The sequence below is a fragment of the Tamandua tetradactyla genome, chromosome 22 (assembly GCF_023851605.1).
Source record: "Tamandua tetradactyla isolate mTamTet1 chromosome 22, mTamTet1.pri, whole genome shotgun sequence".
Taxonomy (NCBI): Eukaryota; Metazoa; Chordata; class Mammalia; order Pilosa; family Myrmecophagidae; genus Tamandua; species Tamandua tetradactyla.
In genome coordinates, this window is record NC_135348.1 from 42,852,467 (window position 1) to 42,924,555 (window position 72,089).

The 72,089-nt window shown below is 37.2% G+C and overlaps 1 long non-coding RNA gene across 1 annotated transcript; it reads left to right on the forward strand.

Annotated features, from left to right (window-relative positions):
* The first annotated feature begins 13,635 nt into the window (after positions 1-13,635).
* Positions 13,636-47,884, forward strand: LOC143666152 (uncharacterized). The gene is made up of 3 exons (XR_013167419.1): positions 13,636-13,928; positions 14,731-14,772; positions 47,544-47,884. It is a non-coding gene; the product is annotated as an uncharacterized LOC143666152 (long non-coding RNA).
* The last annotated feature ends 24,205 nt before the right edge of the window (positions 47,885-72,089 follow it).

Consider the following 72,089-nt stretch of genomic DNA (forward strand, 5'->3'; position numbering starts at 1 on the left):
GATGAATGGAAAAATAATGGAGATTAAAAAATATACTAGATGCTACAACAGCAGATGTGAACAGACAGAAGAAAGAGTCAGCAAACTAGAGGACAGGACAATGAAAATGATACAGTCAGGACATCAGAAAGAGAAATAATTGGCAGTGTCTCAGGGATGAGAATGACAGCGTGATACACACAGACATCCTCATCATGGGTGTCCAAAAAGGAAAAGAGAAAAGAAATGGAAAGAATATTTGAGGAAATAGCCAAAAATCTCTCTGCTGTTATGAAACACATTTATATGAGCGTCCAAGAAGTACAACATACTCCAGACAGAATAAATAGTAATAAATCTACTATGAAACATATACTAATTACAATGTCAAATGACAAGGGTAAAGACGAAATTCTGAAAGCAGTAAACTAATCAGAATGCCAAAGGGCAAAAATAAAGGGACAATTCTGAAAACAGAAAGCGAATAGCTATTAGGCAACGAAAAGAAACAAAAGGCATCCAAATTAGAAAGGAAGTAAAACTTCCAACATTTTGCAGATGACCTGGCCCTTTATATAGAAACTCATGAAAAATCTACAACAAAGGTTCTAAAGGTAATAAAAAAATTCAGCAAGGTACAAGATCAACATGCAAAAGTCAGTAGTATTTTTATACAGTAGCAATAAGCAATCTGAGGAGGAAATCAAGAAAAAAATTCCATTTATATTAGTAATTAAAAGAATCAAATGTCTAAGAATCAATTTCACCAAAAATGTAAAGGACCTGTACACATAAAACTACAAAATATTGTTTAAAAAATCAAAGACTTAAATAAATGGAAGGGCATCCCATGCTTATGTATATGGATTGGAAGATTAAATATTACTAATATGTCAATTGTATCCTAAGTGATTTATAGATTCAACTCAATCCTAATAAAAAGTTCAATGGCTTACTTTCAGAAATGAAAAATGTCATACGTCAAATTTACTTGGAAGGATAAAGGCCCCCATATAGCTAAAATCATCTTGAAATGTAGGACTTACATTTCCTGACTTCCAAACGTATTACAAAACTACTACGGTCAAAACAGTATGGTACTGGCACAAGGATAGCTATATAGACCAATGGAATCTAATCGAGAGTTCAGAAACAAGCTCTCACATTTATAGTCCACCAATTTTTTACAAATCAGCCAAGCCTACTCAATTGGGGAAGAATATTCTCTTTAACAAATTGTACTGGGAGAACTGGATTTCCATATGCAAAAGAAAAGGAGGACCATTTTTTTCATGCTAGATACACAAATTAACTCAGAATGGATAACAGACTTATTTATAAGAACCAGTACTATAAAATGACTAGAAGAAAAGGTAGGGAAGCATCTTTGGAATTTTGTGTTAGGCAATAGTTTCTTTGACTTTACACACAAAACACAAGTAATTAAAGAAAACAATAGATAAATGGGACTTATTCAAAATTTAAAAAATTTGTGCCTCAAAGAACTTTATTGTGAAAGTAAAAAGAGCCTACTCAATGGGAGAAAATATTTGGAAACCACCTATCTGATAAGCACTTAATATCCATAATATATAAAGAACTACTACAATTCAATAAAAAGGCAAACATCCCAATTTAGAAATGGGCAAAATACTTGAATAAACATTTCTCCAAAGAGGATATGCAGATGGCTTAAAAGCGCATGAAAAGATGATCAACATCATTAGCTATTAGGGAAATACAACTCAAAACCATGGTGAGACACCATTTCACACCCACTAGAATGGCTACTATTAAAAAAAGAACAGAAAATTACAAGTGTTGGAGAGTTTGTAAAGAGATAGGAATACTCATTCATTGCTAATAAAAATGTTAAATGAAAAAAATAATAAAATAATAGCAAAACAAAACGAAAAAATATTGAATGCTATGGCTGCTGTGGAAAACAGCTTGGCAGTTCTGTAGGCAGCTAAATGTAGAATTACCTGGCAGTCCCACTAGTAGATATACCCAACAGAATTGAAAGCAGGAACCCAAGCAGAGATATTTGCACACCATGTTCATAATGACATTAGTCACAAAGCCAAAAAGATGGAAACAGCTCAAGTGTCATCAACCAATGAATGGATAAACAAAATGTGGTATACAACATACAATGGATTATTATCCAGCATTAAAAAGCAATAAACGTATGATTCATATCCCCACATGGATAAAACTTTAAGAGATCATGTTAAGTGAAAGAAGCCAGACACAAAAGCACAAATATTGTATGATCTTGTTGCTATGAAGTAATCAGAATAAGTAACTCTTAGAGTCAGAATCTAGATTATAGGCTACCTGTGGCTAGGGTGGGGTAGAGAATGGGGAGTTAAATTGTGCAGAATTTCTATTTGGGTTGATTAGTAGTGGATAATGTTGATAGCAGCACAGCATGGTGAGTGTAATTAACAGCACTCTATTAAAGATGTGGATATTGGTAAAAGGGGAAATTTTAGGCTTAATATATACTATTGGAATAAAAATTAAAGGAAAAACTAGAACTGTACAATCCAGTAAATCCTTTTGTTAATGATAAACTCTATCATTTGATGTCAATAATATAAATGTTCTTTCATGAACTATAACAAATGTACCACAATGATGCAAGGTGTTAATAGTAGGACAGCATGTTAGAACTCTGTTCTGTATGTTTTAATGAATGATATTTTTGTGAATCTACAACTTCTCTGTAAACAAAAATTATTGACAAAAAGTAAACTTAAGTATATTGAGTAAGGACTGTATGCTCTAAATCCATTTTTAACTATGTATCTATCTAAGAGTAGCACAGTCTTCAGTGATCTTTCGTGTATTTGTGTGGAATAACCTCTGGGCTCCTGGTTGCGTCCTACTTTCTCTGACCTACACAGCATGGTTCATTGGTTACTTTCCATAGATCCAAAAGACACACCTGCTGCTTTCCAATATTTGAGGCTAAATAACTTCTCCAGGTAGGGAAATTCCAAATTATTCTTCATAAATTTAAGGGAACCAATGGAAGGATTTATAACTCTTCCATGTTAGAGATCTCAAGGGATGGGGAGTGGGCATGTGGAGTGAACTTCCCAGTACCCTTATGTACTTCTAATCTAATTCAGTCACATATACATTCAGGCAATTCCTCCAGAAAATGTTTCGTGAGTAAATCATATGTCACTTTTAGGTACAAGTTATCCAGTCCAATGGATTCTTAAGAATTTTAACATCATCTACGATCCTTGTTTATTCAAAAGTCCTATGAGATTTCTCAAATATATTCTAAGTACAGGACCACATTCACTTCTTCTAATCTTCATCATGCATCTTTAAATAGCAAGCAATCTGCTATTTGGTGGCACCATTATATAGCCAGCTTTCAATTGACTTCGAAGAAAGCAAGTACTGAATTAGCTGAAAATGAGATGAAGAGTTTATTGACTGTGCTAAATTTCAGGATTTTAAATAAATTTGAAGACAGTTACTAAACAACAATAGAAACAGCAACATTTTTTCTTTCCTGACCTGTGTTATTTATGCATATTAACTTTGTGTTGAGGTATATGGCTACACAAAAATGCACATAAGTGAGTAGCTTGATGAATTTTCACAAATTAAACACACCTCTGCAACCAACACTCAGATCAATAAATAGAACCCTAACAGCACCAGGAATTCTGCCTTATGCTTCTTTCCAGAGGTTAGTATTTTTAAAAGAATAAACCTAAAAGTTAAGAGGGCTTAAAAAAATAAACTCATGTAATTGATTACAAAGCATGACGATTGTTTTCTGTGCAAATGCAGCTCGAGCAGGCCCTTGGAAATGCACTTGTGGCCCTATTGAGTGGACATCACCCAGATTTCACCTCCCCCACCTCCTGTCTGGGGAAGTCGTGAACATCCTGTGGTCTTCAGCTACCCCCACCTCCTTTTCTATTGTGTGCCATCCACAGCCAGGGGAAATGTTAAGTCTAATGAAAAAAACCAAGCTAGACCTTAACCCTGGAAACCAGGCACAAGCAGCTCTAGATGCTTATAAAGGCAGGAGTCCTTAATGTCGGGGTCCCCAACCCCCAGGGTGGATAAATACCAACTCAAACAATATCGATTCATCTCTCTTCTCCAACATAAAGTGGGGCACACTGAGCCACAATCCAATGACTGTGATCAAGCAATTTGGGCCACCCTGGGAGACCCAGCCCCAATGAGGAACCCAGGGTCCCCTACCTTTTTGGACCCTGTGTTCTCTGTAAATGATAAAGACATCATTTGCTATTTAAATTTTCCGTTGTGCCCTGCACCTGTGTTCCAACTATGCACTGTGTATAGCAACCTGATGTCAATAAATTGGCAGGCCCAGGACCCATTAGCCTGCTCTTGTGTGCCTATAGATTCATTTGCCAGTATGAAGAAATATGTACACGTGATTACTGAAGATTTGGTTCTTCTCTCGTCTCAGCCACTTGCCACTCATATGATCTTGGACACATCATGCTCATCTAAGCTTTTATTTTCTTCGTTCAAAAAATTAGAAAAACAGTGTAGTAGGATGATAAACTTCTCTATTAAATATAATTAGAAAAACAGTAAAGTAAGATGATAAACTTCTCTATTAAATATAATGAACCATGAAATATGTAGTAAACCATAGCAGCTTGCACTAATGAACAGTATTATTTTAATTTTCATTTACAACAAAGTACCCATTGCAAAGTTCACCCTGGAGAAATGATCATACTTGGCTCAAACCACAAAGAAGAGGGAGTGTTGCTAGGGAAGGCCAGCAGGCTGTCTTCCAAAGAACCTTGTACGGTCCCATTACCTTGGAAAATTTGCCTGGATTCAAATCTGGCCCTTAATGTTTCCAGTCTCTAAAACCTAATTGTCTATTTCTAAGGGGTTTAGAGATATTGAATGAGCTCAAGGGACTGATTTTACAATTCAAAGCCCTGATTTATTCATTAGCAATGAGGGGACCAGGTACTTGAGCCTTCTATCCAAAGCATTCTCTCCCTACTGATTTTCCTTTTGGGAGGCCACATTGTATTCATTAATTTGATCATGAATATGGTTTCAGAATAAGAAATATTAAGCTTCAGGAAAGTCATCCGAAACTGTGTGGTGCTTGATTTGCAAGTTCTTTTCTACAAATGCAAGCTGGACCTTGACTATTCTCTTCAAACCTTCCCAGTTGCCTACCCAATGAGAAAGCATGCTGAAGATGTCAGAGCCCAAAAAGTGAATCACACGCAATTTTTAATGCTAGAAAAACCTGTGTGCACATTATCGTCACTGAGGTAAGTAAGAATGAGAAATATACTGTGTCTCTCTGTCTCAAACCCTCAATTTAAAAATAACAACAACAACAATATTCTAAAGTTCTAGCAGAGACCTAGAGCCTACCTTCTCCCCTGGTAGAGATTATGGCTGGTTGCAGTTCCCAGAGCTGTGGTATTTTTGCCTTCTCTTCCTATACTTGGTAATTCCAAATGTTTAGTTCTGGAGTTATTGTCTCCTTTTGTGTTATCAATAGGGAAAAAATACAACTTACCACAGTAGAGATGAGGGGGTAGCTCAGATGTAATGCTGATTTTCTTCCCCACAATTGCATATGTGAATGCTATGGCCACTTTTCATGTCCTTTTCAGATGGCTGATGGCCATTACCTTCTTTAACCTCAGTCCATTCCCTATTTCTCTCTTCCGGTTGAGCAATCCTCACTAGGTTTCCACCCCAACCAACTGAAATGTCATGACACTATTTATGGAAGTGCATGAAACCCCATGTTTTTGCAAAATCAAAATGCTCTATGTTAAAATAAATATTTCTTTTTTACTTTTAGATTTCTTCCTATTTATGAATTTTGAAGCATTAAAATTTGTATTTTACTTTGAATTCATTTTCACAATATGTGAAGAATTCTCAAATAGGATTTGTTCTTGAAAGACTACGGTGTAAAAAACATTAAATAGGAAAATATTAAAATCAGAATTTAAAGGTTATTTTTGAAGCTATACAAACAACTCTAAAGATGAGAATGATAAAGGTTAAGTTCATTTGTTAACTTGGCTGGGTTAAGGTATACAGTTGTTTGGTAGCAATCAGTGGTCTTACTGTGTTACTATGAGTAGATTCCGTGGACTTGAATCATCAATGAGTTCATTGCATCTATGGCTGATCGTATTTACAATTAACTATGGAGATTGCCTTCTACAATGACAGAAGTTGCATCCAAGCAGTTGGACACCTTAAAAGGAAAAGTGATGATTTCAGCAGTCAGAAGGGGAAATTTCCATCTCTGCATCAGCTAGCCAGCTTCTGTGGAGTTCATCAACAACTTTCTTTGGAATTCCCAGCATGCTGCCTGCCCTATGGAATTTGGACTTGCCCATCCCCATAGTCACATGAGAAAATTCCTATAAAAATCTCTTATTTACATTATATAATGCAATCATTTCGTTTTAGATTCCTAGGCTACTTAGAGCAGATATAGTGAATGTTTCATCTTGAAGAATGGGTATTTATTGGCTTGCAGTTTTGAAACTGAGAAAATGTCCAAATCAAGTCATCATCAAGGCTATACTATCTTCCGAAAGCCCAGCTCCTGGTGATCCTTGGCTCTCTCTTCTCTTCTGATTTAATTGATTTCAATGTCTTGCCTCTGTGGCTTTGTCTCTCTCTCTCTCTCTGAATTCCTTCCATTTAAAAGGACTCTAATAAGAGGACTAAGGTCCATCCTAAGTGAGGTGAGTCACACATCCACTTAGGTAGCCTCATCAAAAGGCCCTACTCACAATGGGTTTACCTTCCCCAGAATTAGATTTAAGGACTTGTTTTCTTATTTTTCTCTGGGGTACATGCAGCTTCAAACCACCACACTTTTAGAAGGGAATAAAAGTCAGACAAAGAGAGTGAAAGCCATGGAAGCATGAATCTGAAACCAACCAAACCCAGAAGAGAAAGGAGAGACCAAAAGGGATGAATTTGAAGTAAACAAAACCCAGAAGGGAAGGAGAAGCTGGCTAGCTGATATAGAGATGGAAATTCTTCCTTCTGCCATGTGCCTCTCATGTTGCAGAAGAGCCAAGGATTGGTGACCACTAGTCCTTGGAAACAAAGCACCGCCTTAATGTGCTTTGATTTGGACATTTCACAGCCTCAAAATCATAAGCATATAAATCCCCATTGTTTAACCCACCCTGTTTCATGGTATTTGCTTTCAGCAGTCTAGGAAACTAAAGCAAGTATCAAAATATTCCTGAGAATTTGCTAGCTAATTCACTATGAATAGTTATGTCAATATTAAAATACTTCTCTATTTTAAAGTCCTCAAGTTATTATAAACAAAACTAGTCATCACAATCATCATTATATATGAGAGTATTTTTCCTTTTGTCACACAAGATATACATTTACAGAATGACTAGTGAATTAGAATATACAAAGTATGCAATGAGATTTTCACTTTGAGTTACACCAAAAACGTTTCCCAAAATTTGAAAATATATATGTAATTCATGGCAATAAGCCCAAAGAACTTAGTAAATACTGATATGCCTGACATTGGTTAGGTGTGATGATGATAACAATTACTATTGATCATGAACAAGTTCAGGGGTGCCAGAAGTGACATTGGTGTAAGCACTCAGCTATTTGGCTCTACAAGGGCCATTGCCAAACTTTAGTCAAACTGACAGTTTTTCCTAATTTCTTGGAGGGTTTTTGTCAATTTTACACAAAGTTTAGAGAATCTCTTTTTAAGAATTATTCAAAAGGTTTCGATCATTACTTGTCTTATAAATGTGTTTCTTTCCATAAGTCAATTAATTTTCAAGTAATTCTTAAAGTTGAGTAATATACATTACAAAGAATAATCATTTTTCAATTGGTTTGAATTTAGATTCAACAGAATCAAACTTTCTCAAATCAAAGGCAAATGATACATTTTTAAATCTAGGAATGAGTATTTTAAAATGCTGGTACTTATAAACAAATTATTTCAGAAAGGACAACTGGCAAATAGTGTGTTAGTGATAATTTTAGGTAACAGATTTTAAGTATTTAAGCCTGACAAAGTTATTGAATCGGCTTAATATTTAACCAACTAAGCATTTCTCTCCACTCTTTGATTCCTTTTATTTGGAAACAGAACAGCACTCTTAGGATAATTTGATCAACGTTGTGTCAGCAGTTTTCAGAAAGGTCTTCTGTTGTTGTAAAAACTGGCAGACACTAGACAGACAAAGTCTCAGAATAATTGATATGGACACCGGCAGTAAGAATTAGGTTCCCAGGAGGCAAACCACCTGTACAAACAACACTTTTAATTTCAGTTTAAGTTGCTGGCTCCTGAATACTCAATTATTTAAGGCATTGAAAGGATTTCACTAATGGAAGAAATCTACAGGCCTGAATTACAAAGGTGGTTTTGATCATTAAAGATTCAGTTTCAATAGTAAGTGTTGTAATTGTTAGGCTGATGACAAATGCTTTTATTTTTTTCCATCAAAAGTATAATCCTTCCATTTTAACATACTATTAATGTGTTTTTCTCAGAATGTTTGAATGTGACTTTGCCTTGAGATCTTCGAAATCAGACATTTTCAGAGGCAGGATATAAAATACAGAAAATGCCCATCCAGATGTTTCCACATGCCATTGCTGTCACTGCAATGCCATCCAGACAGTCTGTTCTGGATTCTTAAGGAATTCGTTTAGGTTAGAAGGGGTAAACTACTTGTACAATGTTCTCTTATAGCAGTCTATGCATTGCAAAGTTTGCCATTTATAGTGAATTGACTTAGACACCCTGACATTTTTAAAGAGACAGCACATTTGTTTTGTTTTGTGTTGTTTTGTCTAGACGGGACGGCTAAATTATCTTAATAAACATTTTTATTTTAAAACGGTTTTAGGTTTACAGAAAAATTGTGAAGATATTACAGGGAGTTCCCATATACATTGTACCTGCTATCAATTAAGATTTTACATTTTCATGATACACGTTTTACGACTAATAAGCCAATATTCATTAAAGTATTGATACTAATTTAATATATTTTTTATTGGTCATTAAAGACCATAGCCTATTCAGATTCCTTTAGTTTTTATCTATTGTGGTTTTCACACTCCAGGACCCTGCCAGAATGCTCCCTTACATTTAGTCATCATGCACCCTGCAGCTCCTCTTGGCTGTGACATTTTCTTGGGCTTTCTTTGGTTTTGGTGACTTGAAAATTTTAAGGAATTCTGATCAGCTAGTTTGAGGGAAGTCCCTCAATTGGAACTTGTCTAATTTTTTAACTATTATTTATTTATTTTATGATTCGACTGGGGTCAAGCATTTTGGAGAGGAAGACCACAGATGTAAAACATGATCTCCATTACATCATGTCAAGGGCACATACTATCAACATGATGCGTCACTACTGTTGTGAATCCTGATTGCCCGGTGGGGAAATATGTGTTAGGTTCCTCTGATTTCTCTTATGCTTCCTTCCAAACTGTACTCTTTATAAGGGGTGGGGTGTTATACTTTACCTCCTTGAGGATAGAATATTTACGTATATTATTTGGAATTCATTTTTATGGGAAATTTGTCTTTCCTCCCAGTTTATTGATTTATTTAGTAAATAATTTATTTATATCACTATGGACTCATGAATATTCATTTTAGGCCTGGAGCTGTAAGACAATACTACTGTATTCATTTCATTGCTCAGATTGTTCCAGCTTTGAGAACTCTTTGTTTCCCCAGATCCCTTTGATACAATGTGTGGATATGAGTGCGTGTGTGTGTGTGTGTGTGTATGTGCGTGTAATGTGTGTGGATAAATATTTAATCACTTTCTGGTACTACAAGATGTCCCAGGCTCATTTTGTTTATTCGCTGAGCCAGTCCTAGAGTCAACAGTTTTGGTTTGCTAAAGTCACTGGTATGCAATCTATAAGAAAGAGATAGGCATTTATAAAGGAGATTTATCAAGTTACAAGTTTCAATTCTAAGGCTGTGGAAATGTCCACATTAAGGCACAGCCCAAGGGATATCTTTCACTCAAAAAAGGCTGATTGAGCCCAGGGTTCCTCTGTCACATGAGAAGACACATTCTCACATCTGCTGTGCTTCTTTCCCAGCTCCTAATTTCAAATGGCCACCTCAGCTTCTGCCATCTCCTGGGATACTTCCTTCTGCATCTCCAAACTTTTGTGTCTGAACTTTTTCCAAAATGTTCCCCTCTTAATGGACTCTGGGGAGCTAAGACCATCCTTCAATGGGTGGAGTCACATTTCCATCTAATCCAATGTTTCCACCTACAATTGGGTGGGTCACATATCTATGGAAGCAACCTAATCAAAAGGCCCCACCTAAACAACAGACCTACCCTTGCAGGATTGGATTAGAATTAAGAGAGTATGACTTTTCAGTTTCAACCCAGCATACCAGCCATTTATCCAAGGAGCCCTGGTTGGAGAATGGTATTAGAAACCAAGGTTTTGCTCATGGCTGCTGGGATACCATTGCTTCTAGGTTTTCTTAGGAGATTCAAGGATATAGTTGTGTACTGACTTTTGCGCATGCCAAAATCTGTATATATTTCTATATGTAACTATCTGGGCTATACGAAACTTAACTTGAGTTCATACTGATTACCAAATGGATCATTCCATCCTCTTCCCTTTTCTTATTTGTAGTTCCCATTTCAAAAGAGAGAAGAATTAATTCAACCATCCTTCATCCATTTACTTAGTTTTTGAATTTCAGTATACATGTATGATGGTTTTATAATGAGTAACCTATATAATTCTAGGGAACAAATTTGTTATCAGGAGTACAATGATTATGTATAGTTTCCTTTTGATTTCAGACTTACAAACTCCACTCATTTCCAAAATTACTTAGGTCAGTAACAATTGTGAAGGTGTTTCATATATTTGTAATGCAGTGAGTCTATTTTTATCACATTCTGCATTCCATCCTGGGATTCTCTCAACCTCCTAAACAATTTTATTTAATTTGCATACATCGAGGTTCCCTCTGTGCAATACAATTCTATGGGTTTTGAGACATGCATATGTTCCAAAATCATGTATCCACGATTCCTTTATCATACAGATTAATTTCTCTACTTATAAACATCCCGTGTGCTTCACCTATTCAAATTTCCCCTCCCCCCAGACTCCTGGCACCACTGATCTTTTCACTATTACTATAGTTTTGCCTTTTCCAAAGTGTCATATAATTGGAATAATACACTCTGCAACTTTTCCAGAGTAGCTTCTTCCAATTATTAATATACATTTAAAATTCATCCATTTCCTTCCATGACTTGATTGTGCATTTCTTTTTATTGCTGACTAATATTTCATTGTATTTATATATTACGGTATGTTTATCCATTCACCAATTGAAGGACATCTTGGTCACTACCAGTATTTGATAATTATGAATAATGCATGCATGTTTTTTGAGTGGACATTCATTTTCAAATCAGCTGGGTGATACCTAGAAGCGGGATTGCTGGATCATATGGTAAGACTGTTTAGATTTGTAAGAAATTGCCAAACTGTCTTTAAGAGTGGCTGTATCATTTTGCATTCCCACCAGCAATGAGTGAGGGTTATTGTTGCTTCATATCCTTACCAGTATTTTGTATGGTTAATGTGTTGGATTTTAAGCCCTTTTAATAGATGTGCAATTTACCAATTATAAATGATGTTGAGCCTTTCCTCGTATGCTTATTTGCCATCTACGTGCATATCTTCTACAGTGATGTGTCTGTTTAGATGTTCTGCCTATTTTTAATTGCATTGCTTTTGTTGTTGTTTTTTGATTGCTGGGTTTTAAGAAATCATTGTATATTTGGATATAATTCCTTTATTAGATATGCATTTTCCAACTGTTTTTTCCAGCCCGTTGCTTGTTTTTTCTATATCTTAACAAGTGTCTTTTGCAGAGCAGAGATTTAAATTCTAATGAAATCACCCTATCTTTTTTTTTTTTTTGCATGGATTGCGCTTTTGGTGTTATGTGTAAAATTTCACCACCAGGAAGATATCATTTTAGTAAGTATGGTAATTGAATTGTGACCCCCAATTTAGGCATGCTGTTAATTTTAATTTCTTTGGAAAATTACAATTCCATTGTAATAGAATCTCTTGAAGGTGTGATTTCAGTAAAGGTGTCGCCCAAGTGAAGGAATTCGACTTAATCTAGATTACAGGAATCTTTTATAAGAAGATATACTAAGATAAAACACTGAGGATCCAGAAATTGGAAGTCAGGAGAAATCCAGAAGAGAAAGAAGAGGACAAGCCATGTGACAGGGAGCAGGGAGACAAGTGAAGGAGCTCCAAGGATCACAGCTATTCAATGCCAGAATGTTAGACTTTGGGGAGAAAACACCACTTTGTTGATATCTTGATTTAAACTTCTAGCCTCAAAATCATGAGCCAAGAAATTCCTATTATTTAAGTCCAAACATTGTGAGGTGGTATTTATGATAGCAGCTCCGGAAACCAGACAATAGCTGTATATATGCTTGCCTTGAATATTTGATGCTTTGAAATAGTAGCTTTCAAATCTCTCTTTCCTCTCTCTCTTTTCTGTTCTTTTCTCTCACTTCATTTTATCTTTCTCTTTTTTCATTTCCCTCCTTCTGTCTTTGGCAAAAGAAGGCTAAAATACAAAAAGAGTAATGAAGGTAAGCTAGCACATGTTATGATGACTTTGAGTTATCCATATTGCTTACTAACTTTTTGTTCATTATTTTGTTAGAAATATTGTTTTGAGGTCCAGAGATCACCTAAATGCCAATCCAGTTGTTTAGTAACAAAATATTTTTAGAAGTAATTAGAGGAGTGCTCTGATAAAGCAAATTAATTAAGACCAATACTCATCAGCTACCATAAATTAATTATTAAGAGAATAGGTGCATATTATTATCCTGTTAATTATTAAATACATATATTCAAACACAACTAGTGTTCTCAAAGCATTCATTTGTACGTATGCAAATGTAGTATTCATCTTGATTCCTTCCCTCAATTGAGGCTTTCAAAATCTAATTGAGAAAGGCACATACAATGCAATTAGTTAATTAAAAGAGCTATATTACATAGAATATAAGCAAGTTTAAGAAAATGAAGCAGAATCTGTATACCATATAATGATGGGAGGATGTAGAGAGCTGTGAATGCTGAAGTAGTAAGGGAAGATTTTATGAAGGAAAACCTTTGTGCTCTGTATGAAGGATGGTTTAATGTAGACAGCCCAAGCCAAAGAGGAAAGGATGCTCCAGATGAAAGGGAGCCATGAACAAAGGCATCGGCTTTGAGAGGAAGATGTCATATTCATTGCCAGTTACAGCACAGAGCTAATTAACCCAAATCCAGGAAATAATGAGAAAAATTGGAATGTATACAATGTTTTCAGTTACCTTTTGAAATCTTTTGGCATCAAGCTTTCAAGTAGATTAGTAGATTATGTATGGTTTTCTGGGTGGCTTATGTTTTTTGAATAGATGCTTGAGGCAACAACAGTGGTGCCCATGACAAGTTGAGGGCAGCTGTGGCAGTCTAGTCAGGCCCTGCAAACCTGTGAGCACATGGCAGTCTTTCTCCATTGTGATTGGTTCACAGGTAGACAGATGACCTAACTGGACCTCACAGAGGAAAATTTATGATTTTAATTTTATGATAGCTGGAAGAGAAGCTCTCCCTTCTGAGTAATATGATGTGCAGATGGGGTATTTGGAATTTCTGCAGTTATTTCACGCCGTGAAGGATAAGACCTGCCAATAGAGTATGATAACACCGAGAGGACACAAAGAAGCAGAGCCAGAAAACTGATCAAAGGATTCTTGGACCCTGGCCTATGTCTGGATTGCCATGTTAATTGAGCCAATCAAGTCCTATTATGTGCCTCCTACCAGGTGCTCAGACTTTTCCTTCTCTCGTATCCCACATACAGTTTCACATTAGGAAGTCATTATTGTTCAAGCTTCAACATACATTCAGGGGTTCCCCGTTCCCACACCTCCCCCTCTCTTCCCAATGCGACCACGGGATTAGTGGATGGTTTTTAGCGGTCTCCTTTCCCCCCTGCTCCTTCACAGCCAATGAAACACAAAGAAGAGCATGATCTTTTTTTTACACCTAGGAATCGGATCCAACTATCCTTTGCTCAGTGTCCTCTGAGAGCTCCCCATGCCATATAGAACACAACCCAAAGCCCAGACCTGCCATCCTACCTGATACCAATGGGGACTTACCACTTCTGAGATATCCTCTCTTACTAGTGGGCCTCTTGTGTTTTCCCTCTTTCTCAGACACAAAGCACATTCTTGTCTCAGGGCCTTTACACTTGCTGTGGCCTCAGCTTGAAACACAGGCATTTGAATGTCTTGTTTCCTCACTTCTTTCACTCTCTTCAGAGAAGATTTGACTCTTAGAGAAAGCAGTATCCTCTTCCTGCTAGTCTGAGAAACTTATTTTCCTCATTGCCCAGCTTTATTTTTCTTCAAAGCCTTTCACTGCCTAAGACAACTTTGTTGGATTTTCTATTCACCACCACCACCATCATGAGAATGTAAGTTTCATAAAACAGGAATTTTTTTGTTCCTTGATGCAACAATAGAATCTGGAGCAGAGGAGGCAGTACATTATATGTTATTGAATTTAATCCAAATAGTCTTCAAGCTAATTAGAGTTGTTATTTATTTTGTTTTATTTTAGGTGTGTGGTCTGGGAGTTGAACCCAGGTGTCCTGCATGGAAGGTAAGCATTCTACCACTGAGCCACCCATGCACCTTGTTACAGCTTTTATAACAAAAAACAGTTTTATAATTGCTAATCTAATTAATTTTACTAAAATGTAGCAAAATATAATACATTCCAGATAGATAGAATATCATGTAAATTATATGATAGTGCTTCAAGTTGAGCTCTTTGTATTTAACGTTCCCCATTATTACGTAGCTAAGAACATGCAAAGAGCAGTTCATAGAACAACAGAAATAATCACATTGGGAAAGGATAAACAGCCAAGAGTGAAGCACTCATCGCAAAAATCTGGAGATTTTATACATAAATAAATAAATATATATACTCTGTAAATAGTATGGGATAGTTTATAATATCATCTCAAAGAATAACACTGGCATGATTTAAGATGGATTCATTTTACATAAAAACTTGGAACTGAGGGATCACACATTTATGAAATTCAAATCATACATGACAAGCTCTGTGCTGGAGTGCTTTACAAATATTATTGTACTTAACATTTTCATAAAATCTTCTTGGAAACTATTATAGTCATAATTTCATAGATGTAGAAACAGGTTCAGAAAGAAAACCGTCTTGCCCCAGGGCTCACAACTGCTACTTGGTGTTCAAATCTAAAACTCAAACCCATACGGCATCCATTCCATGTGTCCACCAACAGATACGTACAACTGTTTTTATTCATCAGACATTGTTATGATATTCTACTTAAAATCCTTGTTTGGAAAATAAGAACCAAAGAGTATTTAAATGTTTATAGTGGATATCAATCTATCAAGCAAAATTTTAATTTTTTTAGGGAAAAATGTAGATCAATCATCTTTTACAGATGAATATTATTAACTCTCCTCTAATTACGTGCAAATAAAACTACATTAGGAAGTACTAAAGCCACGTGTGGAAAAGAAACAGATTCTGTTAAAGGATGGGGAGAGGAATAGAAAGGAGATAAAAACAAAAAACCAAAAGCAAAAGCAGCAGTGATATTTAGAATCAACAATGACTAAGAATCAAACTTTAAGTCTGTTTACATACTTCCATTAACACTAAAACATCAAAGAAAATGCTCTTTCTTGAAACCAGAAGTATAATGGAAACAGAGGAAGAAAATTAGTCAACATGAAGATTACGTTTCTCAAAATATGTGATAATGTAAATGCACTGTGTACTAAAAAAGAAAAGTATATAGTGATCTAAAAATAACAGTGGTATCACTAACCTCTAATGGTAGCTTATCATTTTAGAGATAGGATGCTAAAAAGAGGTAAAGCCTGTGTTACATTTTTACCAGTTAAGTATGACACAAAAATAAACTCAGGACATCTTCCAGGAGATGGCTGTACTTACACACCTGTCCCGTCTGCTTCTGGGCAAGAAGCTACTGCCAGATTGGACCTGAGAAAGGGTGATGCTTGAGCTCTGTGCCAGGTGAACGGCCTGGATCCCCTTCAGCTCGCTGGCAGTGTCCAACCCGGAATCCAGCCAAGTCCGTGGACGGCTCCTTCAGAGCCCGGATGCTGGACATCTCCCCTGGCAGCCAGGGGTGAGCACAGCACAACCCAGGGGAAGCTATCTACCGCCACCCTTCTCTAAGCTATCATCCTTCTAGGAACAAATGTCTACTGAATGGACTCTTGCGTGCCAAGCTGTTTCAGGGGACACTTCTGAGGGTCTCCATTCTGGAGTTCCACATATGCAACTTCAGCAACTACCTCTGCTTTTTTGGTGGTTTGGGAACTGGATTTTGGGAATATCAACTTGTCACTGGATTCACTCTAGAAGGAACAAGTAGAGGACTAGTAATCATGGTAACTACTGGGTTAAAGCTGAGAACCTCAGCCACCACATGCCATCTGCAGCTAAAATAGGTGCCTCAGTTGAGGATTCAGTGGGCCTGCAGGTCTGCAGTGGAGACACTGATATCAGCTCCAGCAGCTTCCATGGTATTTCCTCCAAGTCAATTTGGGTGGAATAACAGTGTCAAATAAAACTGCATTGGCAGTCCTTCTTCTAGTGGGACACTCAGCTGGTTTGAGAGGCTCACTTTTACAAATTACAAGCGCAAAAATCGAATGGAATGCATTAGGCAAGGCTTCTGCAACCGCTTGTTTGCTTAAAGTGTGGCAAATGACCAGACTGGTGGTGTAGATTTTAGCAGCTCATCAGATAAAAAGAGTGATAAACAGGAATTTCATTAGAGAAAAAGCTCTGAAGGATGGAAATTATCTTTTGTCATTTGCCAAAATGTAGAAAATCTCCAGAAATGTGTGAAAGAACAAAATCTGGTACAAAAGGAAATTAAGGGAATGTTTTGTCTTCAAAAACACCATTCAAAGTATAAGATAAGAAGGTTTTAAAGCAACTTCTGCATTGGGCTGCCAGTGGATAAGAGAAACATATTCTCAGCATTAATGAATTGAAAGTAGAAACTACTTGAGTCAAATAATGCAGGCAGAGCTTTCAGAACAGAAACCACAACCTGGGCTTCAACATAAATAACACAGCTTTTGCAGACTACTTCAGAATCCTGACTCAGCAATTTTAAGCACAGCTTTAGCAGTACAGACAGCAGATTTGAAGATCTAGAAAACACCCTTGCCACTCAAGCAACGAATTCACATACAAGCCCTCAAGATTAGTCAATGGCAGAAATTTATAAAACAGTTATAGCTTAGACTGTAAAAATTCAGCCTATTACCATTTGGGGAGATACAGGTTGCCCAAAGCTATCCTTGCAAGTTTTGAAATAAGAGTGCAACTCCTTGGGTTGACTAAACATGCAGATGGAAATAAAACAAGAAAAAAGATATATGTATGAGTTGCTGTGTTACAACAGCCCATATGAGCAGTGTTCATCCTGTATATCTATTTTTCTAAAATTGCTATAGTAATTAAATTGGACCCCAGAAGATTTATAAAGTTTGATCATTTTTCCTGGTCTGGAGGTGGAATTTCTTGTGATTTTATAACCCAGTTGTGTATTTTTCATTGTCTGTAAGAAATATTTTGATCATAATTCTGATTGACTAGTAAAGCTTTTCATTTAACCTACTTGTTCTAGTTTGTTAAAGCTGAGAAAATGCAAAATACCAAAAACAGGTTGGCTTTTACAATGGTGATTTATTAACTTATAAATGTACAGCTCTGAGGCTGTGAAATGTCTAACCCAAGGCATCAACAGGGCAATGCCTTCTCTCTGAGGGCCATCTACCAGTGATTCTCAGCTCCCCTGACCCACCGGCAGCCACGCGGTGTCTGCTGACCTCTTCTTTCTCTCACAGAGAATTGCTTCCAGCTTTTGGCTTCCATGGCTTCCTCTCTGTTTTCTGTGTGTCCTCTGTCACCTCTCTTGCTTTTCTCCCTGAGCCTCTCTGGGACATTTTTTCTGTGCTCTCTGTTATCTCCTTATAAACCCTAGCAAGAGCATTAAGACCCATCCTGAATGAGGAGGGTCACAGCTCAAGTGGAGATTCTACTCACCTAAAGATCCTGCTTCCTTTGGGTCCATCTCCAAAGGAGTGGATTAGTTTTCAGAATATGACCTTTTCTATCATACCTACAGCTTCAAACCATCACACCAGTCTTGGCAATATTTTTACGTTGTTGTTCTTAAGATGAACACAAATAAATGCATGATTGTTTCTTAAACAGGTGGAATCTCCTCCAGTGTTTATAGTAGAAAACATTAATTTGTTCTTTGATAAAACCCTCTTGAAGTACAACTGCAGGGCACCTTACAATACAGAAAAAATGTATATTCACATTTGACTGTGAATATAAAATAAATCTTTACAGAAATAAACTCTCACTTCACAATGTTTTCCTTTATTAAGGATATTTCATATTCACTTTTTTTAATTTAATTTTTTTTTTTTTTTTGCATGGGCAGGCACGGGGAATCAAAACACCGCAGGCACGAACTGCCGCTGCGCCGCTGCTGTTCACATTTTAATGTTCAAATCCACAGGGCTTGTAGTATATTGACCTAGAGTTTTGGGGTCACTGAAGTTGGGGCTTAAAAATTTGTGCAATCTTTACTGGCCTAAATGTTTGACAGATTCAACTCTTTATTGTCCCCAGTCTTTTGTTTTTATTTCCACTTTGATCTTGGGTAATTTTACGTGTGGAAATATGAATCTTGCCAAACAAATTTTATCATTCTTTGTGGATCAACTTTAGTTCACTTATGTGGTGTTTTTTCTCTTGTTTGAGATAAAACATTAAGGACCATGTTCGAACTCCTGTTAAACTGATTCTAAGCAGGTGGAGGACATACTAATTCTTACCTAAGTGGAAATCTTTTTTTGCTTCTTTCAATGCAGAGTTTTTTCATAATAGGCTGTTGATATCGACAACAAATGGCATGCTTATCAACCTCAGAATAGTCAAATTAATTATTTAATATATAATAGAGAAGCTATACATTTTAGAAAAAAATATTCTTTTAGTTCAACTAAAACTGCAACCTCTCCCCAGTCTGAAACAGTAACTGAAGCTCCTGGTAATAATGTACAATAATTTCATATTGCATCTGAGTAATGTGTGTATAGTAGCATTAATAAGAGGAGACTGGGTGAAAAGAAAAAGGGAGAGCCTTTGAAAAAGAGCTGTCTAACCCCTGATTTAAGAAAGAAGCAGTATGATTGACCTATTTTCCTTTCAAGTGCAGTTTCCAGATATAATTTGAACATGGAATGTCATTACAAATAGTTTAATTTCTTATATAGATGGTTTAATACATAATGTATATCAAATGAATAATTTCAGAATCATTTTCACCAAGGCGCCTTTTTCTAAAATAGATATTTTGCATATGCATATAATTTTTAGCAAATGTTATTTGGTTTTGATTATAAAAATGTTGCCAACCTCTGTTTTCTTATCTACTTATAAAAATAGTTATAAAATGAATAAAATGTTTATACCTAGATGCATTAAATCAGAAAGATTATTTCTTTTTGAACATGTTTGCATTTTAATATGTTAAACCCAAAGAGATTTTATAATTGGGAATTCTGTGACAGGAGTTTACGCTTGTTCTTTTTGTCACAATTGTCTTCAGTTTTTCCAGAGCCTACCATTATGCAAAGAATATAACTTAATAGGTTAATTTCTATGGAAAAAATGGAATCAGAATATTTACAGAGACATACTAGAGAATTTTATTGTTATTGAGATAAATGTGCTATTTCAAGATGAATGTATAATCTTTACTTTCTGGTGATTTGGAGCACATGATAAAGGCCCATTTCACTGGACCTGTGGAGATGACTGACCACCTTAATTTAAAACATTATTCTACTATCACAGCAGAGATTGGTTTATAGTTTCCATGGGCTTTGGCACTGACCTACCATAGAAAAGTCAAAAAATCATATGGTTCAGAAAACTCCCTTTATCTCAGAGTGGTACACTATTTAACACAGAAGCAACTCTTTTCCATTACAAATTTCACAACCCTCAAGAGTCCTTGGTATCTTAAGACATTTGCTTTGACATCTGATCTAGAGGGTCTTGGTCCATTTTCTCTTGTGTCAGGAATTATATAACTTCTACAGATCAGTTGTATACCTTGAAATAATCTGTGACAAAATAGGCATGGCTTATCAAGGGACACTCCCTCCCCCACCTCCCACTTAACAGGTAACATCATACGAGGTGACAGAAAGCTCTAACTTGGACTAATTCCACATAATCATGGGAAAGAAATTACCCAGGCAGCGTGGCCTCCAGATCCCTGCTGTCTAGAATAGTTCTCTGATTTCTATCTGAAGTCACTTACAATATACACAAAGTTTCACTTTGAATTAAGGATGATCAATAGAACAACAAGAAAGTAATGTCTAGTACACCCTCCTCAACTAAATCCCGACAGGGAAAGTTCAGATGGGCTTTCTGCTGCCAAATATTAAGACTCAGATACTCAAATAGGTTTTGATTAGAGAATGGAGAGGAACTTCACAATTAATGTTATGAGAGAAATGAAGCAGATAGTCCGGCCATGGAAATTCGGGACAGGTGTTGGCCTGCATGCTGGGAGAACACAGAGGCATTGCCTGCCCACATTATTTTTTCTGCTGTTTCTAGATTACCATTCTTCTTTTTGTTCATTCATTCATTCAAAACTTCCATCTATAATGTTTATTTTTAAAATTAAAAAATTATGTTAACACATGGACATCAAAATCTGAGATTTTACATTTCTAAGAGGTGTCCAGGTGTGTTATGGCTGATTTTCTGTTCATAGTATCAAGGGAAAATCATCTTTTCTTCCTGTTTATCATTTTTGAATCTTGCACCCTATAAACCAAAGACTCAGCATATTAGTGATATCTGCAAAGGTTTATCTTTTACTTCCCATATTCTCCTAATCCCCAGACCTACTACATTCTTACTTCATAAGACCTCATCTGTCTCTGCTATCCCTAACACATTACTGCCTGTGTTGGTACTCTAGAAAAGGCATGTACTCTCAATCCTTATCTAATGTCGCAAGGCCAGATCTACTGTTTAGTGTGGAACCTTTGATTGGATTGTTTCCATGAAGAGTGACCTGCCCAGTTGTGTGATTGGATGGAAATGTGACACTGCCCATTCAAAGTGGATCTTGACTACCTTACTGGAGCCTTTAACAAGGAAGATGTTTTGGAAAAGCACAGTTGCTTTAGAGCCGACAGAGGCATAGATATTTGGAGATGCTTGGGGTATCAACAGACATAGCCCAGGTGCCACGCAAGGACTCACAGAAATAGCCAGAGCCTGCAGGGAAGAAATTTCCAGCCCTGGCAGATGCTAAGTTAAGAGATTAAACCCACAGTTTTGCCCCAGAGTAGCTTAAATTCAGGACCCACAGATAGTTAGAGAGGAAGCCACTGGACTCAGAAGCTAGTAGCAATGGAACCAGGACTAAGGACCAGCAGACACCAGCCATATGCCTGCACATTTGACAGGTATTGGCCTTTCTCTCTTAAAAAATATTTTTATTGAGATATCTTCACATATTTACAATATATCCAAAGTATATAATAAATGATTCACAATATCATCACATGGTTTAGTATTCATCACCATGATTATTTTTAGAACATTTGCATCAATCCAGAAAAAGAAATAAAAAGTAAAAAGAAAACCCCACTCATCCCCTATCCCTTATCCATCCCTCTCATTGACCACTAGTATTTCAATCTACCCATTTTTTTCACCCCTTATCTCCTTCTATTATTTATTTGCTTATTATCCTTATTTTTTACTCATCTGTCTATACCTTGGATAAAAGGAGCATTAGACACATGGTTTTCAAAGTCGCACAGCCACAATGTAAAAGTTATATAGTTGTACAATTATCTTCAAGAATCCAGGCTACTGGAATACAGTTCAATAGTTTCAGGTACTTCCCTCTAGGCACTTCAGTAGACCATATACTGAAAAGGGATATCCATATAAGGCATAAGAATAATCTCCAGGATAACCTCTCCACTCTGTTTGAAATCTCTCAGCATACTGCGACTTCATTTTGTCTCATTTCACTCTTCCCCCTTTTGATCAAACAGGCTTTATCAATCCCTTGATGCCAAATCCCAGCTTATCCCAGAAACCTGTCCCACATTGCCAGAGAGATTTACACCCCTGGGAGTCAGGTCCCATGGAGCAGGAAGGGCAGGGAGTTCACTTGCGGAGTTTGCCCAGAGAGAGAGGTCACATCTGAGCCACAAAAGATATTGTTTGGGGGTGACTATTAGCCACAACTATAAGTAGGCTAAGCATCTCTTTTGCAGGAATAAGATTCATAGGGGTGAATCTTAAGATCAAGGATGCAGCCTATTGAAATGTTGTCCCCACTGCTTGTGAGAATATCAGGAATTCCCTAGATAGGAACATTTAATATTTCCTCCTTTCTCCCCAGTTGCCTAAGAGGACTTTGCAAATACATTTTTATTCTCTCACATTGGCCTTTCTTAAGACATTTGTATCTTGCTCTGGCTGCTTAGTTTGGACGTTTTTTATGGCCTTAGAACTATAACTTTAAAAATCCCTTTAAAAAAGTCTTTTCCATTCCTTTTACATTACATTCTGGTGGCATTAGTAAACTAAAACACTCTCCTATTTCTAATACTTATCATTTTATATAACAAATATTTATTGATCATCTCAGGTACCGTAAACACATCAGAGAAAAAGTTCTTGCAATCCCCGATTTCAGTCCTACCTCTCCATTCCTAGTGTCTGTCCCCAATTTATCCTTTTCCTTTTTTCACCTAAAACTATTTTCTCTTTCATCCATCCATCTGTCCCAAACCACTTCATTACAAATGTAGACATGAAACCTGTAGAGTTCAAGACTAATGAAACTTATGCATAGCTAGTGGTTAATATGAACAAGAAGAAGTTTGTTTTGTCTTGTGACTCCTCTATCCTGAAGAATCGGAAGAGCTGTAAGCCTCTTGCAAGACACATAACCAAGATGGCATCTGGGGTGTATCAAACTTTCAGGGCCTTGGTTGCGCAGGGTGCAACAAAGCCAGCTTGCATATAAAGGAAACACCGTTTCATGAGAACAGTGAAGAAGAGGCAGGGAGAGAAGAAACGGAAGGGATTTCGGGAGTTCTACCTAAAGCAGACTACACCCGGTTATAATTACTTAATGGCTTATCACAAGAAATATTATACATCACCTTCTGGATTTTAAAGGGGAATTTTTGAAACACCTCCTACTAGAAAGCAATCAATTAGAGTTCATTGGCCACTCGTAATACAATTACAGTCCAACTTTCTTCTAGTTGCTTTTGCATTTTGTTACTCACCTTTATGTGGTCTGCTTTGATTCTTATATTCATATGCTCTGGAATATGTGGATTTCAAAAAGAATTCCTGTTATTTTCTATACTTTCACATATACTAAAAACTAGTTTTTTGACACTATTGCAATTCAATTCATAACAGTAATATAATAAGAAAGATGTTGAAAGTGTTTTAGGTATATTTGGGGAGCTGATATATTTTCTTACAGAGTTACAAAGAGAAAGAGCTATTCCATTTTAAGTCCCCATCCTATCTGAAATTCCCTTCCTAATTACTCACTCTCCATTAAATAATAGTTGTCTTATCATAACACAAATATTGCACACCATTTTCAGAAAACAGAAGAGTAGGGAACACTTTCTAACTCATTTTATGAGCCCAGTAAAACACTGAGAGCAAAAACTAGACAAAGGTTGTACAAAAATAGAAAACTACAGACCAATATCACTCAGGAATTTCAACTGAAAAGTCTTCCACAAAATTTTAGCAAGTCAAATGCAACACTGTATAAAGAAGTTATAAACATGACCATGTGGGAATTATTCCAGGTATGCAATACTGCTTCAATATTTGAAAACCATGAATGTAATCTTCCAACTGTATAGGTTAAAGAAGAAAACGCATACGGTCATATGAACTGACAGTAAAAAATATTTGACAAAATCCAACACCTGTTAATGATAAAAAGTCTCAGCAACTTAGAAGTAGAGAGTAACTACTTGAAACTTGAAAAAGACCACTGACAAAAACCTGCAGTATTCTTGGGATGCAAGAGAAAACGAGAATAAGTCAAGGGTGTTTGTGCACACACCATTCTCACCATGCATGGTGCTGGAATTAGTGGCGACTGCAGTGGTGTAGAAAATAATGTCTTACAGATATCTGAAGATATGTTTGTCTGCATAGAAAATTTCAAATGACATACAGAAAAGCCTCTTAGAATTAATAATTGTGAATTAAGAGTTGGAGGATATAAGATTAACCTACAAAAATCAATCACATTTTTATATACTAACAGCGAATCTTTGGAAACAAAAATTTAAAAGCTAATCCCATACTAAATCACTCCAGTGAAAATGAAATGCTAAAGGATAAACATCAAACCATGCACTGGCTGAGTGAGGGAAAATCACAGAATGCTGATGAAAGAAATAAAGAAGTCCTAAATAAATGAAGAGATAAACAATTTTCACGGATTAGAAGATTTATCCTAGTAAAGATGTTAATTATCTCCAAATCCATTTGTAGGTTGAAATAAATTTTTATTCAAACCCCTGAGAATTTCTTAGGGAACCTGACTCCTTACACAACTCAACATGGATCATGGAATTAATTGTGAGACTTAAAGCTAGAAAGTTTTAACAAAAACACATAGAAGAAAGCCTACAGAATCTCAGCCTTAAAAAAAAAAAATTTCTGAGTCTGCTTAGATGTCAAACCAAAAGCATGATCCATCAAATGGAAATGGATCATTTTACTGCTTCAAAATTTAAAAAAAACCTTTGTTCTCTCTGAAAGTCCATGTGGAACAGATATAAGCGATGGACTGGGAGAAAATATTTCCAACCACATATCTACCAAAGTCCTGGTATCTATAATATATTTTTTAAATGTAAATACATTATACCAATAGTAAACCAACAAAGAATCAAATTAGAAATTGGACAAAAGACATGAACAGCTATCTCAGTGAACAGGATACTCAGATAGAAAATAAACATATAAAAAGATGTTCAACATCATGAACCATCAAAAACCTACAAATTAAAGGCAGAATGAGATGCACGTATCAGGATGACCAAAATTTTAAAAATGACAAAAGCCAAATGTTGGTAAAGATGTGGAGAAACTGGATCACTCATCAATTTCTGGGGTAAATATAAAACTAAACATGCAGCTACCATACATGTGTTAGTTAGATTCAGTTGTCAACTTGGCCAGGTGAGCATACCTAGTCTTGTTGCTGCGGACACAAGCCAATGGTACGTGAACCTCATCTGTTGCTAATTACATCTGCAGTCGGCTAGGAGGCGTGTCTGCTGCAATGAGTGACGTTTGACTTAATTGGCTGGTGCTTAAATGAGAGAACGCAAGGTAGCACAGCTAAACAGCTCAGCATTCCTCATCTCAACACTCGCAGCTGAGCCCAGGCCTTTGGAGATGCAGAAAGAAGTCACCCTGGGGAAAGTTGTTGGAACCCAGGGGCCTGGAGAGAAGACCACCAGAGACCATCCTGTGCCTTCCATGTAAGAAAGAACCTCAGTGGAAAGTTAGCTGCCTTTCCTCTGAAGAACCAACAAAATAAATCCCCTTTTATTAAAAGCCAATCCGTCTCTGGTGTGTTGCATTCTGGCAGCTAGCAAACTAGAACAATACACCTCAGCAATAGCGCTCTTAGGCATTTATCTTAGGAAAATGAAAATACAAGTTCACAGGCAAATTTGTACATGAATGCTTACAATCACTCTATTCATAATGGACAGCAACTGGAAACAGCCTGGATATCATTCTATGGTTAAGGAGTGTGGTACATTCATCCCGTGAAAGACTGCTCAGCCATAAAAGAGAATTAACTCTTAATACATACAGCAGCTTGGATGAATCTTGAGGAAATTATGTTCAATGGAAAAAGTCAATCACATTGGGAAAAACTGAATGGAGAGAACATAGGATCTCCTTGTATTATTTTTTACAATTGCATGAGAATCTACAATTTTCTCCAAATAAAAAGGTTAATTAATATATCACTTTATTTTCCATTAATCATTTTATTTTGTGGCAAAGATAAAGACAATTCTTAACATAGAAATATTCAAGTGACATGACTGTCCAACATTGTGATATATTTAATACCTTCAAGGTTGTTTGCTATAAATACAGTCATTGATTTAGTGGGGACCACAGTTTTATAAGGTGTGCCTCTTAAATAATTATTAATGGTGAAAATCTTTAAAAATTATCCACAGGATATCTCAGGACTGAATGGGCAACATTCAAAAATTAACTCTCTAATAACTATAAATTATTGAGAAATGCCAACAATCCTTCTTTATGCCTCCATTAACAGACAATAGCAATGACCTACCTGGATGTCTGTTACCTTTCTGTTTCCCAGAATAATGCATTGCTTCTTTTTCTGCATTATTACCTTTTAATTATAGGACTTTCCTTAAATTTAAATAAATGACACTACCTGTGCTCCATCTCCTACTGATTTCTAAGTTTGTTCATATGAATTTCATTTTTCAGTGTCTCATCCTTGTTGTAAGCATGAATTTTGGAGGTTCCTTGGGTATATTTTATGGTTGAGAAATGATTCTGAGTGATTTCCGACCCTGCTGTGTCACTAGTGTTATGTCTACAAAAGCAAAGTCAAGATGAAATTACTAATTTCCCCTTTACATAATAAGATGAATGAAATGGGTTAAAAACACAAAAGAGGCTAGTTTTTTTTTCAATTGTATGATTACAAAATTCCTCTAGTTTCATCTTATAGGATGACACCAACAAAAATAAAGAGGGAACATACACAGACACCCATTTAATAGATCTTAACCCCTGGTTCTACTGCTAATGTCACTGAAGTCAGTATAGAATGGTAGAACATTCCGCCCTCTTTATTTTGACTATCCCCATGAACATTAAAGTCAAATGGTGTTTATGTCAACAGATATTAGTTAAATAATTCTAAAAAATATCCATTACATTATGAACTTAATTTGAATTGTGTTGTTGTAGTAGTTTATGGAAACAAAACAAGCATACCTTACTCGTTAATATTTCTCTCAAAATAATGAAATCAATGTCAGAGTGCTGTGCTGTATGCATGGACAGATCTCTCTCCTTTAAGAAAATGCTTGTATTATTAACATGCTTATCATCTAATTGTTATATATATATGCAGAAATTGCAGCTTACTTGTAAGTGTGCATTTTAGAGATAACCTAGATAAACTCCTAAAGGACATTTAGGAATAGATTTTTACTCTATGCAGACAGAAGGTATTATAGAGTGACACGGGTTATCATTTTATTGCAGCTTTTCCCAGAAAGGACTTCCGAAATATTACTTGGTACTGTATATTTACAAATATCTGAGGTTGGTTAATATTGGTTAATATGCTTGGTTAATATTATTTATAATATTCAATCCATAAAAAACACAATGCAAAAAAGCATATCCGGGATTATCAAAATGTTGAAAACTGAAAATTGCTGAGCACATACCTTCTCAAACTTTTGATGATGAATTATATTTTCATTATTATCAATGTTTTGATTTAAGTCTCAGAGGGTCATTTCTCCATGGAACCCCCTTTTTTTGTTCTACATGGGCAGGCACCAGGAATCGAACTTCGGTCTCTGACATGGCAGGTGAGAACTCTGCCACAGAACCACTATTGCCCACCCTCCATGGAACTCCCTTTTGAAACATTTTTAAAGGTTATCAATTTTTTATACTAAGGGAAGAACTTAAGAAGCTGTATTTAGCCCAGAAGTTTTGTATGTGTGTGTATTCATGCGTGTGGTATTTGTGTGTATGTGAATCCTCTCACTTGATAAAATGAAGGTACTTATAATATCTAACCTCACCAAAACAACAGCCTAGAGAGGCAAATAAATCACCAGATAGGTACATTCAGCTATATTTTATATTATTACATAATTTTTGTGTTGTCCAAAATCATGAGGGAGAAAATAAGAAAGATATAGTTAAAATTGCAGAAATGAAGTTGACAGAAATTCTGTGTTCTGCCTGGTGGTATGAGACTCTGTTCTATGTGTTGGGTATATTATTGTGAACAATTTTTTTTAACCTATGAAGAACTGTTTTGTGGAAAAAAGATTGAAAGAAACAGCCAATTGCAATATTGTGCAGTATTGCTATAAGAACAATAAAATCAGCATGATATTGGAATATATGGGAAGGAGAGCAAACCTTTTCAAATATGGATGAAAAGAATCCCTCTGTGAGGAAAGAAAATACCCTGAAAATTCTTACTCTCCAGTTCCCTTGCATCTACCATTTTCTGCCCTCATTTCACAGAAAATTATTGAAGAGTAATCAGTAGGTGGAATCTCCATTTCCTCACTTCCTAGTCACTACTAAATCCATTCCATTAAAGATTTCCTCCTCACCACTAAACTTGCCCAGCGTTTGTTAGGTTCTCTAACCATCTCTATATTTACAAATCTAGAGATTAATTGTTATCATCTTATTTGATATGTTTGCATTTTTTTACATAGTTGATGTTCTAGCTGCTGGAATGCAATATACCAGAAATGGAATGGCTTTTAAAAAGGGGAATATATTAAGTTGTTAGTTTATAGTTCTAAGACTGTAAAAATGTCCAAATTAAAGCAAGGCTATAAAAATGTCCAATCTAAAGCATCCAGAGAAAGATACCTTGGTTCAAGAAGGCCGATGAACTTCAGGGTTTCTCTCTTAACTGGAGAGGCACATGGCAAATATGGTGGTGTATGCTAGCTTCCTCTCCAGGCTTTTTGTTTCATGAAGCAAACCTCAGGAGGTTTTCCAAAGGTCTCTGGCTAGGTGGGTTCTCGTGGTTCTTATGACTCTAAAAGAGACTATTTCCAAAATGTTTCCTCATTTAGAGGAGATAATCCAAAATCAGGTTTCCAACCTTTAGTGCTGAATAGGGATTAAATGAAACCGCTGCATCCACAAGATGTATCAGGATTAAAACATGCATTTTCTAGGGTACATAATCCTTTCAAACTGGCCCAGTTGATGATAACACCCTATTTCTTAAATATGTTCTTCAGTTCGCTTCTGGGATAGAATTTCCCTTCATTTTCTGCCTTTGCTAATTCTTTCTGGTCTCCAGTCTGCTAGCAGTTGGAAATCTCTCAAGCATTAAATCTTGACTCTGCTCTCTTCACAAGTAATTGTGCTTCCTTAGAAATACTACGATGCTCTCTTGGATGACCCTATGAAGTTTCATGATTTTAAACTGCCTACCACCTGACGGCCCCAGAGTCGTTCTGAAACAAATATTCAGCTATTTCCCTAAAATCTCTTTTTGATTATATAATTGGAATCTAAGACTTAATGTGCTCCTCAAAAGAACTCTGAATTTGCACCTTCCCAAACATGTTCATCTCTGGACTTCTCCATTCTGGTAAATGCATCATCATCATCCTAGTTACTCAAGCCAGACCCTCGGTGTCATTCTTGTTTCCTTTCTCCCTCACTACTCACACTTATTCAGTAACTCCTAATAGCTCTGCCTTTAAAATAAATCAGAAACCCAGATACATCTCTTGATTCAACTAATACCAACTTGCTCCAGCCACTGTTATTTCTAAGATTTTTGCTGAAGACACTGACTGATTTCTTTGATTCTGTTCTTTTACTCATCTTATGTTGCTCCTAGAAGGCTTCAAACTTTCAAATGCTTTCCAGATACATTAAGAATGAAATTCGTACCCTCCACCACATCCTAGAAGGCCCTCAACTGTCAATTTAATCTCACTTCCTACCCCTCTCCTCATTTATTAAACTATAGAAACTGACCTTCATGTCATCATTTAAATATCACATTTTTGTTCTCAACTCAACATCTTTTACTTGTTCCCTTTGCCAATGGAAAATTCTCCCTTGATATTCAAATAGTTGAATACTTTCTCCTTACTACTTAACTATCCATTCAAATATTTCCTCCTTAGAAAGATATTAGCTTAGTATTCTGGCCATTAGGATGCTATTCAAATATCCCCTCTTAGTTAGTCTCTTTATTTTCCATTACTCTTGTTTTCCTCATAGCTTTTGTAAAATCTAAAATTGTACTATTGACTCTATTTTTTAAATTGTCTGTCTAAGAGTCTAAAAGCCTAGAGGTAAATGGATGATGGAGATGTACTTTACCACCGTATCTTAGAACACAGACTAGAACCTAGTAGGCATTAGACATTTGGTAATTTTTCTTTAACAAATGAATAAATTGAAATAGGAATGATGGAGAATGGGTCAAGGAAGGTGTGGTAGTTAGATTCAGTTGTCAACTTGATCAGGTGAAGGCACCTAGTTCTGTCGCTGTGGACATAAGCCAATGGTACATGAACCTATTCTGTGGCCAATTATATCTGCGTCTGCCAGGAGATGTGCCTGCTGCAATGAATGATGTTTGATTTAATTGGTTGGTGCTTAAATGAGAGACTCAATGTAGCACAGCCCAAGCAGCTCAGCATTCCTCATCTTAGCACTTGCAGCTCAGCCCAGGCCTTTGGAGATGCAGAAAGAAATCACCCCGGGGAAAGTTGTTGGAACCCAGAGGCCTGGAGAGAAGGCCAGCAGAGATCACCCTGTGCCTTCCCATGTAAGAAAGAATTCGTTGAAAGTTAGTTGCCTTTCCTCTGAAGAACGAATGAAATAAAACCGCTTTTATTAAAAGTCAATCTGTCTCTGGTGTGTTGCATTCTAGCAGCTAGAAAATTAGAACAGAAGGCTTGTCATAGGAAGTGATCCTTAAGTTATTCAACCTTAGAGAAGTGATATGAATGGTACAATCACTGAATTTAAATAAGCTTTGATATTGATTAGCCTATTCACCTCAGATAATAATTTAAACTCTCCAAATTTCAGTTCTTACACTCTAAAATGAAATACACTACATTTCCTTCAAGGTCACAATATTATACAGAAATTAGTTGGAATATTAGTTATTCAGTAAGCGTAAATAATGAATATTATTAATTAGCCTTGGAATAAAGAGGAAGTGGATCCAAGCAAAGACCCGATGAGATGATGACAGGATGAGACCTGAAATAGATTTTAAGAAGAAATTCTCAGATGAAACAATAATTAAGATATTTACTTAACGATTCCTTGGTACAAATTTCAACAACTCCATTGTGACAAAGGATTAGAGTTAATACCAGAATTACGCATTGGGATGACACTCTTTATCAGTTTGCTAAAGCTGCTGAAATGCAACAACCAGAAATGAATTGGTTTATACAATGGGGATTTATTAGTCTCAAATTTACAGTTCTAAGACCATGAAAATGCCCAGATTAAGGTATCAGAAGGAAGATATTTTCTCTGAAGAAAGTCTGCTGGCCTTCAGGTGTGCTGTCACATGGGAAGGCACATGGCAGGCATCTGCTGGTCTCCTCCTGAGTTCCATTGCTTTCAGCTTCTGATACAACATCTCCAGGGGCTCGCTTAGCATCTGCGGGGTGTTTCTCCCTAAGCCCACTGTCTTCACTCTCTCTTTTATCCTCATAAAGGACTCCTCAAAAAGGGTTAAGACCCACCTTGAATTGGATGGGTCACATCTCCATGGAAACAAACTAACCAAAATATCCCATCTGCAATAGGTCTGCACCCACAAGAATGGATTTAAAGAACAGGGCTTTTCTGGGGTACAGAACAGCTCCAAACCAGCACTATCTGTACTATTACAGAGAAGTATACAATTATGATTGTATGTTCCTGTCATTTTGTAAATTGCATGCATTAGTCTGGGAATTATCAAATAGCCATTCTCATTTACATCTCTGTTTTTCTTCATTTACATCTTCTTTTATTCTCTTCAGAGATTATTTCAGAAAATTTCCTGAACTCAGTAGATGCAAACGATAATTAATTGAATAGGCAACCCATTTTTTTCACCAAATTATGCCAGAAATCCATATATTCATATACAGTTCATCTTGTATTATACTTTGAGTTAATCTGGTATGTCCTTTCTGTACTAATTTCTTTTGCCTACTTCCCTTCAAGATGCTCTATCTACTTTGAGAAGAGAACCAGGAAATTGCTTGAATTCCAGCCCTATGCTTTTCTCTAAGTCATTTAAAATATCCAGTAAAATGATACCTGAAGCAAGGAAATTATTTTAACTACTGGCTAAACTGAATGAGAGTATACAGCATTTTACTTTGTAATAATATTAATATGTAGAATTTATTGAATGTTCTTATATGCCAGGTGCTGTGTTTATATATGGATTTTCTTATTTAATTTTCAAGAAACTGAGACTTATAAAGATCAAATAACTTGCTCACACTTATCACAGACAAAGTCTAGAGCTGGGGTTTGAACTAAGGTTTCACAGACTTTACAGTTTGACCTTCTGTTGGCCAAAGTATTCCAGAGAAATAGAAGCAATAAAATATGTATATATATATACACACACACAGATATTTAGTTTAAGGAATTGGCCCACCTGACTGTGGGGTCTGGAAAGTCTAATATATGTAGAGCAGTCTGGAAACTCAAACAGGAGTTGATGTTACAGTCTTGAAGCAGAATTTCTTCAAAGCAAACCTCAGCTTTTGCTCTTAAAAGGATGGGGACCACCCATGTTGTCAAACTCAGTCTCCTTTAGTTAAAGTCCATTGACTGTAGATATTAAACACATCTACAAAACACCTTCAGTGCAACACCTAGATTGTGTTTGAGAAACAAATTGTCACCACAGCCAAGTCAAGTTGACACATAAAAGGAACCATCACAGATCTTAAATTCATGACTAATTTGGCTACTGCCAAATTAACTGCTAGAGCTCCTGAACACGTCGTGTATAATTTCTGGTGCTGATTCTGCACTGCGTAGGTCCAGCCCCATGTTTTAATGTTCCATGTTTAGTAGGAGGGAAATGAGAAACAAGGTTAATGAAACGTAAGCAGCTGGATGTCATAAAAAAGGGAATACTAACAATGCTCTCACTTCCCTTAAATTCAGTGCGTGTATCAAGACATTGGTGTGTTTATTTTCAATTCTGTGATTTGATTATTTTTCACTTATTTGAGATTCAATTAATTCTTCCAACAGGAAGGTGATTGAGATATTCAACCCCTTGGAGACATTATTCATTTGCAAAGTCATAAAAGGATGTCATGTTATCACAGGATTCCAATGGGGAAAGTGAGCCTCAGAATTCAGAAGTAGAAGCTGCCAGGGAAAGATAGGAGATTAAAAGGCCAGCCCTGGAACAAGCAGCAACACAAGAGGGATTTTGCTTCAGGAAAAAATCAGTATCTTGATGTGGAATTTCTTTTAAAATGAGATGAGCATACAGCTTCTACTAGACTACTTCTGGAGACTGGATGTTTCACTGTTAAAAAAGTTCAATTATTCAAAAATCTTATCTCACATGGAATTTAATTTGCCAGTCTATATATTTCAGCAATAGGCTCTACATCTTATTTTACAAACTATCAAAGAAGTCCATTGTTGTTTGAAATGACAACACTATAAACAACTGAAAGTTGCTTGTACCCCTTATTCTTTTGTAACACCCTTTTCTTTAGTAGAGCTCTTCTAACATCAATGTAAAATAAAGTCAATTGATGCTTTATTTCAATATTTTCACTGGTGTCTTGTTTAAAAGCAGCCGAAAATTAACTGAGTAAAGATGAGTCAAAGTAGAGAACATCTTTTAATACTCAGATGTGGCCTCTCTCATCTCTCTCTCTAAGCCAACACAGCAAGAGAACTCACTGCCCCCCTCCCCCTCTCTATGTGGGACATGACTCCCAGGGGTGTAAATCTTCCTGGCAACGTGGGACAGAAATCCTGGGATGAGCTGGGACTCAGCATCAAGAGATTGAGAAAACTTTCATGACCAAAAAGGGGAAGATAGAAATGAGACAATATAAAGTGTCAGTGGCTGAGAGATTACACACACAGTTGAGAGGTTACCCTGGAGGTTATTCTTATGCATTATATAGATATCCCTTTTTTTTATTAATTAAAAAAAATTAACTAACACAACATTTAGAAATCATTCCATTCTACATATGCAATCAGTAATTCTTAATATCACATAAATGTATGATCATCATTTCTTAGTACATTTGCATCGATTTAGAAAAAGAAATAGCAAGACAACAGGAAAAGAAATAAAATGATAATATAGTGAAAAAAATAAAAATAAAAAATACAAAAAATATATATAAAAACAGAACAAGAAAACAAACAAAAAAAAACTATAGCTCAGATGCAGCTTCATTCAGTGTTTTAACATGATTACTTTGCAATTAGGTAGTACTGTGCTGTCCATTTTTGAGTTTTTGTATCTAGTCCTGTTGCACAGTCTGTATCCCTTCAGCTCCAATTACCCATTATCTTACCCTATTTCTAACTCCTGATAGTCTCTGTTACCAATGACATATTCCAAGTTTATTCTCGAATGTCGGTTCACATCAGTGGGACCATACAGTATTTGCCCTTTAGTTTTTGGCTAGTCTCACTCAGCATAATGTTCTCTAGGTCCATCCATGTTATTACATGCTTCGTAAGTTTATTCTGTCTTAAAGTTGCATAATATTCCATCGTATGTATATACCACAGTTTGTTTAGCCACTCGTCTGTTGATGGACATTTTGGCTGTTTCCATCTCTTTGCAATTGTAAATAATGCTGCTATAAACATTGGTGCGCAAATGTCCGTTTGTGTCTTTGCCCTTAAGTCCTCTGAGTAGATACCTAGCAATGGTATTGCTGGGTCGTATGGCAATTCTATATTCAGTTTTTTGAGGAACCGCCAAACTGCCTTCCACAGTGGTTGCACCATTTGACATTCCCACCAACAGTGGATAAGTGTGCCTCATTCTCCGCATCCTCTCCAGCACTTGTCATTTTCTGTTTTGTTGATAATGGCCATTCTGGTGGGTGTGAGATGATATCTCATTGTGGTTTTGATTTGCATTTCTCTAATGGCCAGGAATATTGAGCATCTCTTCATGTGCCTTTTGGCCATATGTATTTCCTCTTCTGAGAGGTGCCTGTTCAAGTCTTTTTCCCACTTTGTGATTGGGTTGGCTGTCTTTTTGTTATTGAGTTGAACAATCTCTTTATAAATTCTGAATACTAGACCTTTATCTGATATGTCGTTTCCAAATATTGTCTCCCATTGTGTAGGCTGTCTTTCTACTTTCTTGATGAAGTTCTTTGATGCACAAAAGTGTTTAATTTTGAGGAGCTCCCATTTCTTTCTTTCTTTCTTCAGTGCTCTTGCTTTAGGTTTAAGGTCCATAAAATCGCCTCCAATTGTAAGATTCATAAGATATCTCCCTACATTTTCCTCTAACTGTTTTATGGTCTTAGACCTAATGTTTAGATCTTTGATCCATTTTGAGTTAACTTTTGTATAGGGTGTGAGATACGGGTCCTCTTTCATTCTTTTGCATATGGATATCCAGTTCTCTAGGCACCATTTATTGAAGAGACTGTTCTGTCCCAGGTGAATTGGCTTGACTGCCTTATCAAAGATCAAATGTCCATAGATGAGCACTCGATTCGATTCCATTGGTCGATATATCTATCTTTATGCCAGTATCATGCTATTTTGACCACTGTGGCTTCATAATATGCCTGAAAGTCCGGCAGCGTGAGACCTCCAGCTTCGTTTTTTTTCCTCAAGATACTTTTAGCAATTCAGGGCACCCTGCCCTTCCAGATAAATTTGCTTGTTGTTTTTCTATTTCTGAAAAATAAGTTGTTGGGATTTTGATTGGTATTGCATTGAATCTGTAAATCAATTTAGGTAGGATTGACATCTTAACTATATTTAGTCTTCCAATCCATGAACACGGTATGCCCTTCCATCTATTTAGGTCTTCTGTGATTTCTTTTAACAGTTTTTTGTAGTTTTCTTTTTACAGGTCTTTTGTCTCTTTAGTTAAATTTATTCCTAAATATTTTATTCTTTTAGTTGCAATTGTAAATGGAATTTGTTTCTTGATTTCCCCCTCAGCTTGCTCATTGCTAGTGTATAGAAACACTACAGATTTTTGAATGTTGATCTTGTAACCTGCTGCTTTGCTGTACTCATTTAGTAGCTCTAGTAGTTTTGTTGTGGATTTTTCCGGGTTTTCGACGTATAGTATCATATCGTCTGCAAACAGTGATAGTTTTACTTCTTCCTTTCCAATTTTGATGCCTTGTATTTCTTTTTCTTGTCTAATTGCTCTGGCTAGAACCTCCAACACGATGTTGAATAATACTGGTGTTAATGGACATCCTTGTCTTGTTCCTGATCTTAGGGGAAAAGTTTTCAATTTTTCCCCATTGAGGATGATATTAGCTGTGGGTTTTTCATATATTCTCTCTATCATTTTAAGGAAGTTCCCTTGCATTCCTATCCTTTGAAGTGTTTTCAACAGGAAAGGATGTTGAATCTTGTCAAATGCCTTCTCTGCATCAACTGAGATGATCATGTGATTTTTCTGCTTTGATTTGTTGATATGGTGTATTACATTAATTGATTTTCTCATGTTGAACCATCCTTGCATACCTGGGATGAATCCTACTTGGTCATAATGAATAATTCTTTTAATATGTTGCTGGATTCGATTTACTAGAATTTTGTTGAGGATTTTTGCATCTATATTCATTAGAGAGATTGGTCTGTAGTTTTCTTTTTTTGTAATATCTTTGCCTGGTTTTGGTATGAGGGTGATGTTGGCTTCATAGAATGAATTATGTAGCTTTCCCTCCGCTTTGATTTTTTTGAAGAGTTTGAGCAGAGTTGGTACTAATTCTTTCTGGAATGTTTGGTAGAATTCACATGTGAAGCCGTCTGGTCCTGGACTTTTCTTTTTGGGAAGCTTCTGAATGACTGATTCAATTTCTTTACTTGTGATTGGTTTGTTGAGGTCGTCTATTTCTTCTTGAGTCAAAGTTGGTTGTTCATGCCTTTCTAGGAACTTGTCCATTTCATCTGCATTGTTGTATTTATTAGCGTAAAGTTGTTCATAGTATCCTGTTATTATCTCCTTTATTTCTGTGAGGTCAGTGGTTATGTCTCCTCTTCCATTTCTGATCTTATTTATTTGCGTCCTCTCTCTTCTTCTTTTTGTCAATCTTGCTAAGGGCCCATCAATCTTATTGATTTGCTCATAGAACCAACTTCTGGTCTTATGGATTTTCTCTATTGTTTTCATGTTCTCAATTTCATTTATTTCTGCTCTAATCTTTGTTATTTCTTTCCTTTTGCTTGCTTTGGGGTTAGTTTGCTGTTCTTTCTCCAGTTCTTCCAAGTGGACAGTTAATTCCTGAATTTTTTCCTTTTCTTCTTTTCTGATATAGGCATTTAGGGCAATAAATTTCCCTCTTAGCACTGCCTTTGCTGCGTCCCATAGGTTTTGATATGTTGTGTTTTCATTTTCATTCGCCTTGAGATATTTACTAATTTCTCTTGTAATTTCTCCTTGACCCACTCGTTGTTTAAGAGTGTGTTGTTGAGCCTCCACATATTTGTGAATTTTCTGGCGCTCTGCCTATTATTGATTTCCAACTTCATTCCTTTATGATCCAAGAAAGTGTTATGTATGATTTCAATCTTTTTAAATTTGTTGAGACTTGCTTTGTGACCCAGCATATGGTCTATCTTTGAGAATGATCGATGAGCACTTGAAAAAAGGTGTATCCTGCTGTTGTGGGATGTAATGTCCTATAAATGTCTGTTAAGTCTAGCTCATTTATTGTAATATTCAAATTCTCTCTTTCTTTATTGATCCTCTGTCTAGATGTTCTGTCCATTGACGAGAGTGGGGAATTGAAGTCTCCAACTATTATGGTAGATGTGTCTATTTCCCTTTTCAGTGATTGCAGTGTATTCCTCACCTATTTTGGGGCATTCTGATTCGGTGCGTAAATATTTATGATTGTTATGTCTTCTTATTTAATTGTTCCTTTTATTAGTAGATAGTATCCTCCTTAGTCTCTTTTAACTGTTTTACATTTGAAGTCTAATTTGTTGGATATTAGTGTAGCTACTCCTGCTGTTTTCTGGTTGTTATTTGCATGAAATATCTTTTCCCAACCTTTCAGTTTCAACCTATGTTTATCTTTGGGTCTAAGATGTGTTTCCTGTAGACAGCATATAGAAGGATCCTGTTTTTTAATCCATTCTGCCAGTCTATGTCTTTTGATTGGGGAGTTCAATCCATTAACATTTAGTGTTATTACTGTTTGGGTAATACTTTCCTCTACCATTTTGCCTTTTGTATTATATATATCATATCTGATTTTCCTTCTTTCTACTCTCTTCTTCATACCTCTCTCTTCTGTCTTTTCATATCTGACTCTAGTGTTCCCTTTAGTATTTCTTGTAGAGCTGGTCTCTTGGTCACAAATTCTCTCAGTGACTTTTTGTCTGAAAATGTTTTAATTTCTCCCTCATTTTTGAAGGACAATTTTGCTGGATATAGAAGTCTTGGTTGGCAGTTTTTCTCTTTTAGTAATTTAAATATATCATCCCACTGTCTTCTAGCTTCCATGGTTTCTGCTGAGAAATCTACACATAGTCTTATTGGGTTTCCCTTGTATGTGATGGATTGTTTTTCTCTTGCTGCTTTCAAGATCCTCTCTTTCTCTTTGACCTCTGACATTCTAACTAGTAAGTGTCTTGGAGAACGCTTATTTGGATCTATTCTCTTTGGGGTGTGCTGCACTTCTTGGATCTGTAATTTTAGGTCTTTCATAAGAGTTGGGAAATTTTCAGTGATAGTTTCTTCCATTAGTTTTTCTCTTCCTTTTCCCTTCTCTTCTCCTTCTGGGACACCCACAACACATATATTTGTGCGCTTCATATTATCATTCAATTCCCTGAGTCCCTGCTCTAATTTTTCCATTCTTTTCCCTATAGTTTCTGTTTCTTTTTGGATTTCAGATGTTCCATCCTCCAGTTCACTAATTCTAGCCTCTGTCTCTTTAAATCTACCATTGTAGGTTTCCATTGTTTTTTTCATCTCTTCTACTGTGTCTTTCATTCCCATAAGTTCTGTGATTTGTTTTTTCAGACTTTCCATTTCTTCTTTTTGTTGATCCCATGCCTTCTTCATGTCCTCCCTCAATTTATTGATTTGGTTTCTGAAGAGGTTTTCCATTTCTGTTCGTATATTCAGAATTAGTTGTCTCAGCTCCTGTATCTCATTTGAGCTATTGGTTTGTTCCTTTGACTGGGCCATATCTTCAATTTTCCTGGTGTGATTTCTTATTTTTTGCTGGCATCTGGGCATTTCATCAGATTTCCCTGAGTGTGGGACCCAGCAGGTTGAAAGACTTTCCTGTGAAGTCTCTGGGCTCTGTTTTTCTTATCCTGCCCAGTATGTGGTGCTTGTCTGTCTGCGGGTCCCACCAGCAAAAGATGTTGTGGCTCCTTTAACTTTGGAAGATTCTCACTGCTGGGTGTGTGGGGGAGACAGAGGAAAGGTTGTAGGTTGGTTTTAATGGTTTCAAATTGTGAAGTCCTGGGATCTGAATTCCTTGAGAGAGGGATTCCACCTGAGTTGCGTTTCACCCCTCCTGCAGGGAAGGTTCAGGTGGTAGAGAGCCCTGAAATCAGCCTGTTTCTGCGTTTGGGGCAGTTGCAACCTGTGTAATCCCAGCGCTGAGCCCAGAAGCAACAAAGCCTCCATAGAAACAGCCACAGAAGGCTCTGTTTCCCCCCCTTTCCTCTTTTTCAGTTAGCCCAATAGGCGACTTCCGCCTTGATCAGTTTCACCTGAGCTGAGGGCCTATTTTTAGTAGTCAGAAGTTGTTCATTAATGCCACTATTGGTGTTAGGTTGGGCTCAGTCTCTGCTACTGTTGGAGACTCTTTCCTTTCCCTCTGGGAAGTCGTCTGTGGGGGAGGGGCGCCAGCTGCCACGGCTTGGGGGACCGCTGATCTGAGGCTCCCAGCCGGCCCAGGAAGCTACGTGTGGGAGGGCCACCGCGGCTTGGGGAACCACTGATCCAAGGCTCCCAGCTGGCCCGGGAAGCCGCGTGTGTGGAAGGGGCTCCGGTCACCAGCCGCCACAGCTTGGGGAACCGCTGTTCCGAGGCTCCCAGCCGGCCCGGGTAGCCGTGCGTGGGGGAGGGGTGCCGGCCGCCATGGCTTGGGGAACCGCTGATCTGTAGCTCCCAGCTGGCCCGGGAAGGAGGGAGGGAGGGGCTCCGGCCGCCAGCCGCCACGGCCCGGGGAAGCACGCGCCTCTCGGGGACCTCACCGCAGTGGAGTCTCGTGGCCGGTCCAGCCATTCCTGAATGGGGTACACTGTGTGTCTGGTTTCTGTCGTGGCTCCGGGAGCTGTTCTGTACTGTTTCTAGTTCTTAGTTGTTCTGGAGGAGGAACTAAGACCCGCATGCCTTACTAAGTCGCCATCTTCTCCGGAAGTCCTAGATATCCCATTTTAGTTAATGATGTATTGGAGTAGCTAGAGGGAGGTGTCTAAAACTGTAGAGCTGTGTTCCAGTAGCCGTGTTTCTTAAAGATGATTGTGTAATGATATAGATTTTACATTGTGACTTTGTGATGGTAAAATCCATGTGTCTGATGTACCTTTTGTCTAGTGCATGGACACTTGAGAAAAAATATGGATAAAAAATAAACAATAGGGGGAACAAATGTTAAAGGAAATTGAGTAGATTGAAATACTAGTGGCCAGTGAGAGGGAGGGGTAATTTGTATGGTCTGTATGAGTTTTTTTCATTTTTTTTCTTTTTTTATTTCTTTTGCTGGAGAAATGCAAATGTTAAAAAAAAATGATCATGGTGATGAACACACTACCACGTGATGATATAGTGAGCCACTGACTGTCCACCACGTGTGTAATATTTGTATGTCAAGAATGTTTGTATGTTTGTTAAAGATTGACAATAAAAATATATATTTTTTAAAATGAGTCAAAGCCTATTAACTATCTACCAAGAAAAAGCAGCAGCTTTCTTTTACCTTTTTGTTTCCATTGCTTTATGTTTTTATTTATGGTTGATAAAATAGATAAAATTCAAGTTTTGTTTCAGTGAGTAACTTTTCTGTAGATGGACACTGGTGTGGCATTTTCACACAGATCCTCAATTACTTACTTAGTTCTGCAGCCAATTCAGAAAGATAGTGACAATCACACAAATGTGAAAAGAGCAACTTAAGGTGCCTGCTGATATATTTTTTAAAAGTTACTGGAGAAAAGATAATTACCTTATGAAAACTGTATTTTTTTATTCCAATTACTTCCCCAAATGTAGCCTTTCAGGTTTTACTCTAAACCTTAGTTAGGTATCTTTTGGGTTTGTCTTCCTGACTGCTTTCCCCCAACTGAGCTTAAAATCCTCCTGTGGCTTTCAGAATAAAGTCAAATGCTTAACATGAATTTCAAGAATCTACATGGTCTTAAGATTCTCCATGGTTTTAGAATCAATCTGTGCAGTTAGATCTCATTCAACAATGATAGAACGTGGCCTTCTTTCAGGTGCCTGAGTGGACTATGTCTCTTTCTGACGCAAGAAGTTCTGTCCCTGCAGCACTCACCTGGTACTGCGTCCAGGCAGGGCACAGTCTGCTTGACTTGCCGTTTTATCTCTAGCATATAACAAGTCGCCTGACTCGTAGTAGGGGTTCAGTAAAAATCAGTTTTAAGAATAAAAGAATAGGGCGATGCAACGGTGGCCCAGTGGCAGAGTTCTCTCCTGCCATACCAGAGACCTGGGATCTATTCCCAGAGCCTGCCCATGCAAAAATAAATAATAAAGGAATAAACATGCTGGGTATTAAGGACACAGTTCTTTAATTCTACCGTAGTTGAGCCCCTTGTTTCTCCAATAATCATAGTGACATTTTACTGCCATATTTGTTACATGAAATTAGGAAAGATGTCAGGAGTCACATGAGTTATTATTCTATGAAAATATCTGAATGGTAATATTTTTGATATGTGCGTTAAATAGCAAGTTAGATACTTTCCAATGTTTTATCCTTTTTGGCAATGTGATTATGTTACATTTTACTTTTAACTGGTTAACCGAACCATGAAGAATAGCTTCCTCTATACACACAGACTATATTTTATACATATAGTCTATATAGTCTCTATATATAGTTCTGCATACTGTGCAAATGGTGGTAAAGGGAGTGAGGAGAACAGCACTGATCATCAACTCATTTCTAATAATGTGTCAGGCACAGTTGTAATTTTCTATAGAATATTCCATGTTTAATCTTCATAAAAATCTTATGACTCAGATGCAAGCACAGGGGAGAAATTGGGTGATTTCCCCCAACCCCCAGAGCTGGTCAGGGTGGAGATGAGGTTCCAGTACTGGGTGTTCTAACACAAGCAATATCCTCTCATTACAGGAAAGCACTGGCTGCCCCCAAACAGCCTGCAATCTACAATGCTATAGCCACATCATTTTACTTTTGTTTCCAGAGACCCTCGACTAGGCACATAACTTGTTTGTTCATTTCAGAACCTCCTAGAAAAGCACAGTCAGCTCTTCCGTAGATGACATCAGCTGACATTTTAAGCCCTAAGTCTACTCGAACCCAGTATCTCAAAATTCTCACCTTGCCATTTTCTCCAATCTTAAACTATTTCATCATGATCCTTTCGTGATTTTAATCAATCTCCCCACGCTGAGAGGCTACCTCAAAGCAGACTTCAATCAGGCCATAGTATGTGACCTTGCTTTTCTCCCTCCCTGACATTGACAAAGCTTGTTGACCTGGTATCCTCCCTCTCCATGATGTAATGGGTCGAATTGCATCCCCAAGGAAGGCAAGTTGAAGGTCTAACCCGGGCCCCTTTGAATATGAGCTTATTTGGGAATAAGGTCATTGTGAATGGAGTTAGTTAAATTAAAATGAGGCCATTCTCCCTTCCAACATGAAAAAGTTAGAATGGGCATAGCCCAAATATCTCTAAAGAGTGGGATGGAAAGATCAAAGGTGATGGTGGAGTTGTACAGAGAAGGTAGAGCTTAACAAATGAGTATGACTGCTGGATCATTAAACTGATATCTCTTTTAGTCTCCAGTATCTTAGAGCAGCTAGAAGTAAAAACCTAAAATTATGAAATTGTAACCCATGTCAAACTTTGAAATATGTTCTACAACTAATTGTGGTACTGTGCTTTGAAATTTATAGCTTTTTTTGTGTATATGTCATTGGTCACAAAAAGAAAGGAGAAAAAAAAAGTCAATTGTGATGATAAAAAAGTATTTAAGCCCTCTAGCCTCCTATATTCTGGAACAGCTAGAAGGAAATAACTGAGAGGATCGTATAGTAACCCATGACAAACTCTGTGATCTGTTCTGTAACTACTTATTGAAGAATGCTTTGAAAAGGATTGCATTTGTATTTCTTGGCTTTGCGTATATGTTATATTACACAATAAAGAAGTTAAAAAAAAAAAAAAAACGAGGTCATTCTATAGTAGGATGGGACCTTAGTCCAATATGACTGGGATCCTTATAAGAAAAGGAAATTTGGACACAGACTCACAACCAGACACAGGGAATAATGTTCTGTGGAAACTAAGAGAATGAAGTGCTGCAAGAAAAGAATCCCTAGGACTGCAGGCCACCTCAGAAGCCAGGAGGGAGCCGTGGGACATACTCTTCCCTACAGGCTTCAGACAGAGCATGGTCCTTCCAACACTTCAGTTTCCAACTTCTAGTCTCCAGAATTTCAACACAATACAGTTCTGTTGTGTTAAGACATGAGGTTTGTGGTGCTTTGTTATGGCAGCCCTAGAAAATGGAGAAACATGGTAAGTAATAAACTCAGCTTTGTGTTAACAGGGTGACTTGGTGATATTTGGGATTTTATTCTGATAAAGCCTCTGAAGTCAGAGAACACATAGTTTATAAGCAGGCACAGCCAATTCTATCTTTTTTTTAGAAATACAGAATTTATGCCGCACATTGTAATCCTTTGTGTATACCCTTTCAGAATGAACTACTATTTCTATTGAGTGCTTTCTCTCTGGGCTATCTTCCTCTTTACTCAAGCTCCACAAGCCGCTATACTTTTTATTATTTAATCACTTCCAAGAAAGCCAGAGAAAAAGAAGCTCAGGAATGTGTAATTGGCAAGACTTAGTTAGGCTGACATTCTCAATCTGTTGATTGATTCCTAGAGATGTCTCAAATAAAAAATATAATATCTTCAGTTTCCATATACTCTTGTTCTTATTATATGTGGTATAGTTAGATGTATATTCAGCACCCTTTTACATACTTGAACACATTCAACAGCTGGGAAAATGAGCATTTTGAAAATACCTCTTGCTAATTCACTTTTGCAATACAAACAAACTCCTTCACGTGTACTGAGCTGTTGTTTGCAAGCTTGTTCCAGTTGACTTTACAAGTGTAGTGTCAACTCCAGTAAATCGGCACAAAATGTCAGAACAGTTTGCAAAATGCTAATACAAAGTTATAGGGGAATAGAATTTAGAATCGTGAAATATGGTTTAAATCTTGGTATATACATTCTTACCTGACTAATGTGGCAGATGGTGTAATGTGCCACTTAGATACTCTTTCGAGAATGAAGGACACATTCCTAGTTTCTGTGAGTGCCGTTAGACAACAGTCCCTAGCGGTCAGCCCTCTTTGGGGATTACTGCAGCTGAAGGAAATGACCTGCCCAGGTTCACTCGTTCTTGCAGCTACAGTTTGTACCACGTGACTGGCCAGCGTGGGGAGAAGCAATCCGATGCTCTCCCTAGAATGGACCTCTGAAGGGCCATGGGCTCTCTAGTACCCCTCATGAGTTCCATTGAGGCTTTCTTTGGGACTGTTTTGTCACTCAGCTTCTCCCTCGACCCAATCTTGCTTCTCCTTCTTCTCTTCCACAGATATTGATTCCAAGCACACTTCTGAATAAACATGCATGCAAAGTCCATCTCAGAGTGTGGTAGAGTGAATCATTTCCCGCCAAAAGAAGGAATATTCAAGTCCTAACCCTCGATCCTGTGGGTGGTAATTCATTTGTAAATGGGATCTATGAAAATTCCATTAAGATGAGGCCGAATTGAAACAGGGTGGGCTTTAATCCAATATGGCAGGAGTATCTACAAGCAAAGGGGATTTGGACACAGGAATAAGCTTCAGAAGGAGACAGGTTGTCCTGTGGTAGAAGCAGGGACTGATTGAATAAGGACCATCACAAGGCTACAGACTTCCTAGAAAGCATGGGCTGCCAATACCTCAATTTTGGACTTGTCGCCTTCAAAACAGTGAGACACTAAATTTCTGTTGCTTAAGTCAACCACTCTGTCAACCTTTGTTCTAGTAGCCCTGGCACATGAAGACACAGTATTCATTCTGGGAAATTCCACAGGCGATATTCTTAATTTCCTTACCTGTGAAATTGGGCTAATAGTATTCTCTAATTTAAAGGTTTTCGTTTCTCAAATAAGAGAGCAAATTTTTTTAACTGGAAGAGAGCTTTTTTATATTAAATTATGGCCATTTTTATAATTAGTTTTACCCAGATGTTCTCCCTAAAAAGACAGAGCTCATAAAGCCCTTAGTCAACTTAATAGAAATTCAATAGTTAGGTTAATGAAAAAAATACCCAGTTACCATCACTGATGAGTGACACTTTGCATCAACATTTATGTGCCTACGTGAACACTCAAATATCCTTAGGGTGTATATAGTACAGTATTTTCCCTACTAATGAGTTTGTTCTCAAAACAGTGAGTATTTATTTTGCATCATTTTGCAGCCTATAGTACATATCTTGCTATAGGCTATTTGACACAGTTTCAGCAGCACAGCATTAAAATCACAGTTTTAAGGCACTCAGAATGTGGTGTTTGGGGGACTTTGATCCCCTTTGCTTTTTTAATAAGTTGTCTGGGATATAGCCCAAAACAGTTTAGCTGGGTTGGGCGGCCTTCCCTGAGGGCCATCCAGTGTTCCCAGCAACGCTACTGGAGTCCTTTCCTGCTTCCTGCTGGGTTCTGGAAGAGGCACATTTGAGAAACAGCACATTTTTATGTGTGTGTGCTCTTGGCTAAAATAGTCAACTTTAAAAATACATACTTAGATATCCAAGTAAACCATCTAGAAGGTGATTCTAATACGCTACTACTCTAGGCAATTGTATGTAAGTTATGCATTTGTCCAAATTATTATTCTTTGAAAATTTAGTTAAAGCACAAAATCTCTATTGCACTGATGATTTAAGAATTAATGACTATTCGCATCTACCTGATGGTGAAGAATTGGAACATAACTATTCCTGGGTAGTCAATTAAGGCCATGTAAATTTTTAAAAGTTTAGTAGTTTCAGCTGTCATAAAAACTTGGCACTTCAAAGCATTTCTTAAATTGTCTCATATAGAAAGTAAGACACAATATTCAAATGAACATCCTGCTTGTGCGCTGCTTTCAGATCAAAATCAAACATGCAAATGAAGATAAAACTAAAATTTGAACCTGGCAAAAATAGAAAAATCTTCTCGAATGTTACATATAGATCCACACAGGTCATACGAATGCTCTGTTCGCCTGTAACCACGGTAACGTGACGCTGCTGAGCCACTGGGGACGGGTTCCTTCTGTGCTCTGAGTTCCCTTCCTCTGGCTGGGGATGCGAGGGTGGCGGGGGCACTCACTGTGAACCCCCAAGGACCTTCACAGCCATGCAATATGGGGTCACAACCGGCAAACCAACTGACAGCTCAGTACCGGTCAGTGGTTAAAACTTTACGAAAAACATTTTGAAAAATGAAATTTTGTATTATGTGAAAAATTGTCATGGGGTCAAAATAAAGCCATGATGATTTGTGGGCAATATTAAAATGAAGCATTAGTTTAAAACATTAAGCAATTGAGAGTTCCTAGATAATCAGTATTTGTGATGAATCCCTGGCTCTGGGGCTGTGATCATGCTTGGAGAAATAGGAGAACGATATTACTATTAGGTTTAATAAAACACTATGTAGAAGTATTAGAATACATAATGAAATTGTAACATGGATTGACAGATACTATAAAATGAAAGGTATGATATTATTTTGATATTGGGTTTCAAATTTACAAGGAGCTTTGCAAACTTGATATTTTGATATTGGGTTTCAAATTTACAAGGATGCTTCATTTTGGTTTCAGAGTCTCTAAAACTGAGTGGATGGTTGGCAAGAGTTGATGAGAAGAACAATTAGAAATGGGAAATAAACATTTTCTCTTCTTGAATCTCCCACTCACCTAGGAATATCATGATGAACTCACCGTACCTGGCACCGGCTGATGGTGCTCAGAGCCTGGGCTGAGAGGACAAGTCTCAGCCTCGGACCCAGCAGAACGAAGAACCTGCCAGACTCGCTGGGCGCCTCCCAGGACAGGCTTGTCAGAGATCCCACAGGAATTCCTGCTTCTGCAGCTGAATTTCCTCTCGGATCCAGGTTGCAGAGTGAGAGAGAACAATTTAACTCAATGAAGACACATTAGGGCAGTATTGGCTTCACAAGGGGCTTGTGCCGGAATATTAAACAAAGTATAAGCAACTGCCCTAGCGAATGGGTGGTAAAGGATTTAAGAACGTATAGAATTAAAAGCATCTCATAAAACGTTGCACAAACCCAGTTTAATTCCACTAATCAAGTAGTCACTTGAGATGCTAAATTTTATGTCAAAATCCAAACAATTGGTATCTTTTCTTTCTCTAAGAGAAGCTGCCATTTGAAGCCAGCATTGAACACATGGAAAGGCAGGTTGCATAGAGCAGAATGAAAAGTACAAGAGAACTAAGGATAGAAAGACTGACTTTCCCCTCTGGTTCTGCCAGTGATTGGCAGTACGACACGGGTAAAAGTCCTATAACTAAGCACTTCCGTCCTAATCTGCAATATGGAGATAACAAGCTCACAGGGAATTGTAATGCATTAGTTTGAAGTATCAGGTAAATTTTAGATAATCTGTACACAGTCAATTGTTTGAAACTATTTAAGTGGTGAACTGACTTTGTTTTCTAGTTAACTGTATGTATAGATTATGTAGTAGCTGCCATCTTTCCTCCCTGCTAAACAATCCCTTACTCTCCCTAGCAAAAATTTCTAATGCCCCGAGTGTGACACAGAAATGCTAACTATTATCACTCGAGTAAAGATGAACCTGAATTGCAGTGACATGCCCCAGAGCTATTTTTCAAGCCCTCAGGGATTTTTCACCTACACAACCTTATATGCATTTTCCTAACCAAAGGTCAACTGTGCAAACTCTTTTTTTTTTTTGAGATCATACTTAAGTACAATACAATAATAATGCAAAATATTAAAGAATGCAGCAAAAGTATCCTTCAAATTTGTTTCTCAGTCAAAGTTATGGTAGGCACAAAGAAGGAGAATGTATTAACCTGGTCAAATATATTGGGCTGGAGAAGTCAAAGACAAGCTGCCACACCGTCCCCCAGCCCAGCTCTCGCCTACTGCCCTCCTTTACTGTTGTGAGCAGATGTTCCCATATGTGTCCATTCCACAGCATCCAGGAGATGTCAGGTCTAATGGAGCCACCACCCCTTAATCCTATACCCAAAAATGGGAACAAACATTTCCAGCTGCTTATCAGGACAGGAACTCTAAGTGGTGGGGGTCCCATGTCCTGTGTGGAATGAACACCCCACCCTCACTCTGAGCAGCACAGGCTTGTCTCTCCTTTCCCACTGCAAAGTGGGGCATGTGCAGTGGTCACTCACCCGCCCTGACCCCAACACTTGGTCTCCCTGAAAACTGGCCGCAGTAGAATCTCTGCCCCTGCTCTTTTGAATTCTTTGTGCTGTGCAAGTCATAAAACGGCCAGTCGCTGAATGTTTCTGTTGTGCTGATGTTTCCACAACACACCCATGTAGCAACTCACTCCACGGTCCGTACAAGACATCTACAGCAAACGTTGCACTTCAAGATAAAATACTGAAAGCATAACCTTTAAAATCAGGAAGAACATAAAGATATTTGTTATTATCATTTCTAGTCGGTGTGTATTGGAAGTTCTAGACAAGGCAATAAAGGAAGAAAGAAGCAAAAGAAGTAAGGACAAAGAAAGAAGAAGCAGATTGTCATTAATTGCAAAGAATGTATCTTCACTATAAGCACCAATGGCATAAACAGTTTATCAATAGCTGGTTATAACATTAATATTTACAAAGGAATGCCATTTCTATGCAATCATCAATAATAAGTATGAACATATTTAAAATTATAAATGCCATTCAAATCGCATGTAAAATATGTGGGATTATATCTAACAGAAGTTTAACATCTCCCTTATAAATAAAATTATTAAACTTTATTCAGAGTCATTAAACATACCTATTTCAATCAAGAGCTCTACCATTCTCTTGCACATATTTTACTAGATATTGTAAAAATGTTGTTTTGCCCAAATCAATCTGTAGAATTAATGGAATTCAAATAATTTAAAATTAGATTGTTGGTGGGTGGGGAAGGACACTTGACAGATTTAAATAAAATGTATATAAATTAACAAAGGGCCAAATATAGCCATAAGATTCACCCAAGGAATAGAAAGTGAGATGATTTGTTTCGTCAGGTGTCACGGTCAGGTTCATGCATCAACTTGGCCAAGTGGTGGTACCTGTTTGTCTGGTTGGGCAAGTGCTGGTCTGTCTGTTGCAATGAGGACATTACATAGAATTAGATCATGATCACATCAGCTGCATCCACAGCTGATTTCATTTGTAATCAGCCAAGGGGTGTGTCTTCTGCAATGAGTGATGCTTAATTTAATCCCTGGAAGCCTTTTAAGGAGGATTCAGAAGAGACAGGCTCTTCATGCTTCGGCTGGCAAGTCTCTCTTGTGGAGTTCGTCCAGACCCTCCATTGGAATCGTTGGCATCACAGCCTGCCCTGCGGATTTTGGACCCTGCGTTCGCACAGTTATGTGAGACACTTTTATAAATTTTATATTTGCGAGTGTTCCCTGTTGATTCTGTTTCTCTAGAGAACCCTAACTAATACACCAGGTGTCAAGACATGTGCTAAAGCTAAATTTGTAAATACTAATGTAATTACAGCAATGTGTCTGGTTCAGGGACGTAAAGATAACACTGGGACATATGAAAGCTTAGAAATAGAACTTCCTACTTATGCTCAGTTTATGATAGATGGAACATTGCAAGTTAGGGAGAGAAGGATGGGTTTTTTAATATACAGTATGTTAAAATTACAAAAAATAAAACTGGATCTCTATTTTCCACCTATAGACACAGAATTTACAGCTAAACTGAAGACTTAAATGTCAAATCAAAGGTACGACTTCAAAATGCTTAGTTGACAATGTGCGAAAGCATTTTTAAAACTATTGGGGTAGGGAATGATTTCTTAAATAGAGCTTCAATAATATGAATCATAAAAAAATTTGATTACAAAAAAATAAACATGCTTATTTCTTATAAGATACAGCAAAGTAAGGGTAAGACAAGCCATATGCTTCTGGAGAATATACTTGAATGACATATAGGCAATTAAAATTTATTCTCAGAATATCTGAACCATAACTATATAACATAATTAACTAAATGAAAAATGGTTTAAAGACAGAGGCAGAAATTTTACACAAGAAGAAACAAGAATCACAAAGTTGCTAAACAGACATAAATTGGTACAATCATGTTGCAATACAGTTTGGCATAGCCTAATAAATTTTACCCTGTACATACATTATAATCCAAAAATTCAGTTCTGCATATATACCTGGAAAATTCTTGCACTTATTTGTAAGGAAGATATTGATAATAGTGCACATAACATTATCTTTTATATTAGTCCCAAACAGTGAAAAACCCAAATGTCCATCAATAATATATCAGAGAAATCAGCTACTCCCTCATCTTAAACCAAAATTCCACATAGCACAACTACATTCACTCAAAATGATGAAACTCATAATCATAATAATACTATGTGAAACAAAAAGAATCACAAAGTAATGAGATAAAATATTTGTCACCTTATTTAGATCACAATTAGGAAAAACTAAACAATAAACTTTTCAAGATGCTTACTTACATAATATAAGAAGGAAAATAAGCAATGATAAATAAACCATCCAAGACAATGTCTCCTCTAAGGAGATGAGATATTTGATCAATAAGTGATATACTGAATCTTCAAAATTATCAACAAATTTTAATTTTTAAAATCAGTATTGGATCCATTAGTATTCTATACTTTTGTTATTGAAATATGTTCATTTTATGAAAGGCACGTTTCCCCAAAACCAGTAATAAGTTAAGTTGTATTTGGCAAATAAAATTATAAGATTTAATCTAATTGCTTACCAGAGAAACAGCAATATACATCCTAGAATTGGTGTTCTTTTTGACATACTAAATCAGGAATTTGTTGGAAGAAAAGTTATTTTGCAGATATAAGTCACTCATGTCATGAAATTCTGCTCTCAGAGGTTCTGATCGACGAGGGATTTATGAGAATTCCAATGAGGAACCTCACTCATGTTTTCCTTTCCCTTATTTTCAAGTATGATAGCTTCAGAGAAGAGCTGCATTAACCTTTGGCGTCATCCTAAATATTAGAGTGTATTTCTTTTTCATTTTCATTTTGCTTCATTTCCTTTTCCTCTTCTTTCTCCACTTTTTTCCTCCAGACATTTCTCGTTTGACTCTTTGTTCCCTCTTCAAATCAACTCAAACCACAAATCTAAGGAAAAAAAACTGATGCTCTTAAATATTGCGAGGCAAGTAATCATTCTTGTTCACTGGAAATATCATTTTCTTGGTGTTTCCTATCAAAGGAAAAGATTATCTAAGTAGTTTAAAGAACTAGAGCTCTATAACTATATGTTTTTTTTTCTATTTAGTATTTTTTTCTATTTAAATAAACTTTTAATTTTATGATAGCTTAGATTTACAGAAAAAAAATGCAAAGTTATTACAGAAAATTCCCACGTACCTAGCACCCAGTTTCCCCTATTAGTATTTTGTGTCCTATGGTACATATGTCACAACTAATGAAGCAATATTTATACATTATTAGCACTGACTAAATACATACATTATTCAGATTTCATTGTCTTCTTCCTAATGTCCCTTTCCTTCTCCAGGATCTCATCCAGGGTGTCACACTGCATATAGATGCTATGACTCCTTAGGCTCCTCTGGCTTGCGCCAACTTCTTAGGCTTTCCTTGTTTTCGATCCTCTTCACAGTTTTGGAATGTGCCCCGTCGGGGATTCTACAGCATGCTCTTCAACTTGGGTTTGCCTGATGTTTGCTGTTCGTTTTTCATGAGGTCATGGGTTCTTGGGAGGGGACCACACAGGTCAAATGCATTCTCACCATGTTCTGTCAAGGATGCATGCTGGCCACCGGACACCACTGCCCATGGTGCTGTTGACACCACCTTGCCCCTGGCTGAGGTAGGTCCCTCAGGTGTCTCCACTGCAAGAGTTGCTTCCTCATCCCTTTTCCACTCCATACTCTTGGAAAACATACCACTAGGCTATGCTTTGGGATACACAGCCATGCTCCACCTCCTTGGAAGAAGAGGGTCTATGATGGTTCCTTTTTTTTTATGACTGCTGAATCATAAAAATAATTATTATGGTAATATTTTTATGCCATTTTAAAGCATATAATTCAGTGATATTAATTAAATTCACAGGGTTATGCACCATTGCCACCAACAATTACCAAAACTTTTCTACCACCCCAAACAGAAACTGTACCTGTAAGCAATAGCTCCCATTTCCCACTCCTGTGGGACTGAGTGACCACCCCAATCTACCTTCTATTTCTATCAGTCTGCTTGCTCTAGATGGTTCATATAAGTGAATTACAGGATGTTTGTAATATTGTGTCTGGCTTATTTCACCCAACATGGTATTTTCAAGTTTCATCCATGTTGTCAATGTATCCAAATTTCATCCCTTTTCCAGGCTGAATCATATCCCACTGTACATGCCATATTTTGTTAATCTGTTCATTGACTGATACACGCATGGCTGCTTTTGGCTTTTGGCTGTTATGAATAAGTCTGCTTCACACAGGTATCTGTTTTCAGTTTTTTTGGGTATGCATCTAGATGTAGAATTACAGAGTCATAGGGGAATTCTATGTTAAATTCTTTGAGAAACCATCATACACTTTTCCATAGTGGTTACACCATTTGTCTTCCCATCAATGAAAGGCAAGGGTTCTAAAATATGTTACTTTTTGAAAGCAAATTAACTCTGCTACAGGTAGAAGCCACTGCAGTTTCAAAATTATCATTTTATGGTTATGACCAGAGAATATATTTGGTTTTTACTCTTACTTTGGCTGAAAGTATTTCTTCCCTGAAGCTACCTGAAGCCAAAAGAATATCCTTAATTGGCAAATAATTCCCTAGAGAATTTTACTTAAAAGACGTTATAGTTATCATAAATTACCTGAAACACTGACAGTTGAACAGACCCAATTACGCCGATTAAAGTAACAGGAGACTATTGTGGAATATTCCTTAAAAACTTCTAATGTCCATACATAACAAATATTTTAAACTCTATTAAAATAATTCTACTCTCCAAATCATGAGAAGTTCTGCCAAAAAAAAAAAACATACAGAAAATAAAACAAAACTAAACAACAATCACAAAATTTTAAGTGAACCAGGCGTCTTCATCTGGTTTAAGAACAAAGAGAAACGGTACGACGTGGAGAGTTTTCCATCCAGCGTAACCCTCCAGCCAAGCCAAGCCCTACTTGTGAGTGAGCTCCCAGCCCCTACCCCAGCCCTCTTAAATGGTGCAGGCTGATCAGCAAAGCATTTGGGAAATGTATGGCAAAGTGACTTCTTCTTCCTTCCTCAGCTCTTCTGTCGCTTTTCTCTTATTGTTATCTTTCTGGGGAGAAAAGGAGGAAATGAGCCATTCAGCTTCATGGCCTTTTATCCCTTAGGGCACTTTGAGTCTATCTGGAATTGTTCTGCCTAAGAAAAACAAATTTTACTTTTTATTTTCCCATCTACTCACTTTCTCTTTATAAATCAGCTAGGACTAATTAATATGTTTTTATTATCTATGACCGCATGAGATAATGTCTGTCAAATACACAACACAATCCCTGGAATGCTGTATGTGTTCAGTCACCATTAACCTTTTATTTTATACTTTTTGGGGGGTTATTACTTCTGCATTCAATCCAATACCTTGCATACATGTCAGAATTTTGGTCCAGATATGTATCAAACCCTAAAGAAACTCTGAAGATATGTCTGTAGATTTTTTAATTATTATTATTATTTTTTGTAATTAGGTCTCCAGTACTATTTTCTATCACAAAATGGGGCAGGAAATGCAATTGTTTGGATAACATAAACATTTACAACTAAAATGGGTCCTGCTACACAGAAATCTTTTAGTTTGCCGAAGTGTGGACTGAAACTCAAGTGTGAGCCCCCTGATCTATGTCTTTTCACAAGCACTCTCAGAGCATAACAATAATATAGTGGAAGGGGTGCCATTTCCTTTCTAGATCGCTTTGCTCAGCATCACGTTGGTACAGGATTTGTATCTCCTCTGTTATTTCCTTTAAGGGACTGAGACAAATTTGATGCCAGGTGTCTTTCTGGATTTGCATTGGCTTACCCAAGCTATTTAAACTTGGGATCATTTTCATAACAATAACAGTGAGAGCAGGAAATTGTCCCTACAGAAAAATTCAGCAATGCTGGAAAAAATATTCTCATTTAGGAGACTTGCATTTCCTTTTCACAAATACTGCCATTGGCAACATAGAGCATGTAAAGAAAAGCCTGCATCAGCCAGTGGGGAAGATCTGCACTGGCCGTTAACCCTGCAAGGGAAGTCCCCACAAGTCTGTCCGAGTCATCTGTAAGTGAGACAGTACCAAATGATGTGTCTAACCCCTAGGTTTTTTTTTTTTTTTTTTTGTCAAATGGCTGAAAATCCCTTGATATTGGCGTCAGTTTGGAAGTAATGTAGAATTTTACTTGAATACATATAGTGAAGCATTGACCCTTAGGTGTGAAACTTGGCAGCCAAATGACATAGAAAATACATAAGTGGTAAAAGAAGAAACCCAAACACTAAGGAGGCTTGGATGCCAGTGTATCATCCGCATCTGGGGCAGACAGTGTTATTTGGGTGCTTAGGTCAGAAAACAGTATGTCAGGTACTCCCTGCATAAAGCAGTATAAGAACTTGGGCTGTCTGCACTCATGATGTTACTACCACATCATTCTCAACTGTGACTGAAAGTTCTTTTTCCTCGTCAGCACCTTGACAGGGATGAAACAGGGTCTCTTAGTTTGTACATCAAGCTACCACCTACATACGCTTTGAAACAAATGATAGGGCTAGAAACCCAAGGGCTTCAAATGAAATTGCAAAATGGACCACCACTTTCCAAATGTTAATAGCACTGTCTTCAAAATGCAGGTGCTCAATCTATGTTTGCTGAAATAAGTTGAATTCCAAAACAAATAGACCTGCAGTTATTATTAAGACTAAGAACCACTTAGGCCTATTTCCAAGGATAATAAAAATGTTCCCTATGCACACGAGGATCATATGATTAATTTAAATTTTAACAAGCTGAGAACCTGAGAGTTTGAAGTGGTAACCTATTCTGAGTATTATTAGAACATGGTATGAGCTCTATATGTAGATTTTCTTAAACTTCCTGTTTTCTCTTTAATCTTAAGTCTGTCTGATGGTGGAAATAACTGACAAGTTATACGATTAAATCAAAGTTAAATGATTATAGATATGTTGGATAATAGAATATTCTAAATATCTTCCTGTGCTTGCTCTTGAGGAAAGTTTCAAGGAGAGTGACTCCCCTGTGGCTACATATCCTCTCCTTTTCAGGTGAGGGATCTGAACTTGACTATAAAGAATAAATCCAAATACTTCTCTTACTATAACACATTACTTCTCTAAGAAGACTGCAATTTATTTCAATGCGTTGCAAACAACAGTAATCTGGAAACCTAAGTAGCCTGCAGAATTGTTTGGGAGGCAGCACAGTCAAAAATGCAGATCTAAAGCCAAAATTTTGCTATCTATAAAGTACATATTTTTGATAGATTACTTAGTTTTCTGAGACTTGGTTTCTTTGTCTATAATATTAAGTTGTTATCAGAAGTAAATTGAACAATTTATAAAGCCGTGTCAAGTAGATTGTTGATACTCAGTGAATGCTAGTAACATCCCCTTCTCTCCCTTTTGATCTCCTATGACTATTTTCGCTTTCCCATCTGTGACCATCCTCAATTATTATTATTTTTTTAATTTGCTACATATGCAGACGGCCATACCTTTATTTATTAAAATAAGCAAAGAGATTCTAGAAAGAGAAAGGATTATCAAAAACTGGAAGCCGAGAAACATCTGCAAAGAAACAGAAGGGATTTGTTTTCAACTATTGAGTATTTAATTAAAAGAACACAAAGATGAGGTGACAAATGCTATAGAAGTTTTAAAGAAAGAGCAGCATTACATAGTCTGGCTAGCCAGTATGAATGACCTAAAAAGTAAAACTTTCATATGTATTGGTAGGAATAATAGTATATACACTTAATGACAAATCAGAGCCTTTGCTGTTTTCCCAGAAGTACCCCTGAGAGAGAATTTGCAAAATAGATCAATTCCATCATTTACTAAGTTCCATCATGATGTATACTGCCAGACTAATATTTCAATAAATCTTAAGTGATTTTGAGTTCTAAAGTAAGAGATTTAGAGCTTTGGAAGCACAGGTAGTATTTATATATTTTTTTGCAGTTGACAGTCTTACTGTTGAAAGAAAATACATTTATATGGGGACTGACATGCTGACTTGAAAAACGGCATTAGGTTGATCTTCTGTAGAGTTCAGAAAACCAGGATGACGATTCTCACCTTTTAGTGAGAACACTGAGGCCATTAGATATGGTTACTACGACTTCCCCTTCTCCTCTAAGGATACCGGTACCAGCACCTCTCTAGCTTTTCTGAAATGCTTTCTCCTCACTTGTGATGTTGACCCTCTCCTCTCCTGAATCCCCAGGACCTTACTCCATTTCTATCTTTCCTTACTCCGCTACCACTGAATCGTTTCTTTTAACCAATTTGCTTCATTTCTATCACAACTTATACTGTTGGAAAGATGATCAGTTCTTGCTCCTAATCAATTTCTAGTCATTTAGGTGAGTCACTATGCCATTATTTAAATAGCTTATAGAATATTATTTGGGAGGCAGCGTGGTAAATCGAACAAAAAAAGCTCTTCCTATAAGTACTGATGGCCTGTTTTGAACCACCCACCAATCTATATGGCCTTTCATCAGTGTTTCAGTTTGCTGGAATGCAATATATCAGAAATGGACTGGCTTTTACAATGGAAATTTATTACTTTATACATTTACCATTCTAAGACCATAGAAATATCCAAATTAAGGCATCAACAGGAGGATACCTTCTCTGAAGGAAGGCTGCTGGCATCTGGGGTTCTTCAGTCACATGGGGAGGCACACGGCTGATGTCTGCTGGTCCTTTTTCTCTGAGCTCTTTCCAAAATGTCTCTGGGTGTTTTCTCTCTCTCTGATCCTCACCTAAGGGCTTCAGTATAGGGATTAAAACCCACATCAAATGGGCCTGGTCACATCTCGATTGAACCAAAATGTCCCACCCACAATCCCACAATAGTTCTGTACCCACAAAAATGTAATAAAAGAATATGGCCTTTTCTGGGGTATACAGTAGCTCCAAACTACTACAGTCACTGTTTGACATTGTTTGATTATCCTACTTTTCCTGATATATTCCACTTTGATGACTTCCAATAAAATATTCATGTTCTATTACTTTTCTCTATGTTTCCAGGTTTTGTTTTTGTTTTATTTTTTAACTTTTAATATTTCAGCATTTATGAACACTCCAATTTTGGTGAATGAGTATTTTTTCATAGGAGATGGCCATAATTTTGATCAGTGTCTAAAAAGCCGATGAAAATCCAAAAGTTTCATATCTGCTCTATACACTCTTCATGAATAATCTCATGTTTTGATGGCAGATTCTCTTCAAACCTTGAACTTTATTTCTGACAAATCTTCGCTTCCAAAAATGTGCCATAGTTATCAAAAATAACACACCAGTCTGCCAGCCTTGCCCTTTGCAAAAATCTTTTGTCCTAGTTCTTCAATCTCTTAAATACATTTATGGCATTAGCTGTCTTAAACTAGAAAATTCACACTAATTTTTGGCCCTTGAATTTTTTCTCTTTCTTATCTAATCAGTCACAATGTGTGGTTAATTCCACTACAGAGATATCTTAAAAATAGATTTTTAATCTATATCCATCAGCATTTTTTAATTCTATTCATTCTGTACATAGTGTTATTACTAAATTCTTAAAGAAAAAAAAGAAGGAAAAGACTAAAAAAAAAACACAAAATAAATTTGATCATACCACTCCCATTTAAAATTCAACTACGTCCAATCTACTTTCATGATAAGACCCAAACCCAAATTGGCATTTGGACTCCTCTGTAATTTATCTATAATGAAAGAATACAGGTTATGCCTTTAGTAACCAATATGGCTCTGATGCACCAAGTCACCACAGTTTCATTGTCTACTTCATCCTTCTCTGTGTCAGAGCTTCTCTAGCATCAGCCCACTGGTTTAACACACGACAGCCTCATCTCTACTTGTCTCATATCTCTGATCACCAAGGGTGATTATTCTAGAAAGCAGTGTCCTTATGACGGGCGTTACATTGTGTGACTGTACTGGAGGCTCTCACTTCCAGCTGCCAGAGATGAATGAAGGGGCAGCTTTGTGAGGTGAAGCACTCTTGAAAGGTATAGGGGAAAATGAAGGAGTTGGCGGGGTCTGGGCTTATCTAACCTAGGCTATTGCTAAGGTTTGTGGAGGACACAGAGAAGAAACACATGTGGGTACCTGGCTCTTGTCCTTATTATTACCCAGAGGGGAGGAGAAGGGCTTTCCTGTGTATCTGATACCAGGGATCAAAGTTTCAAACAATAGGGAGTGTAAAGCAGAAAGACAAGGGCCATTTGGAGAAGCTGAGGGTGGCGTCTTATCACACAAATCACATGAAGGTAGAGGACCATAAATGCATGGAGGTGTGGTTAGCCCAGGGCAAGGCTATACTGTGGTTAGCCTTGTTTAAGGCAGGGTTAAGAGATATCAAATATAATTGCTTTTTTGCCAGTACATGGTTCTGGAAGTATCCAAAATGACTTTAGCGGACATGTCATCACCAGATTTAGTCATTGTATTTGTTTGTTAAAGCTGCCAGAATCCAAAATGCCAGATATGGAATGGCTTTTATAAAGGAAATTTACTAAGTTACAAGTTTACAGTTTGAAGACTGAGAAAGTGCCAAATTAAGGCACCAGCAAAGGGTAGTTTCACTCAAGAAAGGCTGATACCATCAGGAACACCTCTGTCAGCTGGAAAGTCATGTAACAGGCATCAGCTGGTCCGTAGCTCCTATGCTTCATTGCTTTCAGCCTCTTTCTCTTGTGGGAGTTCCTCACTTGGCATCTGTGGGCCATCACTCAGCTTCTCTGGAACACAACTCTAAATTGCTTAGCATCTCATGGGAGGCCACATGGCAACGTCTGATGGGCCCTGCATCACAAACTTCTGGGTCTCATGTTAGCTTTGTCAGCTCTAAAGCAACTGTTCTCCAAGCATCTACACTGACTCTAAGCCTTTTTCAAAATGTTTCCTTTTTAAAGAACTCTAGTAAACTAATCAAGACCCTCCCTAATCAAGTCACACCTCCATCCAATCAGAAAGGTCACACCACAATTGTGCCTGCCACGTCTTCATGGTGATCATCCCATCAAAGGCCACACCCAGAGCTGGACACTAACCTCTGTGGGATAATCTAATCAAAGGGTTTCTGCCCTATAATATTGAATCACGATTAAAGCACATGGCTTTTCTAGGGTACTCGACACTTGCAAATCAGCACAGTCCCATAGACGTATGCAAGGATGTTGGGGAAATTACTCTTCCTACGTACCGAGGGAAAAGAGGTCAGGAAGGAAGATGTTTTGGGGAACACATGACATTGCTTTTGCCACATTTTTCCAATCTCAAGCCATTATTCAACTAGAAACGACCATGTTGAAGCTTCTCAGACTTCAGAAATTTTATAAATTTCTATTGTCACATCTCTCAGCATGTACCTCTATAACACTTCGAACCAGACCATTGATTTATTTATTAAATGCTTCTCAGCATTTTCCTAAAACCCTTCCAATATCAGGTATGGAAGCTTATTCATCTTCATATTTCCTATTTAGTAGTACATGGCAAGTTCTCCTGAAATGTTTACTGAATCTACTCACTCCTTTATTTTGTAGGAGTTTCTTAGGGAATAATAATGCTTTTTTTAAACCATTTTCCTGTAGGTAATTTTTTAATAAATTTTAAATTATTTGCATTTGAACAATAGATAGTTTAACACTGTATTTTTATATAAAATGAAACATAAATATAATTTATAACCTATATTATGTCCACCACCCATAGCAAAAAAGTATAAAGCAAATTAACTAATATACATGTGAAAATAGTGTTCTCAAAATGCTATTTGTTTTGGTTGAGAAATAAGGAAAAGCATTTAGGAAACAAAGTTTATGACTCCCAAATACCAATCTATACTCATCTGTACATATTTTTTCTCACATTTTTGAGATAATTTCTGTTTCCACAAATCAGAAGCCATGAAAAAAATCTCAAGGAACATTTTCAACTACCATTAGTTTTGAACAAAACTCCGCGTAAATATACATCACTAAAAAAATTTAAAAAGTTGATTTGACCTCTCTAGTTTCCTCAGACTCAGCAGATGTGAAGGCATAAAAAAATAACAGGTGAAAAAGCTAACAGAGAAAAAAGGAACTGGGAAATTTTGCAGATAATTCTGTTTACTATAATAAAACTTAGTGTCAAAAGAGTGCCCTGTTTATTTTTAGCTTTCTCACTGAAATAATTAACAAAGAACATAGCACCTAACATTTCCTAGGACCTGAGAATAAGAAATTATTCAGACTATCTTGAATAGAATTCCATTTCACTTTATCCTAATTTTAAAAGGCAACAGCACAGAATTTAAAAAAAATAACCCCAAGGACTGTGCTTCACCTCTCCAAGGCTAGAGGTGGCACAACTCTTCTATTACAATGAGGTGGAAGGCCCATCCTCTGCCTTTGGGGCAAACTCACCCTTTCTACATGCTTGGGTGGGGCCACTCTCCTGGCCCAAGGCTTCGTGACTTCAGATCCCAGCCTCCTTGGCTTTGCTTCTGACGTTATTTTTCCTCCAACATGTCCTTACTCTCTCCCTCTCAGTCCTGTCCAGCTGTGTTTCTCTTTATACAGATCTCACAGCACTCTCATTGGCTTTCTGTGCAGCAGGCTTGGATTGTGCCCATCAGATATAAGGAGTTTCCATGAATCCTTCCTGGATAACTCCATGTCCAATCCTGGCTTTCTCTGAAATGGCTGACTGGTTCCACAGTTGGTCAACTCCTCATGTGGGGACTATTCTCTGGGGTCTCCTTTTCTGAAAACCTAGAATTTTCCAGAACATCAATTTCTGGTTTTGTGTACCCAAGAGTTCAGCTCTCAGGTTAGATCTTTCCTGTTGCATTTCACTATAAGCTGTGAGGAGAAAGCAGGCTGTGCTTTCCACACTTAATTTGTAAATTTCTTCTGCTATATATCCAAGTTCATGGCTTTTAAAATCTGTCTTCCAGCTAAAGCCACTAGTCAATTTTTCCAGGTTATCTGCCATTTTAAAACAATGATTGCCTTCCTTCCAGTTTATAATAACATGCGCCTCATTTCCATCTAAGGCTGTTTCAACAATATCTTTAGAGCCCACATTTTTGCCAACAGTCTCTTCAAAGCTTTCTAGGCCTCTCTATCAAGCTCCTCACAACTCCTCCAAAATCTTCCCCTTATCAATTTATAAAGATGTTCCAATATGTTTGGTGTTTGCAAACCACAGTGGCACCCCACTCCTGGTACCCGAAGTGTTTCTACTTTGCTAGCTGCCGGAATGCAATATACCAGAAACAGAATGGCTTTTTAAAGGGAGAATTTAATAAGTTGCTAGTTTACAGTTCTAAGACCAAGAAAGGTCCCAATTAAAGCCAGTCTATAGAAATGTCCAATCTAAGGCATCCAGGGAAAGATACCTTGGTTCAAGAAGGCTGATGAAGTCCAGGGTTTCTCTCTCAAGTGAGAAGGCACATGGTGAACATAGTCAGCGTTATTCTGTCATCTGGAAAGGCACTAGTGAACACAGCATCATCTGGTAGCTTTCTCTCCTAGCTTCTGGTTTCATGAAGCTCCCCAGGGGGTGTTTTCCTTCTTCATCTCCAAAGGTTGCTGGCTGGTGGACTCTGCTTCTTGTGGCTATGACATTCTACTCTGCTCTCTCTGAATCTCCCCTTTTTTGGATTCCAATAAAGTAATCAAGACCCACCTGAATGAGTGAAGACATATCTCCACCTAATCCAGCTTAACAACCACTCTTGACTGATTCACATTTCCAAGGCGATGATCTAATTACAGTTTCAAACATATAGTACTGAATAGGGATTAGAAGAAATGGCTGCCTTTACAAAATGGGATTCGGATTAAAACATGGCTTTTCTAGGATGCATACATACATCCTTCAAACAAGCACAGATACTGCTGAGTTTCATAGCTTCAGAGTTGTGACTCTGAGTCTCAGGTGTCACATAAATACTCAATGTTTCTGGGAAAGGCAATGCTGTATACAAAGAGCTCAGTATCTCAGAATTTAGAACTAACAGTTACCCCTCCTGAATATATGTGACTGCTGTAAGAGCTTGCAATCTAGGACCCTTTACAACAAGCCCCAACCTGATAACCCATGCTCTCAACTTTAGTTCATCTAATTTTTATATTATAGTTAGTCCATATGACTGAGGCATGATAAATATTTGTCTTTTTCTTCCTGACATTTCATTCAACATACAGTTCTTAAGGTTCATTCATTTCGTTTCATGCCTCACAACTACATTCTGTCTGGTGGCTCCGTAGTCCATTGTGTGTATGCACCATAGTTCCCCCTTCCATTCCTTAGTCGTTGTACCCTTAGCCACCTCCATTCATTGTGGATCATAAACACAGCCACCAGCAACACCAGTGTGCAAATGTCCATTCATGTCCCACACTCGCTCTTCCAGGTATACACTGAGTAATGGGGTTTCAGGATCATATGGCAACCCCACCCCTAGCCTCCTGTGGAACTACCACACTTCCCTCCAAGGGGCTGCCCCTCTCATCTCCCCCCCCCACAGTGAATAAGTGCATCTCTCTCTCTCTCCACCTGTTCATTTTTAAACAATTTATATTCACACATCATACAATACAAGTATGAATAGTTACATCCCCACATCCCTTTCTCCACATTTTCTTTAGCACTTATTTCTCTCTGCTCATTTTTAAACGGTTTTATTCACACGTCATACAATCCAGCATAACTGTACAGATATGTCTCTGCTGCCATACTCTATCTGAACCCATTTCCTTTTCTTCCACACAGAATCCATACCCCTTTCTCAATCCCCGACCTGTTGACATTTAGTTTTGGCATGCCTTTGTTACATTCACTGGAAGCAGTTACTGATGTCACTAGACCCCTAGCTTACATCAACTGTATTTTTTCCCATATCCTGTCTGTTTTCAACACCCTGCAATACTGACGTTCATTTGTTCTCTCTCATGCAAAAACATTTTAATTTTGTACATTATCACTTTTACTATTATTACAATTACATTGTAATTGTATATGTATGGTGTTTAATCATACATATAAACGAAAAAAATTAAATTTATAAACATCCCCACAGACCAAGTTAGCAAAAACAAACAATGACTGTAACAGTCCCTTCAATATATTGCCATTTTGGATATAAGATAGGGAGAAATTTTTGAGAAAACAATTCAGCAGAAAGACATTTTGGGTTTTAAAATTTTGTGTCTGAAAATTCAAGTCTAAAATAGCATCTGGCCAGCATCCACTGGCACTCCTTCTTAAATTTCTACAAGAATAGCTAACTATCAAAATAGAAAAAGAAACACACACACACTGAAAAATAGAACCAAAAACTAATACATTTTCAGAATCTAGGAAAAAACTATTCCAACTATAAAACTAATAAAAATCAACAAAATAATTTCAGTAAATTCCAGTTGGTTCGTTACATTATACTCTGTGGGGAAAAAAAAATGTACTGCCTATTACAGTTGGGTGGGGAGAACCTGTGTCTTTCTTTTGCCAGCTCCTCTCTGGTTTAGAAACATGAGCTGCAGAGTAAACTGAAGATTGTACTACTCCCATTTATTTTATGGGTGGTGTTAAAAATACTTTCCAAGTCCTAGCAGGACCTCTGTCTCTCTCCTTGTAGCCAAACCATCATTTCCAGAATAAGCTTGGGTAGGATGGAGATCTGGGGAGAGTATTGCTACTGGAGAAGCATCTATAAAAAGACAGTCTTCTCGAAATAAAGCATGTAAAAGTGCTCAAAGAAACTAGTGGTAAGAGTGTAGATAAGCTTGCAGTTTCCTGGGAGCTTGATTTACTCTTTCTTTCAGAGATCTTAGAATTGGATAAAGAGAGATACCTGTTTTTTTCCACAGAAATGGATGCTGCCATTGGAACTCTGTTTAGATGCTATTTATGTCCAGCTATATATCTGGGAAGAGGATTTTCTTAAATCAAAGGAATAAAGTGAAAGATCCAAGGAGGTCCCTCAGATCATTTAGAGCTCCATTCCTGACTGACTTAGTGTGGATCTGAGGTGACTTCAGCTTCTGAGCCTATATTCCACACTCTTGTCCATTTGTGACACAATATGGATTTGACTTTTGTTATTTTTGAGTACTTATGGGATTCTGGTGTTGACTTTTTTCAGTTTCAGTCTGATCATTCAATGATTACTGTAACTGAGTGAGGTGACTCTGGGGGATAAAATTAGGACCGAGGATCTGTTTTGTTGGTCTTCTCTGATCATCCATATGTCTATATTGGCTCAAATCAATCACAAATTTCATGTTGACTAGAGAATAGAGATCTAGACTGGTGAGATGCTGACCCATGGAGATCTAGACTGGTGAGATGCTGACCCATGGAGGAAATTTTGCAATTTTTAATTGAAGTTGTAAACTTTCTCTGTGTATCTGTATGTTTATAGCTCTGTAATTCAGTGTGGGAGCGTATAAAAGAGAAAAATCTCTCTTTTCATCTAGGCATTTCTTTGATTTTTAACTTTTGTATTGTATAATATAACATATATTCACAGCAAAGAATGAAAAAAGCAATAGTTTTCAATGCACTCTTCAACAAGTAGTTACAGGACAGATCCCAAAGTTTGTCATGGGCTACCATACAATCCTCTCAGATTTTCCCTCTAGCTACTCCAGAATATAGGAGGCTAGAAGGAATAAATATTTTTGTATCATCACAATCGACTCTTTTTTTCTTTTTTGTAAAAAATAACATATAAACCACAAAGCAATAAATAGCAAAGCACAGCACCATAATTAGTTGTAGAACTTATTTCAGAGTTTGACAAGGGTTATAATTCCACAATTTTAGTTTTTTACTTCTACCTGCTCTAAGATACTGGAGACTAAAAGAGACAGCGACTTAATGATTCAGCATTCATATTCATTTGTTAAGTCCTATCTTCTCTGTGTAACTCCACCGTCACTTTTGATGTTTCCATCCCTCTCTTTAGGGGTGTTTGGGCTATGGCCATTCTAAATTTTTCATGTTGGAAGGGGCTGTCACTAATACGGGGTAGGGAGATGGAACTAGCTGACATCTTAAGCATCTCCTTTATAAGATGCCTGATTTTCGGGACCCTAAAACAATTGAGCTTAATCAGTCCTTATGATTAGATGATTTAAGATGTTTTCAGGAACAAGGCCAGCAAGAGTCCTTGAGATACTAACTCTTGAATCAATTCAGGAAGTTTATGATTACTAGGAGTTGTTCAGCCATGCCCACTGCTCATTCATGTTGGACAAAGGAGGGACTGACAATGTTGAAATGTATCTGAGATCTTTATTCCCAAAAGGCAGCAAGGTTTGAGAAATCCTCCCTTCTTTTGTTGTGCGAGTAAGTGCATTGAACTTGCATGCTCCTGGTTATGACCCTGCTTTATCTTTCCTCCCAAAGCCCATAAACTAGTCACTGATTTCCTTCTTTACCTGCCTCATAAAATGTCAGCCCCCTTCCTTTTCCTTGAAATGTTTTAACTAATGAGCATTCACTCTATTGTAATAACCTCAATAAAATAATCTCTTTAATTATCCAGTGCATTTGATTTTTCATAAGAGCAACTGAAAATATTTTCTTGAAAAATGACTTCATGATCAAAAATAGACTCATTTTTTTCCCTTTCTGCCTGGGTAAACTAAGTACTACGTATCTTCTTTAAAACAGCGTGAACTCAGATCAAGTTAACAATATCCCACTCTTTGCTTGAATGATATCAAATCATCCCCTGTGAAAAAGAGAGAAAATAATTAAACACCTCAGATTCTTTTTTTTTTCTTTTTGACCAGAGAGAGTGGAAGATAGTCTTTGCCAAGATGCGCTTGCAAACATAATCCCTTGCTCACTTTGTATTTTTAAATCAGAACTTTCTGAAAAGTATGTCAAGTTTAATGAATTCACAATTCCAAAGATTTTCTAAAACCTTGGGGAAGATCTTTGAATAAGCTTAGTTCCTTCTAATGAGCTCATAATTTGCCGTTAAGAGTTCTGATGTAAAAACCTTGCTAAGGCAACTCTCCAGGCTTTTTGTTTTTCACGTTCTGAAGAAAAGATTTTCTGATTCATTTGAAGACCTTGACACTTATCATCTAGGCCCTGATGTTTATTTATTGCATTTTACCCAGAACAAAATATGGATCTATCCAAAACCAACTGGTTCTAAATAAAACACCGGTAGTGTATTTGTCATTGGTGCTGATTCCTGAAGGCTGAGTCTGCAGCATGGCACAGATTCAAGTTACTATACCGAGGTCCTAAACCACGTCTGCAAAGTCACATTTGTATTATCCAACTAGTCAGACCCTTCTGAACTGGAACAGGAAAGGGAAACCTGCAGTGCTTTCCCGCTTCAATCGGTTCTGAAAGCACAATGATGCTAGCACCTGCTGTGGACCCAGGCAGGGCTTGTTATAAGATGATGGTGAGATGAGAATGGGAGAGACACACCATTATCTCAAATGGTAATCACTTTTTTAGTCTTATACAATAATTTTCTATGAAAATTGTGTTCATGAAAACATGGTCTAATATTTTTGCCCCCTTGAATCTTGCATTTTCTCACTTCTGCTTTTGCTAATGTCGTTTTTCTGCTTAAAATGCTCACCTTTTCCTCTAGGTTTGCTTGAGACTCACCTCAAACCTCATCTATACTAAACCAATTCTAGTGAATTTCCATTAAAAATAATTTGTCAGAGAGAACCACAATGAATCTATTCATGATCGTATTTCTACATGGCAGTGAAAAACCATTATTTTGTTCAATTTTCACATAAAATTTTTCTAAATTGGCTTCATTAGGTCAACCTTTTCTTTCTAGATACAAAATTTTGATTTGATAAAGTTTAGTTCATATGCGTTATACAAATGATATTCATTGCTATATGTTTATGTTTATCAATATATGATTTTAAAAAACAAATAGAACTATTATGCTATATAAAAATGGCAGTCATCTGCCCCACCACTTCCTGCTCCATATTCTCTTCCTCAGTAAAAACTTTTTTCGTTTACTTCCATTCAGCTTTATAATCAGATACTTGCATCCATATTTATAAATAATTACTTTTCAACAATTTCTTCAGTGGCAACTTTTGGGTTCAAAGAGGCTATCTGACTTGATCAAAAATTGTCATCTGTCCTGTTTTGTATTCCTAAAGACAAATTAAATGCACATAAGGCAAAAGGAGATTCTTTGCCACCTTCGTTACCTTTGCTCCTGCATATTCTGACTTGGGTGGGAAAGGATTTTAAGATATATTTTGGTTTTGGTGTCACCCTCTGACAGTTTTTATAGACCAATGTTCACAAGCCACCCTCTCCCTTCTAAGATGGACCAAAGCAAGAGTCACCCTAGCCCTGAATCAATTCTATGGCCACAAAGTAGAGTTGAGTTCTTGGGTGTGGCAGTGAATAGCTCAAAGGGAGAAAAGAAAAGGTAGAAGAAAATCCAGGCAAGGAAATGGCTCTTGAAAAGCACTGCAGAGATTCTCTCCTCTGTGGATCGAGAGGGGGGCGCTAAGAATATTTTACTCTATCCTTTAGCTCTGAATAAAGTCTTAATTAATTGATGGTAAGAATATATTCTTCTTGTTAAGGTCTGTTTCCGTATTTCTTCATAACACTGGTGGGGCTGGATTAGTTGCACCCATGCCTAACGGGGAGCACTCACACCCGCCATGGAATTGTGGCATCCCCAAGTCTTCTCTCCTGGCTCCTGATCTTCTTTCACTTTTACTCCACTCTTACCTGACTTGGCTTTTGAACAATTGACCATGAAGTGACTTTTGTCTCAGCATCTCAGTTCTCCATATTGCTCTGGGAGAAAATGTGCATCTAAGTTCCAAGCTCCAGGAAACACCTCCCTGATGGCAGACACTTGGTAAGCTCCTGGCCTGGGCCAATCCCTACCTGGGATTGGAGAAATGGATCATGAGTGGGATTTGGATATTTTCCCAAAACTGAACATAACACAGATCTGGTCTTCTAGCTCCCAATTCAGTGACATGACTTCTCCATTCTGCTTATGAGTATGAATCTTTATTTAAGAAAGCATATGTAAAATTGAGCCTCTAAAAATTGGCAGAAAGAAGATTTTAAGGGAAATCTCATGGAGAGATAAAATGGATTGTGTTTTTATTCTCTCAGAGTTCACACTCCTCAGATGGGGAACGAGTTAAGAAAAAAGTCAGAGTTAGGAAAATAGAAGAGAGAAAAATTTAGACTTTATGATAGAGAAACTATTCCTAAATTAGAAGACTTGATACTGCATCCCAGTCACATATATTGGTCAACGTATTTTAAAAGTCTTGTTCCTCATCAGTAAAATTCCCATTTGTTCTTAAGGAAATATACAAACAGGGCAAGATGAACTTACCACTGACCCTGGGTGGTCAATAAATTCATGGACAGCTAAATATTAATGTAGCTCTCATAAGTCCTATGCTTTTGAGAAGCCCTGGAATTCTAGGCAGACTTGAGTTGTCAAGGAGAGCTTGAATAATGTGTCTGATAAAGAAGGAAACACAGCAGGAACCCACACCCGACACCTTGTAGGGGCTTATTCCAGAGTGTTGAGTTATTGGCTGAAGAGGCTTAAGGTGCATATGCACTGCAGGAGAATTATAAGAATACTCATTGCAGCATTACTCACAATACCAAAAACCTGGAAACAGTTTAAACATGAATCGGTGAGAGGATGGATTAATAAAACTATGAAGATTTGCGCAATGAAATATCATACAGCACTTGGAACAAGAGGACTATAATAATTCCCAATATGAATGAATCTTAACAATAAAAAGTTACATAAAAATTATTCCCATATTTACTGTCTGCACATGATACCTTATAATACAATCTACCATAAACTATACTTTTAAAAAATGATTATAATTCCTAAACATTATACGAAAAGGAAAATGAGGGAATTGTAAACATAGGGTTCAAAATCATGCTTACCTTGAGTGGAGAAAATGAGAAGAGGAAACACGTGCTTATTTGTATGTCATTGTCAAGCACTTTGATTCGTGTGCAGAGTTGGTTCCTGGATACTTATTAGATTCTTAAAAATAAATGATGAACTACTTAAACAAATGAAAGTGGTTCATGCATGTTCATGAAAGAATTAGAAATAATCCAAGTGTGTATTTAAGATCCAATTAGAAAGTGGAGGGGCAATTATATCAATTTTTCAACTCCACTCCTCTGAATTTTTCCCAGCTCAGCAGCTTCTCTGTGACTGAGGTTGTAAACCACACACACACCAGACAGTCTCTTTTTGATGGTAGGTAACGACTTTGAGCCATTTCATCCTATAGAGTCCGAAATAAAAAGGGAATCTAATAGTTTAATGATATCTCCACCTTGAGTCTCCAGAAATAAAATTTCTGGATTTTATTTGAATTAAATGTGTGGGAGGATTATAGCATAGGGTTTTCCTTTAGCATATTTTCCTTTAGTATAACTTTTAGCGTGTGAAAAATTAATTTATTAATTTCATCGTTTACAGACTGAAAATCTTGATTTTCAGAAGGTACTGATACCTTCATGAACACATAGATTTTTATTCTGCCAGGAAATGGGAGCACAAGTTTTACATCCACCGTGCCCAGTGGACTAGTCTCGAGACACTTCTGGCTACTGAGCACTTGAAATGCTGCTAGTCTGAATCAGGCTGTGTAGTGAGACCTGATTTAAAAGACTCAGCATGAATAAAAAATGTAAACTAACTAATGTATAATTTCGTATTGATTATACATTGAATGATTATACTTTTTATATATTGGGTGAATAACATATTAAAATTACTTTCATCTGTTTCTGTTTTAGCTGAATGTGGCTACTAGAATATTTAAAATTTCATCTGAAGTTTGCATTTTATTTTGCATGCCAGCGCTGGTCTAGCCTTCCCAGTAACGAATGCCACTTCCCTCTGCTCGACTGAGATCAGGAGAAAAAAGGAGATTCTCTTTCTAAATTCTGAGTTGCCAAAATCAATTCTTTTACATGAGCAACTGAAAGTCATTCCTAGAGGGAGGTTTTAGGATCAGGGAGACTATCTGGCCATTGAAACATATCCCTAAAGAGAGAATAAAATGAATGCTCAGACTGAGGTGAAATGCTTTATCCTCCGTTATTTGGGGTAAAGAAAATCCCTAATGCTGTCCCACTCTGGAGTGAAGTAAAATGTGAAAAGACTTTACATTCATACACGGACACAATAAAAACTGTAGTATATTCTAATTTGCTATTAAAGAAGATATTAATAAAGGAACATGAATAATAATAAAAATAATGAAAAGAGAAGCCAAACCCATTATATTTTAAATGGAAAAAAACAATATGAATGATCTGAGTGTCTGACATGACAAAAAATGAGGATCTTTGCAGGAAACAGTTTCCGAAGTTCAGGCTCCAAGTCTGAGATGCCCATCAGAAGTCCCAGATGGAGGACGTAATTTAGAAAATCCTTAGGTCTCCACCTCAAACTACTGAGGACACACGTCAACACGAACACATGTAATTCTAGGTGAGGTGAAGGACCTCAGCGGAGAAAACTTGGGTCAACTGGTGTTCAGTCAAGCCCTAGCTCAGACTTTTAGTGATTTTCTGTGGCTTAAGAGATGAATACAATACATTCATTCTCCTCCACTGCACCTCCTCCCCACTCACCTCTGCACACGTCCTACCAGAAGCCCGTCCTCCCAGCACAGGGGACGACCCCAGGCTCACAGCTTGTTCCCTCGCGCCACCCCCACCTGGACCCCACTCAGAGCAGAACCTGAGGCACGAAGAGGGAGCTTCTAATTGCCACCCCAATTTACTTTCCTTCCTGCAGATGTTAAAAACCCTTCTGTTGCACCCTAAGTTTCCCTTCTTTTGCAACCCTAAGTCAATTCATTTGAATTTACTAATGATAATTATCATTTTTTAGTTT